Consider the following 70420-nt stretch of genomic DNA (forward strand, 5'->3'; position numbering starts at 1 on the left):
GTTTTTTGAAACAGACTTGCCAGCGTAGTAAGCGCTATGGCCTGTGCTAGGCTGGGGTTATGGAGACCCAGCTAGTGTTGAACCCACCACCATCCCTGCTGCTCAGCTCCTGAGGCATGATACATCACAGTTGGCAAGAAATGAAGGTTTTTTTTTTTTTTTTTTGTTATTGTTGTTTGTTTTTCTTTTTCTTTAAAATTTTTTAATTTTAATTTTATTAATTTATTCAGATTACAACTCAGTTGTTATCCCTTCACTTCTATCCTCTCGTTCCTCCTTCACTCCCGCTTTCACCCTGTTCCCCTCCACTAGGTCTATGACTAAGGGGGACCTCCTCTCCCATGTTTATTTGTTTTTCGAGACAGGGTTTCTCTTATAGTTCTGGCTGGCCTGGACTCACTTTGTAGACCAGGCTGGCCTCGAACTCAGACAGATCCACCCACCTCTGCCTCCTGAGTGCTGGGATTAAAGGCATGCACCACCACCACCCAGCTAAGAAATGAGTATTTAAGCATATGAAAATGAGCATAAAGCCAGGTGTTGTGTCACACACCTTTAATCTCAGCACTTGGGAGGCAGAGGCAGGCGGATCTGTGTGAGTTTGAGGCCAGCCTGGTCTACAAAGCGAGTCTAGAACAGCCAAGGCTACACAGAGAGACCCTGTCTCGAAAGAAAAAGACAATGAATGTAAGAGATCAGGTCAAGGCTGATGAGATGGGTTGGGTAAGGGCACTTGCCTCCCCTGACCCCTGTAATGGGACCTTTTATTCTTCTGCTTCAGTTGTCATCTCAGAGGCCCATTGCCTCTGTCTGCTAACCTAGGCCTAATCCTGGAAGCTTCTAGCCTCCGTACACTCTAACCTAGGCCTAGACCTTTTTCAGCCTGAGACTTTCTTTTTTTAATTTTTTGGTTTTTTGAGACAGAGTTTGTCTGTGTAATATCCCTGGATGTGCTAGACTGGATTTGTAGACCAGGCTGACCTTGAACTCACAGAGATGCACCTGCCTCTGCCTCCCAAGTGCTGGGATCAAAGCCGTGCACATCGTGCCCGGCTTCAGCCTGAGACTTTCTGCTTAATAAGCTCACCTTTTCTTGTTCTTAATGAGCTCTGTTCTGGCTCAAACTCCTCTCCCAGATAACTTATTCAATCTGGATTCTCTCCTCAGCCCCTGAGTTGCTCTGCTTGGCCTCAAAATAACTCCAACAATCTTTTTTTTTCAAGACAGGGTTTCTCTGTATAGCCTTGGCTGTCCTAGACTCACATGTGTGCCCTGCCATGTGCATGCTCACAGGCTTGCATGCATCAAAATACACATAAAACATTTAAATAAGAGAAATCAGCGGTGCTGGGGATGTGGGTCAGTGGTAGAGTGCTGTCCTATCATGCAGGAAGCCCTGGTTTGAGCCTCTGCATACCATAAACCAGATATGGAAGGCAGGGAAATCAGAAGTTCCAAGTCGCCCCTCAGCTATAGAGCTGGTGTGTATACAAACGTATATTGGCCTGTAAGTGAGACCTTGTTTCAAAACAAAACAACTGAAATTTGGTGGGGCTGATTGGTGTTCTCCATCAGTGAAATATGCCAGTTCAAGCCAAATTAAAGTATAAAGGCAAATTTATTGGGGCAGCTGGGAGGGGGGCGGGGGTGGTCCTAGGAATAGGCCAGGGAAGTTACCATGAAAACAGGAAGACAGAGAAGTGAGGGAGGAAGAAAGAGTGTGCACACAGAGGGAAAAGAGAGAAAACAAAAATGTCTGGATTATATACTGAAGATCTTCTGGGGGACACCAAGGCCCGCCCTTGGGCTGGAGAATTCAGGTAGAGGTTAGGGTAGAGAGTAGAGAGTAGGGTATGCCAGCCAAGCCCCTAAAGGGACTGAGGGATGCTGGGAGGCCAAATCTGCTTTGATATGTTAAATAGGCACCTCAGCTGCTTGTCCTGGGTCTGAAACGCAACACCTCATCCTTTTGTTGATAATAAATAAGAGATGATGTAATTGTCTATGACTACTTCCTGCTGACATTGGGGTGTCATTATTGGGGAGGAGGGTCCAAAATGCTGGAATGTCAACTAAATCAGGAAGAACCAGCTAGTTTTGTTTTGTTCTGAAACAGGGTTTCCCTGTGTAGCCTTGCCTGCCCTGGACTCCCTTTGTACACCAGGCTGACCAAGCTCACAGAGATCTGCCAGGATTAAACCACCATTCCTGAAAGAGCAGGCTATTTTTCTTGCTGTTCAGGTTGTGGGACCATCTGGGGCTGTCTCGCTTTTGGAGCTGTTCCTGATGCAGAAATACCTGGACTTGGTAGGATGCTGGAATGGATACAGGGGCAGAAGATAAAGTTAAGGAGTTTATGGAGAAAAAAATTTTGGGAGGTGTACATCTGAAACTTTTAGACCTGTGATCTTGGCAGTTAGCATGACGGGAGTCCCAAAACCAGGAAAAGGGGCATCCCACCCTCAGGATTGGCAGGGAGAGAAAGAGGCTGTTGGCTGACTTGTGAGAGGTGAATTCCTAAGGATTCCCTGAAACTTACTGGAATCTTTTTTTTTTTTTTTTTTTAAGATTTATTTATTTATTATGCATATAATGTTGTGTTCACATGTACCCCTGCACACCAGAAGAGGGCACCAGATCTCATTATAGATGACTGTGAGCCACCATGTGGTTGCTGGGAATTGAACTCAGGACCTTTGGAAGAGCAGCCAGTGCTCTTAGCCTCTGAGCCATCTCTCCAGGCCTCTCTTTGTAAACTTCAAAAATGTATTTATTTATTTATTATACAGTATTCAGCCTGCATATGAGCAAACAGGCCAGAAGATGGCACTGATCACATTATAGATGGTTGTGATCCACTGTGTGGTTGCTGGGAATTGAACTCAGGACCTCTGGAGGAACAAACAGTCAGTGTTGTTAAACCTCTGAGCCATCTCTCCAGCCCCAATAAATAAGGCTTTTAAAATAAGTTTACAAAGAGAGATAAGTTTTAGATGTGATAGCAGTACCCTCCGTTCATAATCTGTACTAAAATCCACACTGTAGAGAAATCAGTAGACTTGTGCTTTTGTGTCATAGTAGAAGCTTGGGAGTCAATTTAAGATCCTGAGCTTGTGACCATGACAGTGGATCTATAGTAGAAAGTTATACCTGAGTTAGACTAATAATTTATCAGAACATCCACTGATCAGTGTTAAAGATCTAAACTTTGAAGTCTTTTTTTTTTTTTCCAAGACAGGGTTTCTCTATGTGTAGCCTTGGCTGTCCTGGACTCGCTTTGTAGACCAGGTGGGCTGGAACGCACAGAGATCCACCTGCCTCTGCCTCCTGAGTGCTGGGATTAAAGGCGTGTGCCACTATGCCTGGCTAACTTTGAAGTCTTATGCTTTACAGTTCTTTCTTTTTTTTCTTCCAATTATTTACCACCATGAGACACAGGAGGTTGATTACTGAAAACAGTCATTGTAAAGTGGGTTCCTCTAGATAAATGAAATAGTCAAAAGTCACTTCTTTTATTAGTCTGGCCTCAAACCCATCAGAGACCTAAGAAGGATAAATTATAGCAGGAAATATAATCCAAATGGCCTATATCAATTAAAATGACAGAAAGATGCCAGGCCCCACCAACCTGAGAGAGGCCTTCCTTGGTAGCCCACTCTCCAGTGCTCTGCTACCACAGTTGGGCAGAATCCTGGCAATTGGTGAGGCATTGGGGCAGTCTTTCCGAAAGGTTAGCATACCACAATTCAGACAGAGTAGCCCTTGCTCCATCTATGCCCTTTCAAGACTTTGGGATCACTCCTAGGAGCTGGGGTTTCTGTCATAGTAAGCTTTTTAAATTAACCATTTAAATGCCATATTTAGCGGATCTCTGAAGTGCCTGAGGACCATCTATCTATGTAAAGTATATTTGAATAGACAAACTTTGCTTGTTTTGAGTTATCCATCCTAGGCTTAACCTTGAAAATATACACAGGAGGGTAAATGAAATGGCAATATATGTTGGCATATTGGTAGCCCTTTGTAGAGGAATTTCTATTGAGATCATGGCTGCTCTGGCACGAGATCACATCCAAAGACCTTCTACGTCTGTGGGATCGGCTGTATATATTGGCATACTGGTAGCCCTTTGTAGAGGAATTTCTATTGAGATCATGGCTGCTCTGGGACGAGATCACATCCAAAGACCTTCTAGGTCTGTGTGATCGGCTGGAATCATGCCTTTAATCCAGGAGACAGAAGCAAGCAGATCTCTGAGTTCAAGGCCAGCCTGATTTAGAGCAAGTTTCAGGTCAAGAAAAGTTAACCAGGTGTGACAGCACATGCCTTTAATCCCAGCAGTCAGGAAACAGAGGCAAGCAGATCTCTGAATTCAGAAGACATCTGACAGACAGCTGCAGAGGAGGAATTTTCCTGGGATTCTCTAGAGAAGGCATCGCTTGTTGAAGTTTGGCTGGACACCCAGCGACTGGGGAGACTCAAAAGCAGTGGAAACCTTGAGGCCAGGGCAAGGAACAACACAGCCGGCCCGAGACAGTGAATCACAGTAAGCTACTCCAAAAGACTATTCAATTTATTATATACATGGATTTTTTCCTGCATTAAAAAAATGGGAAACTCACTGGGCATGGTAGCACACGCCTTTAATTCTAGCATAGGAGGGTCATACTGTGCTGAAGGGGGCGGAGGGGTGAGGGCATGGTTCTTAACAAACTTGGACTCAGGGAGTTCAGACTTGAAGTTGTCCATACAAGGCCTGAGACAAACCCAATTTAGATAAATTTCTCAGTAGATGGAGATTCAGACCACACAGTGCCCATTTTCCCAGCTTCTGCTGGAGACCCTCTGGAAGGGTGGGGTGGGGATATCCTGGCGTTGAGTGGTGAGGAGGTGGAGGAGCTCCAGGTCAGATGTCTCTGAATCCTACGGTTCCATGGAACAAAGACTGTCTTGGTTCCAGAACAGGCTTGCCCCTTTCCAAGCCTTGGCTCTCATCAGGGAATCCTGGGGGTCTTGAGACCCAGAAGAAGCATCCAGCAGGGCAGTGGTGGCGCACGCCCCTTAATGCCAGCACTCAGAAAACCCTGTCTCAGAAAACCAAAAAAATAAAAAATAAAGACGCATCCTGTGCTCCAAGCCTGCCTGGAGATGATTACTCACCAAGTCCAAAACTGATAGCATCAGGCACAGAGAAAGATGGAGGGAAGGAGTGGCCCCACATGGCTGGTTTGGCCTGGACTGCAAGGCTGGAGGGTGGAGGTGGGGTGGCCTCAACTCCTGAGTCTTGACAGCGGATGATAGGTCTTCTTTGAACCAATTCAGGACAAATTAAAGTATCAGGGAGGTTTTTGTTTTTGTTTGATTTTGGTTTTGTTTTTTCGAGACAGGGTTTCTCTGTGTAGCCTTGGCTGTCCTGGACTCGCTTTGTAGACCAGGCTGGCCTCTGCCTCCCAAGTGCTGGGATTAAAGATGTGGGCCACCATGTCCGGCTCCTCTGGGAGATTTTAAGCCCAACCCTTTCCTGATAAGAAACTCTTGTAGCTGGGGGTGGTGGTGTGGTGGGGTGGTGGGGTGGTGGTGGGGTGGTGTGGTGGTGTGGTGGGGGGTGGGTGGGTGGTGGGGTGGGTGGTGGTGTGTGGGTGGGGGTGGTGTGGTGTGGTGGGGTGGTGGGTGTGGTGGGGTGGTGGGGGGTGGTGGTGGATGGTGGTGGTGGGGTTGGTGGGGTGATGGGTGGGGTGGGGGTGGTGGGTTGTGGTGGGGTGTGGTGGTGATGGGGTGATGGGGTGGGGGGGTGATGGGTGTGGGGTGTGGTGGGGTGGTGGGGTGTGGGGGTTGGGGTGTGGTGGGGTGGTGTGGTGATGGTGGTGGGGTGGTGGTGGTGGTGGGGTTTGGTGGTTGGTGGTGGGGGATGGTGGGTGTGGTGGTGGTGGTGTGTGGGGTGGTGGGTGATGGGGTGTGGGTTGTTGTGGTGGTGGTGGTGTGGGTGGGGTGGTTGAGTGGTGGTGTGGTGTGGTGGGTGGGTGGTTGGGTGGTGGGGTGGGTGGGGTGGTGGGGTGGGGTGGGGGGTGGGGGGGTGGTGGGGTGGTGGGGTGATGGGGTGGTGGTGGGTGGTGGGGTGGGGTGGTGGTGTGGTGGGGTGGTGTGTTGGTGGTGGTGTTGGGGTGGGGTGGTGGGGTGGTGGGGGTGGTGGGGTGGTGGGGGTTGAGGTTTGTGGGTGGGGGGTGGTGGTTGTGGTGGGGTGGGTGGTAGGGGGTGGGTGTGATGGGTGGGTGGGTGGTGGGTGTGGTGGTGGGGGTGCGTGTGGGTGGTGGGTGGGTGGGTGGTGGTGGGGGTGGTGGGTGGGGTGGGTAAGGAGTGGTGGGGTGGTGTGGGGTGGTGGGGTTGGTGGGGTGGGTGGGTGCTGGTGGTGGTGGGTTGTGGTGTGTGGGGGTGGTGGGGTGGTGGGGTTGGTGGTGGGTGTTGGGGTTGGTGGGTGGTGGGGTTGGTGGTGGTGGGGTGGTGGTGTGGGGAGGGCTGGGGTGGGTGGGTGCTGGGTATGGGGTGCGTGGGGTGACGGATGGACTTCCAGGTTGGGTGGTGCGGAGTGTGGGTGGTATGTGGGTGGTGGGTGGTGTGGTAGCGTGGGATGGTGTTGGATGGTGGTGGTTGGGTGATGGGGGTGTGTCGGTGTGGGTGGGGGTGGTGGTGGGGTGGTGTTTGGGTGGTGGTGCTGGGGGGGTTGGTGTAGGGGGTTGGTGTGATGGGCTGGTGGTGGTGGTGGGGTGGGTGGTGTGGGTGGATGTGGGGTGGTGGGGGGTGGTGGGAGTCGGCGTGCGGTAGTGTGGGGGTGTCAGGGTGGTGGGGTGTGGTGTGCTGGGGGTGGTGGTTGGGTGTGTTGGGTGGGTAGGTGATGGGGGGGGTGTTGTGGGGGTGGAGGTTGTCGGGGTGGGGGGTGGTGGATGGGGTGGTGAGGTTGAGTGAGTGGGGGGTGGTGGTGTGTGGGGTGGGTTGGGTGTGGTGGTTTAGTTAAAGGTAGGGGTTTGGCTGGGTTGGTGGTGTGATGGTCGGGTGGGGGTTGATGGAGGGTGCTGGGTGTGATTGGGTGAGGGGGTCTGGGGGGGTGATGGGTTGTGTGAGGTGATGGGGTGGGGGCGTGAGTGGGGTGTGGGGTGATGGGGTGTGTGGTTGGTGATGGGCGTGATGGGGTGATGGAGGGGGTGGGGTGGGGTGAAGGGGTGGTGGGGTAGGGGGGGTGTTGATGGGTGGTGGCGTGAGTGGGTGTGGTGTGCTGAGTTGGGGTTGGGGGGGAGTGGTGGGCTGGTGGTGGTGGGGGTGATGGTTGGTGGGGTGGTGGTGTGATGGATGGTGGTGGGAGTGGTGGGGTGTGTAGTGGTTGGTGGTGGGTGTGAGGGGTGTGGGGGTTGGGGGTTTGGTGATGGGGTGGTTTGGGGTGTGGGGTGTGGGGTGTATGGTGGTCGGTCGGGGTGGTTGATGGTCGTGGGGGGTGTGGGTGATGGGGTTGGGGTTGCTGTGGTGTGGTCTGTGGGTTGGGGTGGGGGTGGGTTGGTGTAGGGGTGGTGGGGTGGTTGGGTGGGGGTGGTGAGGGTGGTGGTGTGGGTGGTTGGTGGGGTGGGGGGTGGTGGTGGTGTGTTGTGGTGGTTGGTGGGGTGGTGTGTGTGGGGTGGTGGGTGTGTGGTGGGGTGATGGGGTGGGGGGGTTGGTGCGTGGTGTGGGGTCGTGGGGTTGGTGTGGTGGTGGTGGGGTGGTGGTGTGGTGGGGTGGGGATGGTGGGTGGCTGGTGGTGGTGGGGTGGTGGGGGGTGGTGGTGGTGGGGTGATGGGGTGAGTGGGGTGGTGTGGGGTGGGTGTGGTGGGGTTGGTGTGGGGTGTGGGGTGGTTGTGGGTGTGGTGTTGGTGGTGGGGTGGTGGTGGGGTGATGGGGTGGTGGGTGGTGGTGGTGAGGGGTGGTGGGGTGGTGGGGTGTTGGTGGGGTGCGTGGTGTTTTATTTGTGTGGGGTGATGGGGGGTGGGTGTGGGTGGTGGGTGGGTGTGGTGGTGGTGGTGTGGGTGGTGGTGGGGTGTGGGGTTGTGGTGTGGTGGGTGGGGTGGAGGTGATGGGGTGCGGGGGGGTGGTGGGGTGTGGGGTGGTGGTGGTGGTGGGGGTGGTGGTGCGTGGTGTGGGGGGTGGTGGGGATTGATGGTGGGGTGGGGGGTGGTGTGGTTGGTGGGTGGTGGGTTGTGGGGTGGTGGTGGGGAGGGTGGTGGTGGGGTGGTGGGGGTGGTGGGGTGGTGGTGGTGGTGGTGGGGGTGACTGGGGTGGGGTGGTGATCGGTGGGGGTGGTGGTGGTGGTGGGTGTGGTGGGGTGGTGGGTTGGTGGGGTGGTGGGGTGGTGGTGGTGGTGGTGTGGTGTGGTGGGGTGGTGGGGTGGTGGTTGGGTGGGTGGGTGGGTGGTGGGGTGTGGGGGGGGTGGATGGGTGTGGGGTGGTGGTGGGGTGTGGTGTGCTTGATGGGGTTATGGCGGTGGTGGGGTGATGGGGTGGTGGGGTGGATGGTGGGTGATGGGGGTGAGGTGGTTGAGTGGGGTGGTGGGGTGATGGGGGTGTGGTGGGTGTGTTGGGGGTGGTGGTGGGTGTGGGTGGTGTGGTGGTTTGTGGTGTGGTGTGCGGTGGTGGATGGTGGGGTGGTGGGGTGGTGGGGTTTGGGGGGTGGGGTGGCTTGGGAGGTGTGGGTGTGGTGATGGGGCTGGGGGGGTGGTGGTGGCTGGCTGGTAGGGGGTGATGGGGGGTGGTGGGGTGATGGCGGTTGGGTGGTGCGGTGTGGTGGTGTGATGGGGGTGTGGTGGGGTGGGTTGGTGTGGTATGAGGTGGTGGGGTGGTGGTGGTGATGGGGTGTGAGGGTGTAGGTGGGGTGTGTGGGTGGTGGGTTGTGGTGTTGGGGTGGTGGTGGTGTGGGGTGAGTGGGGTGGTGGGTGATGTTGGTGGGTGTGTGTTGTGGGGTGTGGTTGTGGTGGGTGGGGTGGTGGTGATGGTGGTGGTGGGGTATGGTTGTGGTGGGTGGTGGTGGGTGGTGGTGGGTTGTGGTGGGGGTGTGGGTTGGTGTGATGGGGTGTGGGGGTGGTGGTGGGGGTGTTGGGGTGGGTGGTGGGTGAGTGGGGTGATGGGGTGGTGGTGGTGGGTGGGGGTGGTGGGGTGGTGGGGTGATGGGGTGTGGGGTGGGGTGGGGTGGTGGGGTGGTGGGGTGGTGGGGTGGGTGGGGTGGGGTGGGGGTGGTGTGGTGTGGGGGTGGGGTGGGGGGTGGTGGGGTGGTGTGGTGGGGTGGTGTGTGGTGTGGTGGGGTTGGTGGTGTGGTGGGGTGTGTGGGGTGGTGGGGGTTGTGGGGTGGGGTGGTGGTGGGGTGGGGTGTGGTGGTGGGGTGGAGGTGTGGTGGTTGGGTGTGGGGGATGGTAGGGGGGTGGTGGGGTTGTGGGGTGGGTGTGGTTGGTAGGGTGGGGTTGGGGTGGTGGGGTGGTGGTGGTGGTTGTGGTGGGGGTGGGGTGGGGGTGGTGGGTCGATGGGGTTGGTGGGTTGTTGTTGCGGTTGGTGGGGTGTGGTGGGGTGGTGGGGTTGTGGGTGGGGGTGGTGGTGGTTGCGTGAGGTGGTGGGTGGATGGGGTGATGGTGGGGGTGTGGTGGGGTGTGTGCGGTTGGGGGCGTGGTGTTGGGTGATGGGTTGGGGGGTGTGCGGGGTGGTGGGGTGTGGGTGTGGTGGTGGAGGGGGGGTGTGGGTGTGGGGGGTTGGTGGTGTGGGGGTGGGGTGGTGGGGTGGTGGGTTGATGGGTCGGTGGGGTGGGGGTTGATGGGGGGTGGGGTGGTGGGTTGTGTGGTGGGGTGGTGGTGAGGTGGGGTGGTTGGGGTTGGTGGGGTGGTGGGGTGGTCGGTGGTTGGGGTGGTGGGGGTTGATGGGGGTGGGTGACTGGGGTGGTGGGGTGATGGTGGGGTGGTGGGGTGGTGGGGTGGTGGTGGTGGTGGGGTGGTGGTGGTGGGGGGGATTGTGATGGGTGGTGGTGGGGTGGTGAGGGGTGGTTGGGTGGTGATGGGTGATGGGTGGGGGGGTGGTGGTGGTGTGTGGTGTGAGTGGGGTTGGTGGGGTGGATGGGGGTGGTGGGGTGGGGGTGATGGGTGTGGGGTGTGGTGGGGTGGGGGGTGTGGGGTGGTGGGGGGTGAGGGGTGGTTGGGGGTGATGGGGTGGGGGTTGGTGGGGTGGTGGGTGGTGTGGTGTTGGGGTGGTGGGGTGGTGGTGTGTGGGTGTGGGGGGCTCGGTGGGTGGTGGTGGGGGTGGGGGTGGTCTGGGTTAGTGGGGTGGATGTGGGGTGTGGGGTGCGGATGGGTGGTGGGGTGGTGGGGTGGGCGTAAGTGGTCGGCTTGGGTGTGGGTGTGGGTTGATGGGGTGGTGGGGTGGTGGGGTGGTGGGTGTGGGGTGGTGGGGTGGTGGGGTGGTGTTGGGGTGGTGGGTGGTGGGGGTGTGGGGTGTGGGGTTGGGTGGGTGGTGTGGTTGAGTGGGGTGGTGTTTGTGGTGGGGTTGGGTGGTGGGGTGGCTGGGTGGGTGGTGGGGGGGTTGGGTGTGTGGGTGTGTTGGGTGTGGGGTGGTTGGTGGTGGATGGGTGGTCGGGTTGGGGTGGGTGGTGGTTGTGTGTGTGGGTGGTGGGTGGGGTAGTGGTGTGTGGTTGGTGGGGTGGGTGGGGTGGTGGGGTGGTGGGGTGGGTGGGGGGTGGTGGGGTGTGTGGTGGTGGGGTGTGGTGTGGTGGTGGTGGTGGGGGTGGGGGGGTGGTGGGGTGGGGTTGGTCGGTGGTGTGGTGGGGTGTGTGGCGGTTTGGTGGTTGGTGGTCGGTGGCTTGGGGTGGGTGTGGGGTGGTGGGGTGGTGGGGTGTTGGGGTGTTGGGGTGGGTGGTGGTTGGGTGTGTGGGGATGATGGGTGGTGGGGTGGTGGTGGATGGGGTGGATGGGGTGGTGGTGGTGGTGGGGTGGGGGTGGGGTGATGGGGGGTGCTGGGTGGTGGGTGTGGTGGGTGGTGGGGTGGTGTGTGGGTGGGTGATGGGGTGTGGGTGGGTGGGGTGGGTGGGGTGGTGTGTGGTGGTTTGGGGTGGTGGGGTATGGGTGATGGGGTGGGGTTGTGGGGTGGTGGGTGTGTGGGGTGGTTGGGGGGCTGTGTGGTGGGGTGTGGGTGTGCGGGGTTGAGGTGTGGGTGGGGGGTGGTGGTGGTGTGTGGGGTGGGTGGGTGATGGGGGTGGGGGGTTGGTGGGGTCGGTGGGTGTGGGGTGTTGCGGTGGGGTGTGGGGGGTGGGGGGTGGTGGGGTGTGGGGCTGGTGGGGTTGGGTGTGGGGTGCATGTGGTGTGGGGTTGGTGTGGTGGTGATGGTGTGGTGGGGGGGGGGTGGTGGTGCGGGTGGTGGGTGGTGGGGTGGTGGGGTGGTGGGTTGTGGTGTGGGCTGGGGTGGTTGGGGGTGGTGGTGGTGCTGTGGGGTGGTGGTGGTGGGGGTGGGGTGGGGTGGTGGGGTGGATGGGGTGGTGTGTGGTGGGTGTGGGGTGGTTGGGGTTGTGGGTCGGTGGGGTAGGTGTGGGTGGGTGGGGGGTGGGGGTGGGTCGGTGTGGGTGGTGGTGTTGGTGGGGTGGTGGGGTGATGGGGTGGTGGTTGGTTGGTGGGGTTGGTGTTGGGTGGGGGGTGGTGGGGTGGTGGGTGTGGTGTGGGGTGTGTTGGGTGTGGGGGTGGTGGGGGTGTGGTGTGGTGGGTTGGTGGGTGGTGGTGGTGTGATGGGGTGGTGGGGTGGTGGGGTGATGGGGTGGTGGGGTGGTGGGGTGATGGGGTGGTGGGGTGGTGTGGTGTGGTGGGGTGGTGGGGTGTGGTGGGGGGGTGGGGTGGTGGGGTGATGGGGTGGTGGGGTGGTGGGGTGGTGGGGTGGTGGTGGTGGTGGGGTGGTGGGGTGGGGGGGGGGTGGTGGGGTGTGGTTTGGGTGGTGGGGGTGGTGGGGTGGTGGTGGGGGGTGGGGTGGTGGTTGGGGGGTGGTTGGGTGGTGGGGTGGTGGTGGGGTGGTGGGTGGTGGGGGTGGTGGGGTGGTGGGTGGTGGGGTGGTGGGTTGGTGGGTGAGTGGGTGGTGGGTGGTGGGGTGATGGGGTGGTGGGTGGTGGGGTGGTGGGGTGATGGGTGTGGGGTGGTGTGGGGTGGTGGGGTGGTGGGGTGGTGGGGGGTGTGGTGGGGTGGTGGGGTGGTGGGGTGGTGGTGTGGTGGGGTGGTGGTGGTGGGTGGGGTGGGGGGTGGCGGCTCTTTCCTTTTATCCCAGGAGGATCTCTGTGACAGAGAAACCCTGTCTAGGGGAAAAAAAAAAAAAAGGAACAGAAAAGAAACTTCAGTGAGCACCTGGGATTGATGGAAACACCCACTCTATGCTAATGAGATGTCTTGGTATCTTGGCTGTCAACCAATGACCTTACCTAGAATTCTTTCCCCACCCATAGGATAATTAAGTATTGTGTCCCCCCCCCCTTTTTTTTTTTTTTTTTTTTTTTTTCGAGACAGGGTTTCTCTGTGTAGCCTTGGCCAGCCTGGACTCGCTTTGTAGACCAGGCTGGTCTCGAATTCACAGCGATCCGCCTGCCTCTGCCTCCCGAGTGCTGGGATTAAAGGCGTGCGCCACCACACCCGGCTGTGTTCCCCTTCTTATGATAGCGCTGTGCTATTGCATGTAAATGAAGTATACCTGGCGCCCCTAGACCCGAACACACTCACCCTCAAAACCCTCCCACTGCCCAAGGGTTATAAGTCCCTGTTTCACCCCAAATAAATGGGTAAGCATCATCTATTTCACCACGACCGACCCCCTGAGAGTTGTCACTTATTCTGGGGAGCCCCTTCTTCCAGAAGAATTCATCACTGAGTCCCCTTGGGTCCGACACCTACGTGTAAGCCTCTGCCACCCACCAGTGTGGTCTGCGCAGATTGCTGCCATCATCTTTCCAGCACCACTCTGCCCAGCACAGTGCCGGTGGGAGCAAGCGGCTGGCTGTTCTCAAAGCAGCCATTCTTGTCTGCCCAGACAAAACCAGGCTCCCACCTCTGCCTCGCTTCTTTTCAGAGGTCCTAGGGAACCTCCCGAGCCAGCCTCCATTACTGGCTGCTCACAAAGCAGCTACCAAGTTGCTCAAGTCAGGCTGGGCTCTTGTTGCTGCCTGGCTTGGGTTTTGGAGCCCTGAGCTCCTTTGACCCCTGAATGTCACCCTTTTCTGCTGGAGAAACTTGCACTGGCAGTTCAGTGGTGGGAAACGCAGAGACTGAGGGATGCTAAGAAAATCTGGAAGCCAGGTCTGCTTTGATAAATTAAGTAGGCACCTCAGCTGCTTGTCCCAGGTCTGAAACCCAACAGGGGTTATGGACGTAGTTAGGTGGCAGAGCTCGGGGTTTGGTATACACAACAAACAGCCTGGGTTCAATCTCCTGCAGCAAAAAGATACTACTATTATGTGTGAGTGGTGGTGCACACCTTTAATCCCAGCACTCGGGAGGCAGAGGTAGGCAGATTTCTGTGAGTTGGAGGCCAGCCAGGGCTACAGAAAAAAAACCCAAAAAACCAAACAAAACAAAAACCAAAAAGAAAAAAGTATAAGAAAATAGGTTTAAAATGATAAAATAGCCGGGCGTGGTGGCCACCTTTAATCCCAGCACTCGGGAGTCAGAGGCAGGCGGATCGCTGTGATTTCGAGGCCAGCCTGTCTACAAAGTGAGTCCAGGTGGCCAGGCTACACGAGAAACCCTGTACTCGAAAAAAACAAAAAAAAAAAAAAAAAAAAAAAAAAAAAAAAAAAAGTATAAAGAAAATAGGTTTAGAAGCCAGCTGTGGTGGTCCACGCCTTTAATCCTAGCACTTGGGAGGCAGAGGCAAGCAGATTGTGTGAGTTCCAGGCCAGCCTGTCTACAGAGTGAGTCTAGGACAACCAAGGCTACACAGAGAGACCCGGTCTCAAAAAGAAAAGAAAAGAAAATAGGTTTAGAATTTACATCCCCCTGACCCCAACTGTGTTCCTAATTATGTGTCCTAAGAATATTCCCTCACACATGGAAAAATCATGGCAAGGAGAGTGGTTACAGCTTAGAATCAGCCTCCAGGAGAATTATGTACATAAACTGTGAGCCACACTGCCTGGTGCTCCTGGTGTGGCTCAGGAGAGCCGGGGTACACGGCTTAGGAGGTAGCTGATTAATGGTGTGCCAATGCAGTCAGGTCATAATTCCCAAAAGTCTTTAGTCTTCTTTTATATGGCAAAAGAAACCTTGGAGATGTAATCGGGAGGCAGAGAGGTGGTGCTGGGCTCTCCAGGTGGCTGCATGTTAGCACACGCTCCTTAAAAGAGACAGAGCAGGCAGTGATGTGGAAACAGAGGCAGAGGCTGCAGTCAGATGCCTTGAGCTGCACACCTGTAGTCCCAGTACTCAGAGGGCTGAGGCAAGAGAATCACAAGTTCAAGACCAGCCTGGGCAACAACATAGCAAGACCCTGTCACAAACCTTTCTCTCAAAAATAATGTCATGGAAGGATTTTGTATTGTGTCACGTCTGTGTTTGGGTGGTAGATGAATCTTGCTATGGATTTACTACAGAAACTAATAACACAGCAATGGCCGCTCTGTTGTATGTACTGCTTGTGTTTTTTGCAAAATTGCCACATTAAAAAAGGGCCGTGGCTCAAATAAAATGAATATTTCTATTATTTCAGAAATCAGTAAAACAGTCTTTAAAACATTTGGTGGCACATGCCTTTAATCCCAGCACTGGGGAGGCAGAGGCAGGTGGATTGCTGTGAGTTCGAGGCCAGCCTGGTCTACAAAGCTAGTCCAGGACAGTCAAGGCTACACAGAGAAACCCTGTCTTGAAAAACCAAAAAAAAAAAAAAAAAAAAAAAAAAAAAAAGAAAAAAGAAAAAAGAAAAAAATTGACTCACCAATGAGTCATCAACACCCAATAGCAATACCCAAACACTGTTCAGTTGCTTCTAAATAGCAGCATGGGGGGCCTGGAGGCTAGCTGCTCTTCCCTCCCCCTTCCTGACGAGGTCTCTGACTCACTGAAGAAGTCTCCACATCTTATGTACTGGCCCAGCTTCAACAAAGCCTGCTTAACTCATTACAGTGTGACCAGCCAACAAGTTGTCCTTGTTGCTTCTGGTGGTCACCCAGATCATTTCCTGTGTGTGTCACAAACCCCAGGGGCAGGCAATTACTCACATACCTGCTTTTCCAGTGGCTAATCTTCTGTTTGGGACTCAGGATTCTTTGTTTAGGACATTTTTATGAAGTAACCTTTGTACTTAAAAATAAGAAAACCATCTACAGACTGATTCCAGGACAGCCAGGGCTACACACAGAGAAACCCTGTCTCAAGAAACTAAAAAAAAAAAAAAGGGGGGGGGGGGGAACCACAGCCCTTTATGGCCTTGTAAAGAGTATTGCTTTTGAGGATTAAACTCTGAGCTTTGTACTTATCAGTCACACACTCTGCCTGCACTGCCTCCTCAGCCCAAGAAGCAGGTTACAAAATTGCAACTATAGGGCTGCCAATGTAGTGACAAAGCACTTGCCCAGCAAGTGCAGCGTTCTAGGTCTCGTGCCCAGTATTGTAATTAAGTCAGGTGGTGGTAGTACAGGACTTTAAACCTAGGACCCAGGAAGCAGGGGTAGGTAGATATCTGAGTTCAAGGCTAGCCTGGTCTTGAGAGTGAGTTCCGGCACAACCATGGCTAATACGGAAAAAACCCTGCTTGGAAAACAAAATAAAACAAACAACAAATTCCATGCTTTTTCTTTTCTTTCTTTCTTTTTTTGATTTTATTAATTTATTCTTATTACATCTCAATGGTTATCCTATCCCTTGTATCCTCCCATTCCTCCCTCCCTCCCATTTTCCCCTTACTCCCTTCCCCTATGACTGTGACTGAGGGGGACCTCCTCCCTCTTTATATGCTCATAGGGTATCAAGTCTCTTCTTGGTAGTTTTTTTTTAAGTACTTATTTTTAATTTATTCACTTTACATCCCAATTGTGGCCCCCTCCCTCCTCTCTTCCTGGCCCCCCCCTCCCTCCCCTCCTCTCCTCCCCTAATCCTTAGAAAGGGGGAGCCTTCCTCACCTACCATCTGACCCCAGCCCATCAAGTCTCATCTGGATTACCTACATCCTCTTCCTCTGTGGCCTGACAAAGCCACCCTGCCAAGAGTCCATGGCAGAAGTAGCCCCTACTCCCCATATTATGGGACCCACAAGGAGACTGTGCTGCCTATCAGCTACATCTAACTAGAGGGTCTAGGTCCTCATCACACATGGTCCTTGGTTGGTGCATCAGTCTCCACAGGTCTCCCTGGGCCCAGATTTGTTTGCCTCTGTTGGTCTCCTGGTGGGGCTCCTGTCCTGGGCTCCTGTCCCCTTCAGGTCCTTCTGTTCCCCAACTCTTCCATAAGACTCCCTGTGCTCTGCCCAAAGTTTGGCTGTGCGCCTCAGCATCGGCTTCGGTCCCCTGCTGGGTGGATCTTTCAGAGGACCACTAAGGTAGGATGCTGTCCTGTTCCGGCTCTTCAGCTTCTTCAGGTGTCTGTTCTCTTTGCCTTTCTGAATGAGCATTAAGCATCCTCCCTAGGCTCCTCCTTGTTATTTAGTTTCTTTAGCTCTGCGGATTTTATGGTTCCCATGTTTTTTCTTACTTTTCCAAGACCCTAAGATGTATCATTATTTGTTGGAAACCATCCTAATACCTTGTTTTTTATTTTATTATTATTGTGTATATGCATGATATGTATATTAAGAAAGGAAAAAAGATAGAATTAAGACCTTCACTGTCATAATTTCTTTTCTTTTTTATATTCTTTATTTTAACTGCACTGGTAGTTTTGCCTACATGTCTGTCTGTGTGAGGGTGTCAGATCTTGGAGATACAGACAGTTGTTAGCTGCCATGTCGGTGCTGGGAATTGAACTTGGGTCCTTTAGGAAAAGCAGTCAGTGCTCTTAACTGCTGAGCCGTGTCTCCAGCCCCACTGTAGTAATTTAGGGAAAATGAAGCAGTTTGGAGGTTGTGTGTGCCATGGTGTGTGAGGGTCAAACAATAACTCTTTCTACTCTGCCCCACCTCCCCTCCCCAGTCCCCACAGAGTCAGGATCTCTCTGTGTAGCCTTGGTTATCCTAGACTCACTCTGTAGACCAGACTGGCCTCGAACACACAGCGATCCAGCTGCCTCTGCCTCCCAAGTGCTGGGATTAAAGGCGTGCGCCACCAGGGCTGGCTGTTCTCTTTCTACTTTTATCGGAGTTCCTGGCCTCAAACGTAGGCCGCTGGGGTTGTGGGACAGGTGCCTTTATCCACTGAGGCATCTCACTGACCCCTACTACTAAGGTTTTGTTTATGCACAGACAGCACTTGTAAAGACTCCCATGTGGTCCTCCCACCTTCAGACCCTGAGCAAATACTGAAGGAGACTCTTAGCTCCTGGACCTTTTTAAAAATTATTTATTTATTTATTTATTTTGGTTTTTCGAGACAGGGTCTCTCTGTGTAGCCTTGGCTGTCCTGGACTCGCTTTGTAGACCAGGCTGGCCTCGAACTCACAGCGATCCACCTGCCTCTGCCTCCCAAGTGCTGGGATTAAAGGCGTGTACCACCACGCCCGGCTCTCCTGGACCTTTTTGTATAGGATTCATGTAAGTGATATGTTCACATCTAAAGGATATGATGGCATCTTCCCTTGACCTACCTTATGGAGACATTAGAAAGATAAGTAGACACCAGTGTGTCCCTAAGACTAACTAGACATGACAAGAAATGTGAATTCATATTAAACTGTGAGCCCTCCCCTTCCTCATTAGACTTCCCTCTCATAGCATGGGCTTACTATTCCGGCTCTCAGCCGCTTGTGCACAACTCAACTGCCTGTGAACATTAAGTAACTCTTGGTGGGGGGGGGGGGGTATCAGGGGTCACATGCTGTATTTAAGTGGCTTAAGTCATTGTTCTCAAACTACATTGTCCTAGTCAAAGCACACATAGCATTTATGGAATGTCCCTTGCCGAGGACATTTAATACAATGGATAGCCTCAGAAGAATAGGCTGCTCTGCACTGTGAGCTGCCAACCACACTCAGCAGAGGGGATTGAGGGCCGTGACAAGTGAGGACGCCTCATGCTACCTGAAAAGTCAACCCGGAGCAGCGCTAGGGTTGGCCTCATTTTAGCCTGAGGTTTGGATTCTTGGGTCCCTGTGGCAGTTGGTAGCAGTTAGAGCTTTGGTGATGTAAGTTTTTTTTGAGGGGCGGAGGAAGGGATGGCAGAAGACTAAAGGTACAGATAAGGAAGGGGAAGATGAGACTTGGACGACTCGGTGCATTTTTAAAAAATATGTTTGTATGTGAGTGCTCTAGTCCCATGTGTGCCTGCGGGCCAGAAGAGGGCATCTAGAGCCCATTATAGATGACCGTGAGCCACCATGTGGATCCTGGGAATTGAACTCAGGACCTCTAGAAGAGCAGCCAGTGCTCTTAACTGCTGAGCTGTCTTTCCAGCCCTGACATTTAAAAGAAATTATTATTATTTTACTTTATGTGTTTTGCCTACATTATGTTTGTGAGCCACATGCATGCCTGGTCCCCGTGGAAGCCAGAGGTTGTAATATCCCCAGGAACTGGAGTTACAGATAGTTGTGAGCTATCATGTGGGTGCTGGGGAATGTCAGGCCCTTTGGGAGAGCAGCCAGAGTTCTTTTTTTTTTTTTTTTTTTAAGATTTATTTATTATTTATACGGTGTTCTGCCTGCATGTACGCCTTCACTATAGATGGTTGTGAGTCACCATGTGGTTACTTTGGAAGAGCAGCCAGTGCTCTTAATCTCTGAGCCATCTCTCCAGCCCCGCAGCCAGAGTTCTTAACTGCTGAGGCGTCTCTTCAGCTCCAGCACATTTTTTTGTTCTGTAATTCTGGGTTATGACTAATGAAGCTTTAAAATAATTATATTAATTTAAATGTTTATTGTTCATTTCTATACGCGTGTAGGTGCACAAGCCAAGGCGATGTGGAGAGGTCAGAGGACAACCTGTGGGTACCAGGGATTGAAGTCATCTGGTTTGGCAGAAAGCACCTGTACCAGCTGAGCTGTCTTTCTGGCCCTAATGTATTGCGTCGAGCCTGCGTGAGGCTAGGTGCACAGGGTGTACTTGCAGAGGTCAGGGGATGACTTTTGGCTCTTTCCTTTTACTGTCTGAGTTCTGGGGTGAAGTCAAGTCACTAAACTTGACTGAGAGCACAGTATTCTGTTGCGCCATCTCCCCAGCCCCCGAGGAAGTTTTGAAAGACAGAAACAAAATAAAACAAAAAAAAACCCAGAAACCCATCAGAGGTGATCTATTTCTCCAGCGTTCAAAATATGAACAAGAAAAGACTGCTTTGGGAAAGCCCCACTATGATTCTGAAACATTCCTATGATTACGTCACTGAGAAAAAGAATAGTTCTTAGTTCTGAAGAACTTTGTCTAGAGTGCAGAGCTTATGTTAATGAGAACACGTGCAGACTTTGTGTTTTTAAAGTCCTGGATGGGGTGTCTCCTGTCTCAAATCCGATTTTGCTGGCAAGGAAGGAGAATGAGCCAGTAGTGGCATTCAAGGCTTTTATTTGCTAAGTCCTTGGTCTGAGGAGAACAGACAGATTGTTCTTGCTCACTACTTCTAGAAGCAAGACTTTTTTTTTGTCCCTTAGCTAACAATACCTCAGAGTGTGATTCTTCAGAAGTTGCCAAGCAACACTACAGTTAGGAACAACACTGGGTGGGGAAAGCACTAGAAATTTGACTTTTCCATCCTGGGGCAAGTGGGTGGAACCGTTCTGTCTAGTACACTGTGTACTGTACTTGGAGGAGCATGAAATTTAAAAAACCAGAATGGCCACCAAAATTTTCAGTTAGGATGTTGCCAAAATTCAAACATAACATCATGCCTTGGTGCTTCGCTAGAGTGGGTGTGGCCTGGGTATCTTAGCCATTCGGGGATTTTTGTCATAAAGATTATCACTGGGTTTTCCTTCAAAAACTTCTCAGGGTTAAAGTTAATGAAGCTGTAGAAACAACACTTGGTTGCAACCCCTGGGTGGAAAAGAATAGCCAAGTAAACAAATCGAATGTTTGGCAGTACATGCAGGCAAATGGAAAAGTCACATACAGCTTTCTCAACACCCCACTCCTACCCCAAGACAGGGTTTCTCTGTTGAACAGAGAACTCACTCTACTCACTCTATAGACCAGGCTAGCCTCGAACTCACAGATATCCTCTCGCCTCGACCTCCCAAGTGCCGAGATTAAAGGCACGTTCCGCCACTACCAGGTCACATACAAGTTTGTTTGTTTGTTTGGTTTTGGTTTTTCGAGACAGGGTTTCTTTGTGTGTTTTTGGCTATCCTGGACTCACTTCGTAGACCAGGCTGGCCTTGAACTCACAGAGATTGTCCTGCCTCTGCCTCCTGAGTGCTGGGACTAATGGTGTGTGCTACTATGAGTCTAGTTTTTCGTTTTTTCTTTTCTACTCTTGTGTGTGAGAACAAGAGCAAATGTGGAGGTCAGAGGAAATTTGCTGGAGGTTGCTTCTCTTCTTCCATCATGTGGGCTCTGGGGAGAAAACTGAGATTGTCAGGCTTGACTGCAAGCGCCTGTGCCCGCTGAGCCATCGCACAGCCAGGCCAGCAGGTATTTTTAACTTTCATACTGTCATACCATACAATGTTTGGGAACTAACGTCTCCCATTCTTCTTGAAGTCCTAGTTGCCAAGAGTCCAAGTCCTAGGTCTATGGACCCAGAGTTCTTCCTATTTGGAACCAATGTCCTTTGGGTCGCCAAGCCTTACTCTGTGGACCTCCCAGAATAGGGAGGCAGGCAGGTGGCAAAGTATGAGATAAAATAAAAACGAATACTATTAACAGTGGGTAGCTCCAAGGAGGGAAACTGAGCTGGGAACGAAAGGGAGGCCTGGGAGACATCTCAACCACTGAAAATTGTACTATTTGAGAGAAGGAAGAAAAAAAGACCACGGAGGGCAAACAGTATTGTGTCTATTTTATTTATTTTAAAATTATTATTTAGCCGGGCGTGGTGGCTCACGCCTTTAATCCCAGCACTCGGGAGGCAGAGGCAGGTGGATCGCTGTGAGTTCGAGGCCAGCCTGGTCTACAAAGTGAGTCCAGGATGGCCAAGGCTACACAGAGAGACCCTGTCTCGAAAAACCAAAAAAAAAAAAAAAAAAAAAATTGTTGTTGTTGTTGTTATTATTATTATTATTTGGTTTTTGAGACAGGAACCCTTTAATCTGGCCCAACCTTGTGTCTGTTTATAAGCTTTCATTGAACAGGGATAGTAAAATATTAAGTAGGTAAATCTACTTGGAACAAGGAAACAAAGAAGCCATCACACATCTTAATTAAGGGCTCTTTTATCAGTTAAAAGATAGTGAACACCAAAACTACCAGAGCACCGGGCAACAGAGGTGTGGAGGCCTTTAGACCCTGAGGGTAGGGATAGTAGTAACAACCACTTAGCAGATGGATGGAAGCAGGGAAAGGCCCTAAAGCAGAGTGTTGTAAAAGGTGGGGTGTGTGTGAGCTTGCACAGCCGATTACATATGTTTAAAACTCATAACCAGGCACAGTGGTGCACGCCTGTGATCCCAGCACTCTTCTGAGCAAGCAGAGGCAGGTGGATCGCTGTGCTTTCAAAGTCAGCCTGGTCTACAAATGGAATCCAGGCAGCCAAGACTACCCAGAGACCCTGTTTCAAAAAAACCCGTGTGTGGTGTGTGAGTGTGTGTGTGCCACACAGTGTATGTGTGGAAGTCAAAGGTCAACTTCTGGGAGTCGGTTCTCTTTTTTCAGTACTTGGGTCCCGGGGATCAAACGCGGGTTGTCAGGCTTGGTGACAGGTGCCTTTGTCCATTGCTTACCAATTAGCCATCGTGCTGGCTGTAAACAGAATTCTTATATGTAAGTGGCTCAGAAATACCTGTTTAATTGGGGACAGGTTTCTAAGGGGGCTTTAACGTTTCTCTTTACCTAAAATGTACAATTTAAGATATTGTTTATGATATAGGTCGATTAAAAGCAGCTTTCTTTTTTTCGAGACAGGGTTTCTCTGTGTAGCCCTGGCTGTCTTGGACTCACTTGTAGACCAGGCTGGTCTTGAACTCACAGGGATCCTCCAGCCTCTGCCTCCCAAGTGCTGGGATTAAAGGCATGCGCGTGACCACGCCCAGCCTAAAAGCAGCTTCTAAAGTTACTTTTATTTACATGGCCTGTAAAATTGAAGAATGGAAGGAAGGAGAGAGGTGTGAAAAGGAGGGTGACAGAAGTCACCTCCAGGGCGCAGGCCGTGGTAGATCAGACAACACCTCTCTGTGAACTAGACAAGTGTAAAGGTTTTTTTTTGTTTTGTTTTTTTGTTTTTCAAGACGGGGTCTCCCTGTGTAGCTTTGGCTGTCCCGGACTCGCTTTGTAGACCAGGCTGGCCTCAAACTCACAGAGATCCACCTGCCTCTGCCTCCCGAGTGCTGGGATTAAAGGCGTGCGCCACACGCGCAGCGACAAGCGTAAAGTTCTTATCCTACACAGAATTAGGGCCAAGTGTGTGAGCCAGGTGTGGAGCAGCCTGTAATCCTACAACTCCATTGGTAGAGGCAGAAGGATAGAGACTCTCCATTTCACCAGCTTTTTGCGTCGGAAACAAAACAAAATTATTTATTTACTTTTAAATCTATCTTGGAAGCTGGGCCTGGTGACTCACACTTGTAATTGAAGGACTAATGACCTAAAAGTCTTAGTTGAACTGAGAACACAGAAAGAGCTGACAAGCCGATCAAGTTTGCCCACAGGACCGTCAACATAACCTACCTCCTTGGGTGTTTACACTTTGGAGACAATTTAAGTGGAAGAGATCTGCAGATGGAAACTTCTACCCCATAAGTTCCCTTTCCTGTCCTATGAAACCCCCATATGCCCATCACTGCAGAGCAGTCTCCACTCCTGACAGACCGACGGCCTTCACTGTTCTAATGAAAGGACAATCTGCTTCCCGTCCGTCTTTCTTATTTTCAGGTCCCCTTGAACAATCCTGATCTGACAGTAATGCCACCTTGTGGGAGTCAGATGGAGCTGTTTTGAGTTCGTGGTCCAGCCAGGGTTAAACAATAAAAACTCTTATCTTGAGAAACCAAAACCAAACAAACCTATCAGTCCACCAAGCAACCAATCAGCCTGGCCTGCCAGGGTGCACAGGTCTGTAATCCCTGCACTCTGGAGGTGGAGACAGAGAGGCCTGCCTCTGGAGTTCAGGTACCTAGGCTACATGACAAAGCCAGGCCTCAAAAAAACAAAAAACAAAAACCCAGTTTTACACATTACCAACAGCTACAATAAAAGACAATAGAAATAAGTATAAACAGCTATTATCCAAGTCATGTGAATCTGCATTAAGAAATATTAAGTTTTCTGATAGCCTCAATTCTCCCCAGAGTTTGCTAGTGAAAAAGAAAACTTTCCGTAGGGCAGTCTGGCCTCGGCAATTGCCACACCAGCAATGAATGCTAAAACAGACAAAATGACACGGAGAAACAAGTAATCATAGCGTACAAAATAACGTTAAGGACAGATTAAGCTAACGTTGAAAAAGTAGTGGAAATTTTTTTATTTTTCCTGGAAACCTTGAGACAGGACCATTACAGAGCACAGGTTCTCCGGCCACCAGGCTGCTGGAATTACAGACTTGTGCGACAGCACTCACCGCTCCCACACTTAGTTTTTGTTTCCCCCTCCCCGCCTCCCCCCGGGGGCCAATCAGTTTGGCCAGCACATTCTCACGTGCTGGCAAACAAAACAAACACTCCGGCTGCACGGTGGGGCATTCGGTGTTGTGGTAGGGGCCAATGACCAGGGGCAAGCCCGGCTGCGCGGGACCCAGGACCGCAGAGGCCCCTCAATAGAGCCGGTGTCCGAGCCCAGCAGCTCACACTCCGAGTTCCGTATCCGGCCGGAGCGCCGGAGCCCAGCGACATCCAGAGCTCGGTCACAGCTTCCGGCTCAGACCGCGACTCCGGAACGTGACGGGACTCGGGCACGCCCAGAACGCCCCAGGGGTCGGGCCTCGGAACGCGGGGCTGGGCCGGGCTTCTAGGCGGTGCCCGGATGCTTCTGAGGCCGGGGGACACGGAGGCTGACCCACGCGGAGCACGGAGTCCGAGAGGCGCTCCCCCCACGGCCCTCCTCGCAGGGCGGCTCCGCTCCGCTAGGCACAGACCCGCCCCGGGACCGGGTTCCGTGCAGTCCGGATCCACTCGTCGTCGGTCCCGCCTGCCCAGGACTGGACGCCGCGCCCCGGGCTGTGGGGTGGGCGGGGCCAGCGAGTTCCCGCCAAAATCGCGTAGCTGGTTCCGCCCCCGCGGGCTACGCCGCGCCCTCTCTGTTTTTTCAAACCCCAGGCTGGGCGGGGATTGGTGGGCTGAGCCCTCACGTGGTTAACGGTCGCGGGAAGCCGCGGAACGCGAACTTGCTGCCGAACTTGTGGACTGTCCAGCACCGGGACCCGCCAGTATCCGCTGGACAGACCGCACCGGAGCCGTCGCCGCCGTCGCCGCTTCGGGAGCTCGGAGCGTCTCGGAGCCGCCGCCGCCGCTGCCGCCGCCGCCGCGCAGGCCCGCTGCAGCCTCCGCGCCCGCGCGCCCGATCGCACGTGGCAGACCCGCCCCCCCCTCCCCCGTGCCAGCCGCGACCTGGACGCTGCAGGCCTGTGCTCGCCGCTCCTCCGGTCTCCCGTGCTCCGCCGTGACCGCGGCCGGGAGATGAGCTTCCTGAGCCGCCAGCAGCCGCCGCCCACCCGCCGCGCCGCGGCCGCCTGCAGCCTGCGGCAGAAGCTCATCTTCTCCCCGGGCAGCGACTGCGAGGAGGAAGAGGAGGAGGAGGAGGAAGGCAGCGGCCACAGCACCGGGGAGGACTCGGCCTTCCAGGAGCCCGATTCGCCGCTGCCCTCTGCGCGTAGCCCCGCCGAGGCCGAGGCCGAGCGCCGCCGCTCGCCCGGCGCGGAGCCCAGCAGCCCCGGAGATCTGGAGGACGACCTGCTGCTGCGGGGAGGCGGGGGCGGCGGCGGGGGCGGCAGGGGCGCCGAAGCGGCGGGCGGAGGCGCCGAGGGTGACTCTTGGGAGGAGGAGGGGTTCGGCTCGTCGTCGCCCGTCAAGTCACCCGCCACCGCCTACTTTCTGGGCAGCTCGTTCTCGCCGGTGCGCTGCGGCGGCCCGGGGGATACGTCCCCGCGGGGTTGCGGGGCTCCGGGGGCCATGGAGGGTCCCTGCTCGCCGCAGCCCGACTACCCGAGCACCCCGCCGCACAAGACCTTCCGCAAACTACGGCTGTTCGACACGCCGCACACGCCGAAGGTAAGCCGGGGAGCCGGCTCCTGGGCCTTTAAAAAAAAGGGGGGGGGGGCGAGGCGCTGCAACCCAGCGCGCCTCTGCCGGGGTTCGGTTACATAACCGCCTCGCCGCACCCCGCTTGCTGTCCTGCGCCGCCACACACGTACACACACACAAAAGTTGGCAGTCCCTCTTTTTGGCTCTGCCCTGAAGTTGTCGGTTAAGATTATGTAACTGAACTATGGGCCGGGTCTGTAACTTCTTCATCTTACAAAGGGGCTGGTCCCTCCTGTCCAGGTGGCTGAGGATTTGGACCTGGTGGCGCCGGTATGCTAGGATGCCGGATTGGTGCGGGCCACCTGACACTCCCAGCCATCTGGTGCCTTTTAAATCCCGTGATCGGGCCTGTAATTTTAGAGACACGAATAGAAGGAGATAGGTTTAGTAAAGGTTTTGTTTTTGTTTGTGCTTGTGGTTCCGTGTGATACGGCTTTAGAGGTTCGGCACTTTTCTTTTGGGAGTTGCCTCTAGGTTTATAGTCGCAGGTTCATGTGTATTCCAGGTCTTTCGGGACTTAGTATTAGGGAAGCTTTCTGTTTATTCTGGTGTTTGCCCTGTGGTTTTGTTGGCCTCTGAATCAAAACTAATAAAGAAGTGAGTGTTCAGAACCGGTCCAGAATAGTACATGAATATGCACACTGGTAATACTCGCGAAGTCACAGAAAAATTAAGAGCAGACACTTCCCAAATTAAGACAGGCATGACACTTGTAGATTTAACACGGGTAATAAGCCTTTTAAAGGGAGTTTGTGTTTACTGATTTACATGCACTTCAGTCATAAGCCTCGAGAATACATATGGTTTTGAGCTTTGCTGTTTTATTAGCCGACATGTCCAAGGCATGATCCCTCTAGCAGGGAGGGGAGGCGTCCAGTGAGGTAGCCTTCAAAAGCCCTCTTGAGGTGGGTGTGGGGACTTTTCTGAGACTGATTTTTATTTTTAGACTCTTTAGCCACTGATAAGAACTTAATTTTAGTCACTATAAATGTTCTTTTTTTTTAGAATTAAGTACTGTTTTTTAGTTTTACGGTTAAGTAGTTCGTATTCTGCCTGATCCCTAAGTCAGCGGCAGTTTATTTTAGTTGAATATAAGGAAGGTTTGTGTGTTGGCCCCTCCCTTGCTTGTCCTTTCCCTTGCCCCAGTCGGGTAGTGGACCGGCTTCCCACCCAGCTTCCCACCCGGCTTCTCATACTAAGCTCCATCCACAGTGTGCTGCGTTGAGAAACACATTCAGCCACTTGAAATAGAAAGGCCAGTTGAGGTTGTACTGAGAAGACTATGCAGAAGGCTGGATCGTGAAGATTGTGTTTGCCTTTCCTAGAGTCTGCTTTCCAAAGCTCGAGTGATTGATTCCAGCTCTGTTAAGCTCCGGGGTTGTTCTCTATTCATGGACACAGAAAAATCAGGGAAAAGAGAATTCGACTCGCGGCAAACTCCTCAAGTGAATATTAACCCCTTTACTCCGGATCCTGTGTTGCTTCATTCCTCGGGACGCTGTCGGGGGAGAAAGAGAGCCTATTTTAATGAGTAAGTCTCTTCTACACACCTAAGATGGTTCCAAGTACTGTCAAAGTTCAGTTTCTACTGAGTGGCGTGAATGTCTGTGTTCTGGAAGTTTTCCTTTCATTAGCACTTGGCTCTCAGGAAATAAGACAATCAACTGTAGGAAAGAGTAGCGGAAGGAAGGAGCAGCCACCGCAGCCATGATCCCTGGAGAGATGGCTTAGGGGTTGAGAGTTCTTGCTGTCCTTAGGGTGTGTTTCTCAGCACCCCTGGGGCAGCTCACAAAGACTGTAGCTCTGGCTGCAGGGGGTCCGTTCCCCTCTCCTGCCACCTTCAGGCATGCTCATGTCTGCAGACAACACTTAAACATGAATCTTAAAAAAAAAAAAAAACCAAACATTGAGATGTAACAAGAATAAATTAATTTAAAAAAAAGGAAAAAAAAAAAACCCAAAAAACGGAGATTTCTTGTCAGACTTATGATGTCAACTAGTTGTAGAAAGTTGGATGTGTGTGTGTGTGTGTGTTTGTTGAGTCACACATGTGGAGGCCAACTTTCAGGAGTTGGTTCTTCCACTGTGTGGGTCCCTGGGATTGCTTGAACTTGGTGTCAAGAGGTGGCTAGACCCTTTGCCATCTGAGCCAGTGGTGGTTTGTTTTGTTTTGTTTTTTTCTCAAGACAGGGTTTCTCTGTGTAGCCCTGGCTGTCCTGGACTTGCTTTGTAGACCAGGCTGGCCTCTAACATACAGTGATCCGCCTGCCCCTGCCTCCCAAGTGCTGGGATTAAAGGTGTGGGCCACCACTGCCCGGTGAGCCAGTGGTTCTTAACCTTACTAGTGATGGGACCCTTTAATACATTTCTTCATGTTGTGGTGACCCCCAACCATAGAATTATTTCATTGCTACTTTATAATTAGTTTTGCCACTGTTATGAGTTATATAAATATATGATATACAGCCCCCCAAAAGGGCTCTGTACTCACAGGTTGAGACCCACTGATTTGGTTTAGAAAAGCTTCAACTTTAATCTCTGTGTAGCAGTAGTCTACTTAGTGAGCTTATCTCAGTGGGGATTTTTTGTTTTTTCTAGACAAGGTTGTTCTGTGTAGCCTTGGGGCTGTCCTAGACTCACTTTATAGACCAGGCTGGGCTCAAACTCAGAGATCCTCTTGCCTCTGCCTCCCGAGTGCTGAGATTACAGGTGCATGCCACAATACCAGGCTTAGGGTTACAAAATTAACTGTAAATAAATTATTTTTTATTTCTATTCATTAAAAATACATTTCTGCACACCTTTGATCCCAGCACTCAGGAGGGACTGTGTAACAGTCTTGGCTATCCTGGACTCGCTTTTGTAGACCAGGCTGGCCTGGAACCCAGAGATCCACCTGCCTCTGCCTCCCGAGTGCTGGGATTAAAGGCATATGCCACCACGCCCTGCCCCTGTCTGTAACTCTTAAGATCTAACACCTTCACACAGACATATATATGTAGGCAAAACACCAATGCACATAAATTATTTATTTATCTATTTATTTCCTGAGACAGTTTCTCTTGTAGCCTTACCTGTCCTGGACTCTCTTTGTAGACCAGGCTGGCCTCGAACTCAGAAATCTGTCTGCCTCTGCCTCCTAAGTGCTGGAATTAAAGATGTGCACCACCATCGCCTGGCAATGCACATAAAATTAAAAAAACAACAACTAAAAAAACCCCCCAAACATTTCACATAGCCAGGTGAGGTGGAGCATGCCTGTAATCCCAGCACTCAGGGAAGCTGAGTCAGTTGGATCTCTGTGAGTTCGAGGCCAGCCTGGTCTGCAAAGGGAGTCCAGGACAGCCAAGACTACACAGAGAAACGCTGTCTCGGAAAACCAAGAACAAAGAAAAAAAAATCCATTTCCCTCTATAGTTAGTAGGTAAAGTTTTTAATCTCAAATTGCTGTGTATTCATCATTTTGGTAAAACCACATATTGGGCCTGGAGAGATGGCTCAGAGGTTAAGAACACTGGCTGTTCTTCCAAAGGTTCTGAGTTCAATTCCCAGCAACTATATGGTAACTCACAACCATCTATGGTGAGATATGGTGTCTTCTTTAGGTATGCAGGCCTACATGCAAGTAGAATGCTGTGTAAGTAATAAGTAAAAATTCCAAAAAAATTTATTAAAAAACACATTGGGTTTTTTCTTTTTTCAGTTCCTCTGAAGACATGGAAGCTAGTGATTATGAGCTTGAAGATGAAACAAGACCTGCTAAAGTAAACAGCTTTTTATTATTAATTAAATAGCAGAATCTAAGGTAGAATGATTTTTTTAAAAATTTTATCTTTGTATTTACATGGATACTCTCCTTTATTACAGAGAATTACAATTACTGAAAGCAATATGAAGTCACGGTATACAACTGAATTTCATGAGCTGGAAAAAATTGGTTCTGGAGAATTTGGTTCTGTGTTTAAATGTGTGAAGAGGCTAGATGGCTGCATCTATGCCATTAAACGGTCAAAAAAGCCGTTGGCTGGCTCCGTCGACGAGTATGTATGAAACACTTTTGTCTCTTGCTTTTGTTTTCTTTGCTAGTGATAAACGCTAGGTCTCATGTAGCTAAGCTAAACTTGGTGAGCTCACTGTTATGTACTAACAATTCTGAATTCCCATTCTGCCTCAGTTTCCCCAATGGTAGGGTTACTGTGTGTGCCACCATGCCAGTTTGTATAGTTCTTAGTCACGTTTTAGAATAGTGGAGTTTTAAGCGGTTGGGTTTCCTTGTGCTGCTTCAGATAATTTAATTACTCTTGAGGAGAAATGATTTAACATTCTATTAATGTGTCTTTTCTAGGCAGAATGCTTTGAGAGAAGTATACGCTCATGCTGTACTCGGACAGCATTCCCACGTAGTGCGCTATTTCTCTGCCTGGGCAGAAGATGACCATATGCTTATACAGAATGAATATTGTAATGGTAATGTCATGCTCATTCATAGACTTGTGAGTTTTTAAAACAAGCGCCATGGGAATATTTATTACAATCTTAACTTTTTCTTTTACATCTGGCTTCCTGTGTGTGTTTTTTGTTTTGTTTGTTTGTTTCTCTGTGTAATAGCCCTGGCTGCCTGGACTCACTTTTTAGACCAGGCCTTGAATTCACAAAGATAGGCCTGCCTCTGCCTCCCTGTGGGCTGGAATTAAAGGCGTGCATCAGCACGCCTGGCATGTGGTAAATTTTTTAAGATAGGGTCTTACTATGTAGTCCTGGTTGGCCTGGAGCTATGTAAACGAAGTTGGCCTCAAACTCAGAGATCCACTTGCTTCTTCCTCGGTGTGGGGATTAAGAACATAGGCCCACCTGGCTCCATTTTCATCCCTCATCCAGGAAAGTGGCATGAATTTGAGTTGGAAGCTTTATCTCTATTGTGGCATCTTCTCCATACCTCAGTAGTAGAGCTTGTTACTCTGTTTATATACACCTGTCAGTGCTGTGCTTCCAGAGAAGACAGAGTACTGATAGTTTTGCAATGTATATTTTGGTACATGGTGTAGTTTGTTGTGGGCACACAGGAAGGATTGTCTTCGTATGTTGTCTGAAGTTATACAAGAATACAGTGAGATCGGCAATTATAATAAATTTAGCTGGGCGTGGTGGCGCACTTGGGAGGCAGAGGCTGGCAGATCGCTGTGAGTTGGAGGACAGCCAAGGCTACACAGAAATTCTGTCTCAAAAACAAACAAACAAAAATAAATTTATTTGGTTTTGTTTTGGAGTCCAGGAACTCATGACATCAACATCTTAGGTGGTCCTTCATGCCACATCTTTCCATGTGGAACACAGGTTTTACCATAGTCACAGACATCTCTTCCTGAATGCTGGCTCAGTGGTTAAGAGAGCACTAGAGTACAAATTCCAGCATCTCTGCAACAAGCTAGGCTTCCTGAATATTCCTTAGACCCTCCAGCTCCCAGGGAAGCAGAGACAGAATTGCTGGGGCTTGCTGGTTTGAAACATAGAGAAAATGTGAATGAATCCTGAGTTCTGGGAGAGACCTACCCTGTCTCAAAGGAATAGGTGGAGATGCACCAACAACCTTGCACAACTACCTTCCAGATGTGCACATAAAAGAGCCTTCGCTTACACATGCACATTAGCTCATACACACTTATAAATGTATGAATCTATTTAAATAGAAATGGCTGGATGTGCTGGTGTACTCTTTAATTCAACTACTTGGAAGTTAGAGGTAGGTGAATCTGTGGGTTTGTGGCCAACCAGGGCTACATAGAGAATCTAATCTTAAAAAAAAAAAAAAAAAAAGGAGTAAGGTTTAGAACACTTAATAGTAAAGGATTATTCTTGTTTCATAAATAAATAGCAGTCTAATAATAAACTATATAGGTAGTAAAGACCTTCCCTTTTTTGGCTTAAAACAATTATTTAGTTAGACACGGGTCTTGCTGTGTGACTCTGGCTGGCCTATAACTTGCTGTGTGGAAGAGGCTGGCCTTGAACGCTCAGGAACCTGCCTGCCTCCGCCTGGGGGCGGGGTTACTGTGTGTGACTGCTCTGCTCTGCTCTCCATTTCTCTTCTGCTTAACAAATCTACATGTGTTCTACCCTGCCCCTCCCCTGACCAAAAAAGAAAGAAACTGACGATTTACTCTGAGAAAGTGAACTGAATTGGTTGCTGACATTAATAGGTTGAAAGAAATCTTAAAAATTGTTTTCCCTCAGTGCTGAGAATTGAACCTAGGATTTATATGTGCTCAGCAGGCAGTGCATCCTCTTCTTAAATTTTGAGACTGTATTACTAAGTTGCCTGGGTTAGCCTTAAACTCATTTTTTAGCATAAAACTGGGACTATGTGCCTATGTCACCAGGCCTGGCATTTAAATTGTATTTTCTTTATTTGTTACTATATTTCATACTAAAACAAAGTTGATATTCCAAACAAGTTGAAGAGATTCTATTAAATGTCATTTTCTTGAGAGACAGGAACATGAGAAAATGTTAACTTTTGCTGTCTTTGTTAGGTGGGAGTTTAGCTGATGCCATAAGTGAGAACTACAGAATCATGAGCTACTTCACTGAAGGAGAGCTGAAGGACCTCCTCTTGCAAGTTGGCCGGGGCTTGAGATACATACATTCAATGTCTTTGGTTCACATGGATATAAAACCTAGTAAGTATGATTACAGGTGCTCTGTCTGTGTTATTTGGGACCTGGATATAGGAAATAACAACTTTGTTCGTTGTAACTTTTCACTGATTTCTTACTAGTGTTGTTGTAAGGTGGGAGGACTGGGCCATCCCCATGCTTGCCCAGGTCTTTCAGAGTTGCTTTGTTTACATTGGTACTTGTTTCAGGACCGTGCTGTGCATTGGGTTATATAATCCGCTTTCAGGTTTCGCTCTTCTGCTTCTGTTTTCTTTTATGTGCACTGGTTCTTACCTGCATGTCAATCTGTGTGAGGGCGTCAGAGTGCTGGAGCCAGTGCCCCTAACCGCTGAGCCATCTCTCCAGACCCTCTACTTAAAAATGATAGATTTAAACTCATTATTGCAGGCAAAGTACTTTCCTTATTTAAAACAAAACAAAACAAAATCCAACTAATTACCTGGGTGTGGAGGTATAGACCTTAAATTGTAACACTTAGGAGACAAAGGCAACTGGATCTCTATTAATATGAGGCCAGCTTGGTCTACAAAGCAAGTTCCAGGACAGCCGTGACTGTTTGTTATACTAGCTCTGGGGTGGGTAGGGAAAAAAAACCCTGTTTATTCATGTGTATGTATTCAGTTAAGTGAATTTATGTGTGCCATGTGCATGCAGGAGCCCTTGGAGGCTAGAGGAACATATTGGATACCCCAGAACTGAAATTAGAGGTATTTGTGAGCCACCATGTAGGTGTTAGCACTGAACCTAAGTCCTCTGCAAAAGCAATAAGCATTCTTAACCATTAAGCCATGTCTACATCCCTGGCAAGGTGCTTTTAAGTTGAATTTTACAGATTAAAAATATTTAATTTTACAGATTAAAAAGGTGGTGTACACCTTTAATCCCAGCACTCAGGAGGCAGAGGCAGGAGGACTGATGTGAGTTAAAGGCCAGCCTGGTCTACAAAATGAGTCCTGGACAGCCATGGCTACACAGAAACTGTGTCATCTCTGAGGCTTACTTACTGCCTCTGTCGGCTAACCTAGGTCTAGTCTTGGAAGCTTCTAGCCTCTCTGTACCATCTTATCTAGGCCTAGCATGTTTTCTTTCTTTCTTTTTGGGGGTGGGGGGGGCAGGCGTCGTGCTTCAAGACAGGGTTTCTCTTGTAGTCCTAGGTGTCCTGTACTCACTTTGTAGACCAGACTGGCCTCCAACTCAGAACTGCTTGCCTCTGCCTCCCAGGTGCTGGGATTAAAGGTGTGTGCCACCATGCCTGGCCCTAGAATGTTTTCATTCCCTGAGATTTACTGCTGAATAAGCTCATCCTTTGTGGCTCTTTATGAATTCGGCCTGGCTGGTTAACTTAACTGTTCTGGCTCAGTTTCCTCTCCAAGCTGACTGGTTCAATCTGGCTTCTTTTGATTCTGACTGAATTGCCTTGCTTGGCCTCATACTAACTTTGGGAACATGTTCTAATCTTCTGGCTCCTTCTGTCTTCACCTCTGTCTAGCTTGTTCTATCTTCAACCTGTTTCTCTGTGCAACTTTCCCAGGAAAACTGCCACCTCTTTATTTTTCTCTCTGTTGCTCTCTCTTAAGTAACCCCTCTCTCTCTCTGTTTTCATGAGTGTTGGGCAATACTCATTTGTCAAATCTTTCTCTGATTAGTCACTTTGTCTGCCTCAATTAGACATCACTTTCAAATATGGGTGCTTCTATAAACTGACTTTACCTTCACTGTGTGGGATTAAAAGTGTGTACCAAGGCCGTGACTGCATTCCAGCTGGGATGACATACCTAGGTCTTTGGATGTGATCAGAGAAGCCATGTTGCTGCGTTAAAAATCCTCTACATCTGCTGGGTGGTGGTGGCAGCATACAACCTTAATCCCAGCACTTGGGAGGCAGAGGCAGGCTGATCGCTGTGAGTTCAAGGCCAGCCTGGTCTACAGAGTGAGTCCAGGATAGCCAAGGATACACAGAGAAACTCTGTCTCCAAAAACCAAACCAAACCAAACCAAAACAAAAAAAAAACCCTCTACTTCCATAACTCCATTTGCAGAGCACTTGAGCAACGAGCACTTGCATAGTAGGTGTGTAAACATACATGCAGAAAAAACATTCATCCACAAGATAAATCTAAAACTAGTAGGTCCTTTTTTCCCCTCTCAATTTAATTGAGCATTGAAATACAGTGTTGTCGTTTATAGGGTTTTTGTTTGTTTTGTGGTGTTCTCAGAGAGGGATTTACTGTGTGGCCCTGGCTGTCCTGTACTCACTCTGTATACCAAGCTGCTTCTGTTTCCTGAGGCTGAGCTTAAAGTCATAACCCCACCACACTGTCCAGCCGCCTTCTGTATTATTATTAACGTATTTCCAAGGCATACAACCTGGTCTTTATCCCTTGAAGTTGTTTTTGTTTGTTTGTTTTGTTTTGTTTTTCCTGAGACAGGGTTTCTCTGTGTAGCCTTGGCTGTCCTGGACTCACTTTGTAGACCAGGTTGGCCTCGAACTCACAGCGATCCACCTGCCTCTGCCTCCAAAGTGCTGGAATTAAAGGTGTGCGCCACCATGCCTGGCTCACTAAGACTGGGATAGAATGTAGTAGTCTGTGTTTTTTAAGACTTTGTGGGGCTGGGGGCTGGAGAGATGGCTCAGTGGTTAAGAGCACTGCCTGCTCTTCCAAAGGACCTGGGTTCAGTTCCCAGCACCCACATGGCAGCTCACAACTGTCTGTAACGCCCAAGATCTGACACCCTCACACCAATGCACAAAAGTTAAAATTAAATAAAATACTAAAAAAAAAAAGACTTTGGGCCTGGAGAGATGGCTCAGCGGTTAAGGATCACTGTCTGCTCTTCCAGAGGTCCTGAGTTCAATTCCCAGCAACCACAAGGTGGCTCACAACCATCTATAATGTGATCTGATGCCCTCTTCTGACATGCAGGTGTACATCCAGATAGAGCACTCATAACATAAAATAAATAAATTAAAAAAAAAAAAAGACTTTGGATGATTTGTTACAGCCTGCAGTAGTTGGTTTTCTCCTTACCTCAGGTGGCTTCTGGGTATTGAGTTCAGGCTGTCAGGCTTGGCAACAAGTGCCTTTACACACAGAGCCATCTCACCAACTTCATGTATTTTTATATTTGCCCTGTTTGTTAAATATCATTGTTATTATTCAACAGGTAATATTTTCATATCTCGAACCTCAATCCCAAATGCTGTCTCTGAGGAAGGAGATGAGGATGACTGGATATCCAATAAAGTCATATTTAAAATAGGTAAAATTATCTTGTAAGCTATTAGGATAACTGTTAAAATGAAGACGGGTTGGCTCGGGTGTGTAGGTGTAGTATGGGTGTGGTGGGAGTACTTGTGTCACACCATGTGTGGATGTTAAAGACAGGCTTAGGTATTAGTCCTCATGTACTTCCTTGTTCCATGGTCGGGCTTTGTTGTGTACTGCTTTGGATTCCAGGCTAGCTGGCCTGTGAGCCCCTGGGATTTTCCTGTTTCTTAACTCCCATCTTGGGGTGGTTCTTTTTTAGTGTTTGCCTCATAACAATACATCACATACATGCTTGCTGTCCAAAGAGAGGCCAGAAGTATCAGATCCCAGGAACTCAGTAACAAGTAGTTGTGAGTAACTGCGGATGCTGGGAACTGTACTGTGGTTCTTAGCAAGAGCAGCAAGTGCTCTTGTCTGTGAGCCATCATCTATCCTGTTGATATACTTTGAGACAGGATTTCATGGATCCCAGGTGTACGTCCTTTAACTTGCTGTGTAGCCCAGACAGCGGAACAACTTCTTGCCTCTACCCTGAGTCTTGGGATTATGGGCATGTCTTGCCTGCCTGGTTTATGCAGTTGTATATATCAAGCCAGGGCTTAGTGTATGCTAGGTGAGTACTCTGCTAACTGAGCCACTCTACTCTTGTAGGTGATCTTGGGCATGTGACAAGAATCTCTAGTCCACAAGTTGAAGAAGGTGATAGTCGTTTTCTAGCAAATGAAGTTTTACAAGAGGTAATTTCTTTCTCCTTGTATTTCTTTGCACCACTTAAGCAGTTGACAGAAGACTGAATTCAGATACACTGAAAATTAAGTAACTATAGACTAAAAGTAGAACGTCTAAACCATCATCCAGTGATATTTAATCTGGCAAAGATTCTGATGGCATTGAAAGCTGTTCTATACATGGCCGGGCATCCTTTAATCCCAGCACTTGGGAGGCAGAGTTAGGTGGATCACTGAGTTCGAGGCCAGCCTAGTCTACAAAAGTGAGTCCAGGACAGCCAAGGCTAAAGAGAAACCCTGTCTCGGAGAAACCAAAAAAGAAGAAGAAAGTTGTTCTATACACTACCACTGGAACTTCAGAGTTGCGCGGCCTTTCTAGAGACCAAGCTCACTATATTAATATTTTATTTTTCCTTTTTTTATTATTAATTTCTTCAAATTACATCTCAGTTGTTAGCCCATCCTTTGTATTCTCCCATTCCTCCCTCGCTCCCACTTCCCCCCCATATTAATATTTTAAAAATCACACTTCCAGAGCCAGGTGTGGCAGCATACGCCTTTAATCCTAGTACTTGGGAGGCAGAGGCAGGTGGATCTCCTTGACTACAGAGTTAGTTCCAGGACAGCCAGAGCTATTACACAGAGAAACTCTGTCTCCAGAAACCTAAATAAGTAAAACCACATTTCCGGCTGGAGAGATGGCTCAGCAGTTAATAGCATTGGCTGCTCTTCCAGAGGACTCTAGTTCAACTCCCATCACCCACATGCAGCTTTTACAACTATCTGTACCTCACCCTTTCACAGAACCCCAGTGCATATAAACACCCCCCCCCCCCCCTTTTTTTTTTAAAGTCACATTTCCATTGACCTAGAATTTTCAGTCCTAGAAGTTTTTTCTGTGTAATAGAGCCCTGGCTGTCCTGGACTCACTTTGTAGACACATGTGCCAACACCCTAGGCAGAAGTTTTTTTATACAAATGATCTTGTATACATAGAGAGCAATGTGAAAATGTTGTATTTACTAAGGAAATGACAGATGTCACATAAATCTGATTATTTAGTCTTGTTCTCCTTCCCATGCACATTGGTCGCCTTAATGAATTTATATTTCTTATTTTCTGAGTAGATTCCTAAATGTGGCATTTAAAAGTGTTTAATGTGATTGCTTACCTAAACCACCATGATATGCGATCTTTTTTTTCCTTAAACAGTTAATTCACTTTATTTCTCTTGTATAAAAACCCCTATGTTGTAACCACAGCTGGAACCTGGGTCCTTTAAACAGAGACTGGTGTGGGTTTTCACAAGATGATCAGTGAATTACTGATAAGACTTGGTGAACACGGCCTTTTTGCAGAGGTCGGGTGTCAGGTAGCTGTAGATCTTGGAGATGGCATCAAAGGTGCCCTTGGCTTGAACCTGGTCCTCTGGCAGCCTATGTCTGCTGCTGCACTGACATGATCTTGAGAACCTCATCCTTTAGGGATGCGCCCAGGAAAAAGTCAATAACTCGGATTCCTTAATGGGCAGGGAGAACAGACAAATCTCCAAGGACTTGATCTTCATGTCCTTAAACCAGGCGGCCCAGCTGGGTGACAGGGATCCACTCCTTGTCTTCGGCTTTACCTCCAGGAGCCACTCGGTGGCCCTTGTCTCCAAGACCACTGCAGAATCCTCTGAGGAAGCTGGGACCTCCCCTGCACTGAGGTCTTCCTCCATTTGGTGTTTTCTAAGGAAGAAGCATGATGTATAATCTTTTATTTTGGCCATTACCTTAAGTTTTTTTCTTTTTGAAAATTTTACAGAACTACAGCCACCTACCGAAAGCAGATATTTTTGCTCTTGCTCTCACAGTTGTATGTGCTGCTGGTGCTGAACCCCTTCCCAGAAATGGAGACCAGTGGCATGAAATCCGGCAGGGCCGCTTACCTCGGATGCCACAAGTGCTTTCCCAGGAGTTGACAGAGTTGCTAAAAGTGAGTATTTATATGTGGAGCACTTATTAATACCTCAGTATTTTACTAAGTAGGGTTTGGGTTTGTTTGTTTGTTTGTTTTTTGAGCGGGCAAGGGGTGGCTGTTTTGTTTTAAGATGGGTTCTCTGTGTAGCCTTGGCTGTCCTGGGAGCTCTGTAGACCAAGCTGGCCACGGACTCACACATCTTCCTGCCTCTGCCTTCCAGAGTGCTAGAATTAAAGGTGTGTACCACCATGTGTGGCCATAAGTAGTAGTTTGTAACTATTGCTTTTGTTTCTTAGGTGATGATTCATCCTGATCCAGAGAGAAGGCCTTCAGCGATGGTGCTGGTGAAACATTCAGTGTTGCTATCTGCATCTAGAAAGAGCGCAGAGCAGTTACGAATAGAATTGAATGCTGAAAAATTCAAAAATTCTCTTTTGCAGAAGTAAGGACTTTTGGGGTTTGTTTGCTTTAGTTATTAGTTTTACACTGTTACTCTCAATTGATTTGCAAACTTTGAGAAATCATTTAGAGTTTTGGCAAATTTTGTAATTATGTAGTTTAAGAATACTAAGAGGAGCCTGGAGTGGTGGTGCACATCTTCAGTCCTAGCACTGAGGAGGCAGGTAGACAGATTTACAAAGAGAGCTCAAGGACACTCAAGGCTACACAGAGAAACCCTGTCTGGGAAAAAAAAAAAAAAGGTGGACACAGAGGCTTGTGTCTAGTCTCAGAGCAGTTGAGGTAGAAATAGCCCAGCTGGATCATTGAGCTCCAAATTCAGAAAATAGGACAGCCAGCTGCAGAGAAGATGACTCAACAATTAAGAGTACTGACAGATAGCAGGGCGTGGTGGTGCTGCCTGTAATCCCAGCACTCAGGGAGGCAGGGGAAGGAAGATCTTTGTGTGTTCCAAGGCCAGCCTGGTCTACAAAACAGTCCAGGACAGCCAAGGTGAATGTCTGATGTCTTCCTCTCTCCACTTTAACATTCCTCTTCCTCTTCTTTTTTTTTTTTTTTTCTTCTTCTTCTTCAAGACAAGGTTTCTCTGTAGACCAGGTTGGCCTCAAAGTCAGATCTGCCTGTCTCTGCCTCTGATTAAATGTGTACATCACCATACCTAGGCTTAATTTTCAACATAGGGTCATTAAGCCTGGAGCTTGCAAACTCAGCTAGATTGGCTGTCTGGGCAAGCCCTCAGCATCTCCTGTCTCCAACAGGCAAGTGCTGCCACACCCGTACTACTGCTGCTGCTGCTTTGGTTTTTGAGACAGGGTTTCTCTGTGTAGCCTTGGCCATCCTGGGCTCTCTTTGTAGACCAGGCTGGCCTCGAACTCACAGCGATCCGCCTGCCTCTGCCTCCCGAGTGCTGGGATTGAAGGCGTGCCCATAGTGGAGGACAATACCTCTGAGCTAAATCCTCAGCCCATCCTGCTTTCTGTGTGGATGCGGGGAGTAGGGAGGCAGCGGGGCCCTCATACTTGTGCAGCGAACAATCTATCGATTTGGTTTTGCAAGGCAGGGTTTCTCTGTGTAATGGCCGTGGCTGTCCTGCAACTCTGTAGATCAGGCTGGCCTTGAACCCACAGCAGTCTGCCTGCCTCTGCTTCCCTGGTGCTAGGATTAAAGGTGGTTATCTTTATTTTATTACATTGGTGTTCTGCCTGCATGCCTGTGTGGTATCAGATCCCCTGGAACTGGAATTACAGACAGTTGTGAGCTGCCATGTGGGTGCTGAGAATTGAACCCAGGTCTCTTGGAAGAACAGCCAGTGCTCTTAACCACTGAGCCATCTCTCAAGCTCCCTCTATTTATTTATTTTGTGTGTGTGTGTGTGTGTGTGTGCGTGTGCGTGTGCGCAGGGGTTTTTCTGTGTAGCCTGGGCTGTCCTGGATTTGTTTTGTAGACCAGGCTGGCCTCAAACTCACAGTGATCCACCTGCCTCTGCCTCCTGAGTGCTGAGATTAAAGGCGTACGCCGCCACGCCCATCTTGTTTCTTTTTTGAAATGGAGGTTTTTATCGCCCTGAATTACCTTAAAGTTCCTATATAGCAGAGGCTGACCTTGTACACCATCTAATTCAATTGCTATCATTTTTATCCCTAACTTGAACAGATTTAATGTTAAATATTAAGATTTTATACTTAAGCTGCTACTCGGGAGGTAGAGGCAGGTAGATCGCTGTGAGTTCAAGGCCAGCCTGGTCTGGTCTACAAAGCAAGTCTAGGACAGCCAAGGCTATACAGAGAAACCCTGTCTCAAAAATACAAAACAAAACAAAACAAAACAAAAAGATTTTATACTTAAATTATAAAAGTTATATTTGCTATCAATTATGGTTCATATAAGCAGAAAGGTTTTCTTTTTTGTCTTTGATATAGATTGAAGTATAATTTGAAATTAAGGCTTAAGTCTTAAGACCTTTACTGATGTCTTTTTTGTTTACATATCTTTGTACTGGTGTGTGGTATTTTAATTCTAAAAGCATGAATCATAAATTTGAGTATATAAGCTAAAATTTAGATTTTACTCTTTCTCAGTTGCATCTCAGAATAATGTTAGTATGTGAATATTTCTCAGTGACAATTGTTCTAGTTGGGGTTACTATTACTATGATGAAATGCCATGACCAAAACAACATGGGGAGGGAAGGGTTTATTTGACTTAGGGAAGCCAGGCAGGAACCCAAAGAGGAATCTAAAGGCAGGAGCTGATGCTGCTTACTGGTTTGCTCCTCATGGCTTGCTCAGCCTGCTTTCTTGTGGAACCCAGGAGCACCAGCCCAGGAATGGCTCCACCCATCATGGGCTGGGCCCTCCCATTCCAATCACTAAGAAACAGGTTTGCCTACAATAGAGGCATTTTCTCAGGGGAGGCTCCCTTCTCTCTGACGACCCTAATTTGTGTCAAGTTGATATAAAATTACCCAGCACAACAATTCGGTTTGTATTTGCCTCTTAGACTTTTTTCATAGGATTAATACAGCAGGTAAATTAAAAGTCTTGGTTGGACATGGTGGAGCACACCTTTAATCCCATCACTTGGGAGGCAGAGACCGGTCTGTACTAGGTTATATGACTTGTAGAAAGGGCCCAAGGACTTAACTACACTGGAGACCAGCCTGGTCTACAAAGTGAGTATAGGACAGTTAGGGCTGTTACAAGAGAAACCCTGTCCCCAACCCCCCAGCCCCACCCCAATTTTTTTTTTTAAAGTCTTCCTTTTTTTTTTTCTTGTAGAGAACTAAAGAAAGCCCAGATGGCAGCCAAAGTCGCAGCTGAGGAACGGGCCCTCTTCACAGAACGGATGGCCACTAGGTCTACCACTCAGAGTAATAGAACTTCTCGACTTATTGGAAAGAAAATGAACCGCTCTGTCAGCCTTACTATATACTGAACTGTTCACGTTCCCTATCCCCACCCTCCTCAAAAGAAGCAAAACAAGACAAAAAAAAAAAACTGTGACAAGAGGAAGCTAGGTTGAAATTACTGCTAGACTCCACTTTGCAATTACTTTGTCCATTGGTATCAGTAGTTTTCCTAAAATGCCTTTTAGGACTTTTGTGAATTACAGTTGAGAGCTCTATTCTGACTTGTCTGTGTCAGGCTTTTGTCTCACCTTCCCGTCTGTTTCATGTAGGATGTCAGTCACTTGGATGCTCCACCAGCCTTTGCGGGCTCAGCCCTGTGGTGGTGTGCAGGGTGACGAAAGGTGTCCTCCTTTCTTATGACCTCTAGAAAGGGCTCACGGGCTTAGCTACGAACATCCTTTCCCTTCAAAAAGGGACTGCTCAGAGACTCAGCACTACTCACCCTCCAATGTACCTGTGTCGATCTACGTTTCTCTTTCTTTCTTTTTATTGTGAGTTATATACTTGTACATCCAACTGGGAGCACTTTAGGCATCGTGCGCACCACGGGATGGTCATTCTGTGGAAGCCTTGCCTTGTGAATTTGCTGCTATTTTAGTTTCCTCTTGCTGTAAAACTAGCATTAAACAATCATTGTTAATAGGCTTTCTTTCAAAACAATTATGTGAATATGTAGCTGCTCTTCCTGAAAAGCAGCTTTGCCTCTTTTTCTTTGGACTTTGAAGCTAGTGCATTGAAAAAGTGCACCTACCCCTCCCTGTTTGAATGCTGTATTAATGTAGTATAATTATTACTGGTTTTGTAATTTTTTTCTTATAATGTCCTTCTGACTTTAAAACATGTTCCCCCCTCCTGTCAAGTCCTGTATTGGTTGTATGGTTAGCCGATTTTTTAAATGTTTTGCCCAGTTTCTCTTCAGTACTTGTATATATAAACTGATCTTGGTGATACTGTACATAGCCTTTTGAAATGCCAGAATGACTTCTGACGACTCCACGTTTTCACAAAATACATTTTACCTGATTAGCCACTTGACTAACTGCGTTTGGCTAGTAGATGTTGCCCTCCAAAAGGAAAAAGAAAAAGTCTCATTTTTCCTATTAGCTTTGGTCTGAAACACATTTGCACTTGTCTGCTTGGCGTGTGTTTTATTAACATTGATTGGTGTATTAAAGTCACTCTGTGCCTACCGTCATTGTCTAAATCTTCCCGGTGCCTGTTTCTACTCTACATCCCCTCGCTGATGCATTACAAAATACGGGGTGCTAAGAGCAGAGTGTGCTTCCTCTTTGTTTGACTTTTCGAGATGGGGTCTCACCTTATAGGCCACAGTGGCTCCTTCCTTCGTTCACCCACGGCTGGACGTCAGCACCCAGTCTGTGGAGCTCACTGCCCGAGCCGTCTCTCCAGTGCTTATTTATCTTGAGATTCCAAGAAAGTTTTTAACATTTATACATTTAAGCATATTGTATGTTCATACACCTGACACTAGAAATGAGGTATAATTTTATAAGGTTATATAGATAAAATAGATGTAATTCATAGCTTTCTAACTAAATTGAGTCGCAGAAAAGCTTATTACAGTGTTGAGAGGCTGACTGCAAAGGACAACTCAATTTCTTCTGAACACTCAACTCAGTTTAATTTTGTTTTAAAGAACTTTTTGTGCTGGGCAGTGGTGCAGTACGCCTTTAATCCCAGCACTTACTGAGGCAGAGGCAGGTGGATTGCTGTGAGTTTGAGGCCAGCCTGGTCTACAAAGTGAATGCAGGACAGCCAAGGCTACACAGAGAAACCCTGAAAAAAAATAATTTTTTGTTTGTTAAGACAGGGTTTCTCTTGTAGTCCTGGCTGTCCTGGACTCACTTTGTAGATAGACCAGGCTGACCTGGAACTCACAGAGACCCGCCTGCCTCTGCCCGAGAGTGCTTGGGATTAGAGGTGTGCACCACCATGCCCAGCTATTTTATCGATTTTACTTATTTGTATTTAGGTTTGCCTGCATGTGTGTATGTATACCATGTGTGTGCCTGGTGCCTGTGGAGATAAGAGGGCATCAGCTTCCACTCACTTGGAGTTACAGTTGATTTTGAGCTACCATGTTGGTGCAAGTGCTCTTAATTGCTGAGCCATCTTTCCAGCTGTTTTTAATACGTTTAAAATATTTTGAGCCCAGTGCGGTGGCACATGCCTGTAATTTCAGCACTTGGGAAGGCAGAAGCAGGCAGATCTCTTGAGTTCCAGACTAACATGGTCTATAAAAGAGTTCAGGATTTTTATCTGTTAACAGGTAGACCTGAGACCAGTATAAAATAGTTTTGGGGGCTGGCAAGGTAGCTCACCAGATAAAGTGTTTACCACAAAGCACGGTGACCTTAGTTCAATTCTTCAGATTCACAAGGTAGAAGAGAACAGTTGTCCTGTGACCTCCTGCATGGCCTATCACATTTGCAGGGGTACACACACACAAACACACAAAATAAATAGATAATAGCAAGCCTTTAATCCCAACACTTGGAGCAGAGGCAGGCAGATTCCTGTGAGTTCAAGGCCAGCCCAGTCTATAGAGAGAGTCCAGGACAGCTAGGCCTACAGGAGAAACCGTATCTCTTAAAAACAAAAAGCAAACAAAAATAGCTGGGCCTGGTGGTGCACGCCTTTAATCCCAGCACTTGGGAGGCAAAGGCAGGCAGATAGCTGTGAGTTCTAGGCCAGCGTGTCTACAAAGGGAGTCCAGGACAGCCAAGGCTAACACAGAAACTTTCAAAAAATAACAAATATTTCAACTTTTTTTTTTTTTTTTTTAGAGATCGGTCAGCATTTAAGAGCACTTGCTTCTCTTGTGAGGGAGTGGAGTTAACTTCTTAGCACCCAAATGTCAGCACAACTTTCTCTAATTCCCAATCCAGGGCATCCAATGCCTTTTCTGATCACCAAGTGTACATACATGTGTGCAAGCAAAACACTCATTAGTAAGTTTATTTCAGGTGATTATTTTGCTTTCATACATGCATGTATGCTTAAGTACCATGTGATGCTTGAGGCCTGTGGAAATCAAAAGAGGATAGCAAGTTATAGATGCTTGTGAGCTACCATGTGGGTGCTGGGAAGCAAACCCATGCCCTCTGCAAGAAGAAAAGATGTTCTTAGCCACTGACTGAGCCATGCCTCCAACACCCTGGTGGGGGCGGTAGCGGGGGGAAAGGCCAATTTTTTATTGTTTTTTTATTATTTTTTTGAGACAGGGTTTCTCTGTTGCCTTGACTGTCCTAGACTCACTTTGTAGACCAAACTGGCCTCAAAACTCAGAGATCCACCTGCCTCTGCCTCCCTAGTGCTGGGATTAAAGGTGTGTGCCACCAGCCTGGCACAATTTTTTAAAAAGTGGTTGCTGGCTGGGAATGGTTGGTTGCACGCCTTTAATCCCTGCACCCCAGAGGCAGGCAGGTGGATCTACCTGAGTTGGAGGCCAGCCTGATCTACAAAGCTAGTTGCAGGATGGCCAGGGCTACATAGAAAAACCCTGTTGGGGGTGAGGGTGGCAGCAGGAGATAGTATTTGCTTACTAGGTATCACAGTTATTTTTATAAAACTTTGTTTCTTGCTTTGTCTTGTACGACCATCGCACAAATAATTAAGACTTGTTTTTACAAGCTTCCCAGAACAAGAACTAAGCAATTGTTACTCTTAAGCCTCTAAACTAATTTGGCTCCCTCCCAATTTACATCCCAGAGACACTTGCGATTTGTAGCTTTCTCTGTTTCAGCTTTCTCTTGGCCCTCTCACTGAATTGACTGCTTCCTCTTCTAACCCTGCCTTCCCTGGCTGGCAGGAAATCCCACTCTATTCTCTCCTCTGCTCGTGATTGGCTATAAACTGTTCTTAGGAGATAATTGAGGAACAGAGTTATACAACACTGGTTTAGGAGATTCTCAGAACAAGGAATGCAACCAGATATGACAGGATACAGAAAATCAGCATTTGAATTACACAATAACTTTATCCCTACAACTTGGGACTCAGGAGATGATAAAGAAGATTCATATAAATACATAATCTCAATAAAATGTCCTGCCCATTTTCGATAAGAGATCTTGAGTAATGATTCAAAAAAATGTAAGATGCAAAAAAATAAAAATAAAAAAAACCAAAGACAAAAACAACAACCTAAAAACCCCTAAGATGCAAAGTTCTATTACTGTTTGAAGCAGATATTTACCATTGATGAAACTTTTGAAAGCTTACTTTAAAATGAAAACTAAAAGTGGTCGGAAAGAGGAATCAGTACAATTCACTGCAATTAAAACTGTTGGTTGCCAGGCGTGGTGGTGCACACCTGTAATCCCAGCACTTGGGTGGCAGAGGCAGGCTGATCTACAAAGAGAGTCCAGGACAGTTAAGCCCACACAGAGAAACCCTGTCTTGGGAAAACCAAAAACCAGAAAACCCTTTTGCTTTATCATACCAGAAAAAAAATTATGCTAAGATATGAGCTGTATCCCTTTAAATTTTGTTTTTTGAGATGGGTTTCTGTGTAGTCCTGGTTGTCCTGGACTCTGTAGACCAGGCCGGCCTTGAACAATCCACCTGCCTCTGCCTCTTGAGTGCTGGGATTAAAGGTGTGTGTCACCATATATAGCCCCTTTTAATGTTTGTTTGTTTGTTTGTTTGTTTTTCAAGACAGGGTTTCTCTGTGTAGCCTTGGCTGTCCTGTACACTCTTTGTAGACCATGCTGGCCTCGAACTCACAGAGATCCACCTGCCTCTACCTCCTAGAGTGCTGGGATTACAGGTATGTGCCACTGTGCCCAGCTTGTCACTTGGGTAAGCTAATGTCTTTAAATTTATAGTTACACTTATTTATTTCGTTTGCTACGGAAGTGCTCATGTACACGATCTGCCTGTGGAGGTCAGAGGGCAGCTGCACGAATCAGTTCTCAGCTCTCCAGGCTTGGCAGTGAGCACCTCTACCTGACAAACCATCTTACAGCCACCAGTAAAAGCGATTTTCAAGCTTTGATTTTTTTTTTTTTTTTTTTAACTATACTTTGGGCCAGAGGTTAAGAAATTATGGAATTAAGCCAGACGTGGTGGTGCACGTCTTTAATCCTAGCACTCAGGGAGGCAGAGGTGGCGGATCGCTGTGAATTCAAGGTCAGCCTGGTCTAAAAAGTGAGTCCAGGACAGCCAAGGCTACACAGAGAAACCCTGTCTTGGGGAAGAAAAAAGAAAGAAAAATTATGGCATTGATGAAGTTCCCAGCCTGTATAGAGGATATGAGTTCGGTTACAGAGCTCATAAAAAAGCCAAGTGTGGTGCAGTGTGCTTAGGAATTTCTGGCCCAGCTTGCCGAGGCTTCTGGGAAAGCTCCTGGCCAGTGAGACTCCATCTTCAAAATCATGGTGAATGTTATCAAAGAAATGACAGCTCAAGTAGTTGTCTCACCTCATATCTCTCTCTCTCTCTCTCTCTCTCTCTCTCTCTCTCTCTCTCTCTCTCTCTCTCTCTCCCCTAAACTAAGGGGCTCAGGAGATGTCCCAGTGGGTAAGATCATGTGCTGCATCTGTAGAGGACCTGGGTTCAATTCTAGCACCCAATAGGTGCTTCGTAGCTGCCTGTAACTCCAGCTCACCTCCACCTGCCTCTGCCAAGTGCTGGGATTAAAGGTATGCACTGTCACCACCACTTGGCCTCTTTGTGAACTTTAAACATTTTTTTATTTAACTTTTATCTTAATATGCATTGGTGTTTCACCTGCATGCATGTTTGTGTGAGTGATCTTGGAGTTACAGATGACTGTGAACTGCCATGTGGGTGCTGGGATTTGAACTTGGGTCTTCTGGATGGGCAGTCAGTGCCCTTAATTGCTGAGCCATCTCTCCCACCCCTGTTTGTGAACTTTTAAAACAATTTGTGAGGGCTGAACAGATGGCTCAGAGGTTAAGAGCACTGGATGCTCTTCCAGAGGACCTGAGTTCAATTCCTAGCAGCCACATGGTGGCTCACAACCATCTATAATGAGATCTGGTGCCCTCTTCTGCATGTAGGTGTAACATGCAGGCAGAGCACTGTATACATAATAAATAAATCTTAAAAAAAAAACCAATTTGTGAACTAGTTAAAGCAATTGATGAAGAGGATGCATGAGAAAGGTTTTAGATAATCTTTTTTCCCCTTGAGATAGGGTTTTTGTCTGTAGCCTTGGCTGTCCTGGAGTTGATTTCTAGACCAGGCTGGCCTCGAACTCACAGCAATCTGCCTGCCTCTGTCTTCCTGAATGCTGGGATTACAGGCGTGCACCATGTCCCAATATATTATGATAATCTTAAATGAAACCTGGAACTAGCATCACTGAAACTGATTTACAGAGTGAGTGAGTCTTTTCCCTCAAGCTTGGTTGCATTGTTAGAAATTTTGTAAAAACAGTCAATTTTTAATTTTTAAAAAAGATTTATTCATTATTTATACAGTATTCTGCCCACACATGTGCCTGCCCACCACAAGAAAGCACCAGATCTCATTACAGGTGGTTGTGAGCCACCATGTGGTTGCTGGGAATTGAACTTGGGACCTTCGGAAGAACAGATGGTGCTCTTAACCTCTGAGCCATCTCTCCAGCCCTCAATTTTTATTTAAAAAAAAAAAAAAAAAAAAAGGAAGACTAGGACGTCACCGGAACTGCCCTTCTCTGACCATTTAGCATTTCACAGCTTTGGAGAAGCACTCGTCTGAACATCTTTAAATTTCTTTTTCTTTGTGGCAGATGTCCCTAATTTTCAGTGCAGCTCAAAGGTCTGTGGAGTAAAAAGAAATAGCTGTGTATGCTCTAGGAAGATTTACCAGGAAAAGACGACATGTTCTGTCAAAACTTCACTAAGCTAAGACCTCAGCCATTCCAGCCTTTGAAGAAAAATACCTTGAAGAAACCTTGTTTAGTTTTGTATAGCTAATAAATATTTTGAAGAGCATATATTTGTTTTGATTGCTGACATCTTTATGGCATGAAATGGGTGCAGGGGACAGTTTCAGATGATTTCCATGGAAGGGTCACCTTTGTGAAGAAAAGTATGGAGGCTCAGGCTGGAGAGATGGTTCATTGGTTAAGAGGACTTGAGTTTGGTTCCCAGTGCAATACTGGGCAGCTGATGACCTGTCAACTCCAGCTCCAGGGGTTCTGATGCCCCCTGGTGGCCTCCTCTGGCACTTGCACATATAGACAAATACACATAGAAGTGTTTTACACATATGGAGGTTCAAACCATTTAGAAGTAGGAACTAAGTAAGACTAGAGAATTCCATCTTGTACGTCGCCGCGCTTCCTCTGGATGTGGGAGTGTTGAGAATGAAGGAAAACTGGGAGCCCTTCAGTGTTGTGGGCAGCACGAGTTGAAAGGAGCAATTGACTGGTACGAAGAGGATTCAGAAATGACCCAAAGGACCAAGAAATTATCTAAAGTTCATTAGATCATTGATGAGCCAACACCGCTGCCAGTGGGCTAGGTGTAAGGAGAAGATAGCGAAACCAAGCGAGGGCCACATTTTCAAGAAGCACAGCTAAGGAAGGAAAAGCAGGAGAGAGGGCAATCTATTTTGATGATTCAACTGCTACCAAGCACAGTCCTCAAGAACTTAATGACATCCCAGCACTTGGGAGGCAGAGGCAGGGGGGAATCTCTGTGAGTTGAGTTCGAGGCCAGCCTGGACTACAGATCAAGTCCAGAACAGCCAGGACTACAAGAGAAGCCCTGTCTCAAACAAAACAAAACAAAACAAAACAAACAAACAAAAAAAAACCCAAAACCACTCAAGACAAATCACCACCCTAGACGAAACTTAACACCCAAGTTGATATGAATGTCTTAGGTCGCACAGCTGTAGCAGCGTCAGGATTCAGACCTAAAAATGTTGGATTGAAGCACTCAGCACAATTCAGAGTGAGTCCTGTGAGGACGGAGCACAAGAGGAACCCCTGTAGAAAACAAGCCTGGAGGTCAGAGAGATTCCAACACAAACGCCTCTCTCAAGCTGCTCTTGTCCCATCAACTGCAGGAGCCACAGAGGATGATGCTCCTGAAAGCGATGATGCTCCTGGAAGCGATGCTGCACAGTTCCACTACCACCTTTCTCAACAAGGTGGTTGAAAAATTTTCTGGGTACATTACCTTAATCTCGTCAAAGGAGGTTTTTGTTGCTGTGGTTTGCCTCCCCCCCCCCCCCGTTTTTCTTTCTTTCTTTTTTTTTTTAAGATTTATTATTTATTATTATGTATACAGTGCTGCCTGCATGTACACCTGCAGGCCAGAAGAGGGAACCAGATCTCATTATAGATGGTTGTGAGCTGGGAATTGAACTCAGGACCTCTGGAAGAGCAGCCTCTTAACCTCTGAGCCATCTCTCCAGCCCCTCCCCGCCCCCGTTTTTCAAGACAGGGTCTCTCTGTGTAGCCCTGGCTATCCTGGACTCGCTTTGTGCCTAGGCTGGCCTCGAACTCACAGCGATCTCCCTGCCTCTGCCTCCTGAGCGCTGAGATTAATGGCGTGTGCCACCGCCACCCGGCTTGGAAAATGCATCCTCTTGTGTGATATTCACCCGAGAAGACGGATCAGACATTGCTTTAATCCAATAGAACGTCCTTAGTTGCTAGATGGCAACTACACTGGGTGTTCGGGATCCCGGTGTAGCAGTGAGCCTTTCTCAGGTGAGCTTTTAAGCACAAGAACCATGTCCTGGCTTGACACACCTCAGTTTGCCAGAAGCAGTTTGCCAGAAGCAGAACTACAGAAGCTAAAAAGCAAGGTTAGTGCATCTAGGGACTTTCTAAGAACTAGGGACTTTCTAAGAACTATGGGCTTTTTCCCCCCACCCCCTTCTTTCTCTTTCAAGACAGGGTTTCTCTGTGTAGCCTTGGCTGTAACACTGGACTTTCTTTGTAGACCAGGCTGGCCTTGAACTCACAGTGATCCACCTGCCTCTGCCTCCCCAGTGCCGGATTAAAGGCGTACGCCACCATGCCTGGCTGGACTATGGACTTTGATGGATTAGGTCTTTGTTTTAGTTTTGGCAAGTGGTGCTGTCTACATGCTGAGTTTTACAGCTTGAATAGTACTTTCATCATGGAGTCAGTGCGCTAAGGTCTTAGGGCCTCCTAAGGCCTGGGACCCTGCCACACACACATTATATAATCAAGTGAAAACATCAGCAAGGCAAATTACATATCTTTGTTGAGCACCTAATCACAGTTCTTGGAGATGGGCAGGGGAGTGGATTCAACACCAGCCTAGGATACATGAGGCCCTGTCTCAAAAACACTCCAAAATAAAAATAACACAAACAAGATAATCCCCTGCAGCCAGGCAGTGGTGGCGCACACCTTTGATCCCAGCACTCAGGAGGCAGAGGCAGGTGGATTGCTGTGAGTTCGCGGCCAGCCTGGTCAACAAAGCAAGTGCAGGACAGCCAAGGCTACACAGAGAAACCCTGCCTCGAAAAACCAACAACAACAAAACCGAACTAACAAACAAAAGATAATCCCCTGCGCACTTTTCCCTTTCTACACAGTAGAGCACACGCGTTGGTTAGTTCCCTGTTGTTAGTAGCAGACAGGATTCAGGGAACTAACCAAATGATGCTTAATTAATCCACAGGCTAGAGAAGTGAATTGGCTGACATTTCCTCTCAGTCTTGAAAGATGGCGGAGGGCCTTGCCCAATGGATGGGCATTCTAGGTAGGCGTGTGATTGTGAATGAGCCAGGGGATGAAGTCCCCTGAGACTCTGGTGGTGAGAGTTCAGCATGTGTGTGCCAGGCAGGAAGGCCTGCTTGTTTGGCACAAAGTCACCATTACTAAAGGCAGTTTCACTCACCCTGCCAGTCTTGTATTTTTCATTTCTGGGTTTCAATTCTTCAATAAACAAACTGCTGAGAAGTAGAAAGTTCTCCTATTTTGGTCAGATAACAGTAAGAAATAGTAGCCTTTTTTTTTTTTTCTTCAAGACAGGGTCCCTCTGTATTAGCCTTGGCTGTCCTGGACTTACTTTGTAGACCAGGCTGGCCCTGAACTCACACTGATCTGCCTGCCTCTGCCTCGGGAGTCCTGGGATTAAAGGCCACCATGCCCGGCCTACAGATAGTAGCCTTTAATCCCAGTGCTCAGGAGGCAGAGGCAGGCAGATCTCTGTGAGGCCAGCCTTGAATACAGATTGAGTTTCAGGAAAGCCAGGGCTACACAGAGAAAGAAACCCTGTCTTGGAAAACCAAAGAAGAAGAAGAAGAAAAGAGGAAGAGGAGGAAGAATAAAGGAGTAGGAAATAGTAAGGAGCAAGCAAATGAAAAAAGGGTATGGGGCTGCAGGGACGGCTCAGTGGTTAAGAGCACTGCCTGCTTTTCCAAAGGACCCGGGTTCAATTCCCAGCACCCACATGGCAGCTCACAACTGTCTGTAACTCCAAGATCTGACACTCCCACACCAATGGACATAAATTAAAATTAAATAAAACATTAAAAAAGATAAAATAATGAAAAAAGGATATGTAAGAAGCCCCGAGCCACAGCAATCCAGGGTCACAGTGACTTGACATGGTGGTGCACGTCTTTACTCCTAGCACTCTGGAGGCAGAATCAGGTGGATGTCTAGGAGTCTGAGGACACCCTGGGTATTTGGCAAGTTCTACGACAGCCAGAGCTACATACTAGAGAGACTTTGATTCGCAACATAACTAACTAACCAATCAAACAACAACAACAAAAACAAGGCAGGACTGGGCGGGAAAGGAAAGGGGTGTTGCTGCCATTTGGGTAGGACCTCTTCTGATCCCAAGTTCTGGAAATGGCTTGGGGTGGTTGCTCTAGCTCAGTCATTAGCCCTGCTGTCCTCCCTCTCAGCAAGCCAATTCAGGCCACTGTCACACTCTCTTCTTGGTTGGTCCTTGGTGTAACTCCTCTGTGCCTAGGTCTCTGTGCTTGAGATTTAGGCATTGCCATCCCATGCCTGCTCCTATCTCTGAATCCCTGAAGGCTGAATAGCTCCAGTAGACAAGCCCAGAGAGCTGTGATGGAGGGCCTGACTGTACTAGGAGCTGGCTCCCTCATCCTTTTTTGTTTGTTTGTTTGAAACAGGGTTTCTCTGTGTAGCGTTGGCTGACTTGGACTCACTTTGTAGACCAGGATGGCCTCGAACTCAGAAATATCCACCTGTCTCTGCCTCTCCAAGGGCTGGGATTACAGGCGTGCACCACCTGGCCCAGCAACCCCTTTTTTGATAAGGCAGTGTCTTCTCCCTTTCTTACTCCTTGGTACCCAGAGATGACCAGGAAGAGCATCCTTCTGCTTGTGCGCCTCTGAAGCATTGCTGGTGTGAGCTGGGCTGGAGTGCTCCAGGGCAGCTTGGGTTTGAGGTTTAGGGTAAAAGCTGAAACTAGAAGGGATGCAACCTCAAGTGGTCAGAGGGCGCATAAGCACTTAAAGCACACGATAGTCAGGGCAGAAAAATCAAACTCAGTCACAAGCAGAGGTGGAAAGCTTGGATCGTGGCTGCCATGGGAGTGAGTCTGGCTTGGGACAGTGGCCAGCTGCCCCCAGTGGCCTCAGTGTTTGTGGAGTTGGTGTACCATACTGGCACAAGCAGGAGCTTTACATAAACATTGGCTCACATTCTTCCGTGAAGAGGCCCCAGACCCATGCAGTGAGCAGCACACACATTCTGACCTTTCACCTTTTCCTCTGCACCAGGTCTGCATGGAATCTTTCCTTAAGCATGGACTCTGGGCCACGTGTGGAGTCACACCTGCCTGAGCTTCTCTTTGCCAGATCTTCAGGCTTTCCTTCAGGTACGGGGGAGAAAGCAGTGGGTCTCAAGGTAGGAGGAAGGGAGCTCAGAGCAAGGCACGTAGACATGTTTGCAGGTAGTATGGGAGAAACTGGCTAAAAGCCAGCAGAAGAGCCTGCTGTGGTGATGCAACCTGTAGGCCCAACACTTGGGAAACTGAGGCAGGAGGATTGCTGCAAGTTCAAGGCCATCTTGGGCTACAGAGTGACAGCACGCCTTTAATCCTAGCACTCGGGAGGCAGAGGCAGGTGGATCGCTGTGAGTTTGAGGCCAGCCTGGTTTACAAAGCGAGTTCAGGACAGCCAGAGCTATACAGAGAAACCCTGTCTTGAATAACCCCAAACCCCCCCCCCTCCAAAAGAAAACCAAACCAAACCAAAACCCAAAACCCAAAAAAACAACAACAAAAGGCCAGGTGTGCTGGTGCAGGTCTTTAATCCCAGCACTGGGGAGGCAGAGACGGGTGGATCTCTGTGAGTTTGAGGCCAGCCTGGTCTACGAAGCAAGTCCAGGACAGCCAAGGCTACACAGAGAAACCCTGTCTAGAAAACAAATCAAAACAAAACAAAAACCAACCAAACAAAAAAGGATCGTGGCATGGTGGCGCACACCTTTAGTCTCAACACTTGGGAGGCAGAGGCAGAGGCAGGCGGATCACTGTGAGTTTGAGGTCAGCCTGGTCTACAAAGGGAGTCTAGGACAGCCAAGGCTACACAGAGAGACCCTGTCTTGAAACCCCCTCCCCCCTTTCCCCCCAAAAAGGCCAGATGTGATGATGGCACACACTTTTAATCTCAGTAGCACTTGGGATGTGGAGGCAGGAGGATCAGAAGTGCAAGATGAAATATTTTGTAAAAAAAAAAAAAAAAAGAGGCTGGGCATGGTGGCGCATGCCTTTAATCCCAGCACTCAGGAGGCAGAGGCAGGCAGATCGCTGTGAGTTCAAGGCCAGCCTAGTCTACAAAGTGAGTCCAGGATGGCCAAGGCTACACAGAGAAACCCTGTCTCAAAAACCAAAAAAAAAAAAAAACAACAACAACAAAAAAGAAATATTTTGGTGAGACCCTATATATCAGAGAGGGAGAGAATATAAAGACAGGATAGCAGACAGAGCAAAGAGGAAACCTTAGGGGTGCCCTGTGTGCTTTGGCTCATGAACTTGGTGTAAGTGACATGCTGAGGCTGTCTTAAAAAAGAGAGAGAGAGAGAGAATGAAATACGGCATTTACAAAGCCTTTGACTCAGTCTCCAGACACTGCTAGTGCTAGGCGAGAAACCCATCCTCTCCCTCCTCTCGCTGTAGGGCCACATCACTAACCAGTACCAGACTCTGCACATCCCTCCCAGGGATTCCGTCCCTATCTGGAAAAGGCAAGATGCTTCCTTTTCCAGTCCTTGTGTTGCTCTTGGCACTTATTTCCTTCATTGGCCTCCACTCAGACCCTCTTGAAAGCACAAAAGCAATGGCATTTGGAGTGGAAAACAAAGGCAGCCCAGAAAGTCAACCTGCCAGCCTCACATTCATTTCCAGGGAGCTCAGAACACAGGGGCTAATTCAAGGCACAGCAGCCTCTGGCCCAAAGAGTCGCTTAAGACGAGCTCACTGTGAAGTCCTCACAGCGCCTCAGAGAGCTCATGCTCCCAACAAACACGGAGCCTCTTTGCTTTAACTTCCACCCCCTTCCTCCCTTCCTTCTTTTGTGTATGTGTGGGTGGGTGGGTAGGCACGGGGTCTCTCTGTGGAGCCCTGACTGTCCTGGAGCTCCCTATGTAGACCCGGCTGACTTAGAACAGAGATCCTCCTGCCTCTGCCTCCTGAGTGCTAGGAGTAAACCTGTGTGCCACCTCATCCAGCCATTTTATTTTTTGCATTGTCATTTCATATGACATCCCACATTTCTGATCCCAGATCTTGGGAAGTGGAGGCAGGAATATGGGGATTTCAATGTCATCCTAGAATAGCCTCGGATACATGGGACCTTGTCTCAAAAAATTAAAAAAGAATCTATTATGTGTATCCACTGCACACGGCACTATGCATTAAATGTGCTGTACATTGAACACGTGTCCCCATGGTTCTCTCCCCACCTCATGTCCCTCCCTCAACAGCCCCCTTTCTTTTCTATCACAGGCTCATACATAATTTTATACATCTAAAGACAATCTTTAAAAACTGCACAAGAGAAACATATTATCAATTTGCTTTATATTGCCTATTCCATTCATTCATTTCCACCTGAAATGATATACTTTTTTCTTCAGTACAGCTGAAGAACTCCTTGGAGTATTCATAACACGTTTTCTTCATCTCCTCCTGTTCCTGGGTTTCCAGGCTGGTGACTTAGCTATTATGAACAGGCTGCCACGAACACAATGGGCAGGCACCTGTGCTATGTCGACATAGAGGTCGTGAGGTGTGATACAGCAGGACAGATGGTACATCTTTTCTTTTTTTCTTTTCTTTTTTTTTTTTTTAAAGATTTACTTGCCCAGTGGTGGTGGTTGTGGTAGAACACACCCTTTTTTTTCTTTTTTTTTTTTTTTTTTTTTTTTTGGTTTTTCGAGACAGGGTTTCTCTGTGTAGCCCTGGCTGTCCTGGACTCACTTTGTAGACCAGGATAGCCAAGACAACACACAAAGAAACCCTGTCTTGAAAAAAAAAAATCTTAGACTCAGAGAGAGAGGAAGTTTCAGCCCAAGACAAAAGACAGATTCCTGTGACTCTGCCTAGGAGAATTAGATTGCAAAAAGTATCATAGATTAGGAGAAAAGAGACCTTGGGGAATCTTGGGGGATCTTGATGAGTGAAAGAGGTCAGAGGTCAGAGGTTCCTGACCACAACACAGGGAGCAACAGAGGAGAAGAGGCTGGAGTTGAGCGAGGAGTGTGTAGATTTCTTCTGTCAGGTAGAGGAGAAACCTGGAGAATTATGCCAAGGGGTTTGCCCTGAGCAACTGATACCCAGAGGGTTTCATCTTTCTTCTTGATCTTTTTTCCCTCCTGTTTAGGATAGTCAGGTTGTAAGAAAGATACCTTTATTTAATAAAGTCACAATAAAGTTTAATTGTTAAGGTACCAGAACCAACAGGAGTTGGTTTTCTAAGTGATGGAATTATAGGTGTGTAAAATATTTCTCAGCCAAGCATGGTGGCGCACGCCTTTAATGCCAGCACTCTCAGGCAGAGGCAGGAGGGTCTCTGTGAGTTTGAGGCCAGCCTGGTCTACAAATCGAGTCCAGGATAGCTAAAGCTACAAAGAGAAACCCTGTCTCAAAATATCAAAAGAAAAAAGAAAGAAAAAGACATTTCTCATTTATGCAGGGGCCAGGATTGAACACAGGGCTTTGTGGATTCTAGGTGGCCAGCATTTCAGTTCACAGAGCTGTAAAATACATTGATGGAGGAGCTAGAAAAGGCCTGTGGCAGTTAAGAGCACTGGCTGCTTTTCTGAAATCCAGGCTCCTGGCGCCTACATGGAGACTCACAATCTTATGTAACTCCAGTCTCAGGGGATCTGATGCCCTCTTCTGTTCCCCACAGATATACATGTGGGTAAAACACCCAAACACTCACATACACATAAACACACACACACCACACTGACACACACACATATGCACACACATGCATACACAGATACACACAGTCACACATAACGTCCAGACCTGCAGGGTTTTCAAAGGGAGACCCTACGAGGGGGTACAGGAGTGAAAAAGGACAGGAGACGTGAGGAAAAGGAGGCTAGTCACGATTCTATCAAAGCTTGTTTATTGAAAGATTTCACAGGGATTTTTATAGGCGATCTCGGGGGCAAGGGTATTTGGGTAGGCAGGGTTGCTATGGACACCTTATGGTAGATATTCTGCTATCTATCTCGGTAGTAAAAACTTCAAGATAAGGAAGTAAGTTCTGAGGGAATGCAGCTGCAAAGGTAAGATAAGCAAGCGGTTTCCCAGGACCTTGTGATGTGGCCTCGGGCTGACCCCAGCCTGCTATATGCCAGGCAGAGGTGTAGAAAATGGGGTCTTCTACAGACAAGATGGACTTGCATATGTTTTGAGCCAAGAGCCACTAAGGGTGGCTCCCCACAACATAACACACACATCACACTCACACACACATACAGTTAAACAATACAGTGGTGGGAGCATCCTGCGGGAAATTTACAGCAAAGAGGGGAAATAAGTTGGTCACAGGCCTCACAGCTATCTGGTGACATTCTTAGCTTTTGGATTGGTGGTAGCTAGTGGTTTGCTGAGAATACTTTTTTTTTGGTGGTGGTGGTGGGGTGCGGGCGGGACAGGGTTTCTCTGTGTAACAGAGCCTTGGCTGTCCTGGACTAGATTTGTAGGCCAGGCTGGCCTTACATCATGCACAGTGATCTGCCTGCCTGTGCCTCCCTGAGTGCTGGGATTACAGGCCTGCGCCACCGTGCCCAGCTTACATTTTTAAGGTTTGAATAGTCACAAGATTAGGTCAAATACAGGGGTAGACAATGAATGGCTTTAGTCAAGGGGGCTAAAAATAGTCCGAGATAATTTAGCTCTGTTTGCACTATTTAAATTCTCCAGAACCAGGAAGGTCAATTATTTGGCCTTGTATAAAGTTTCTCTCTCTCTCTCCTCTGTCTTGTCACTCTGTCTCTCTCCCTCCCTCCCTCCCTCCCTTTCTGTCTCTGTTCTCTCTGTCTCTGTGTCTCTGTGTCTCTGTGTCTCTGTCTCTCTCTCTCTCCCCCTTTCTCTCTCTCTGTCTCTCTCTCACATACACTTTAGTACAGTCACAGTATTAGGTGAGTATGTCCCCATAGCATAAGTGACTGGTTCGGGTCCAACAGCAGGCACTTGAACCAAGAGAGCTCCTTGGATTTCCTGACAGGTGGCGCGGAATCTCTGCCCCTGAGACAGACCAGGGCAGAGCAGATTCTTCTCAGCAAATAAAGGTGGAGTCCAAAATGGGCTGGGCAACTGCTGGCTCTCAGCAGCACCGAGGGTCTCAGCTGCAGCCTGCAGATAGAACCAGAGAGCTAGGTACTGTACCCCGGGATCTGTTGCAGCCCACAATCAGGAGTTCCCTCTCATTCCTTTAGCACAAATGACAAGCAAGTGGTTTCTGTTATGGTCCCCAAAGCTTCGTTCATTCCAAGAGCCAGATTGTTCTGCAGCCCTCCCTGTCAGCAGGACCCATGAGGAGCTGTGGTGGCGGGGACTGCTGTCCCACACTGTTCAGCTTTGGAATTTCTTTCGTCAGCACCTTCCTTCCAGGGACACTCATGATCCATTTATGTAAGAATCGGTGTCTGCCTGAGACAGCCCACAGTGGGGCGGAAAACCCACCCAAGGAAGTTCCTGGCATGTCTTCAGAGGACAGACATCTATCTGTCCTGAACTTCACACATGACTCAGATTCTCCCCCCCCTCCCCGAGACAGGGTTTCTCTGTGTAGCCCTGGCTGTCTTGGACTCGCTTTGTAGACCAGGCTGGCCTTGAACTCACAGCGATCCGCCTGCCTCTGCCTCCAGGAGTGCTGGGAACTCAGATTCTCTTAGCAACAAGCTTAGCACTGCAGCACAGCAATGCCCATTTCTAAGCAAGCACCTGAGGGCTGTGACCTCTGACCTCTGTCAGCCCAAGGCAGACAGCTGGAGGAAGTCATCTGCAGTTCACAGTGTGTGGATTCACAGCCGAGCGACTTAGGACTTTAAAGGGAAAACAGGAGAAGTGTTCTTCCATGGGGCAGCTTGCTGACAACAGGGACATTCACAACCACTCACCACACCTTACACGGGTAATAATGAGTGCTGTTCACACTTCCTTTTCTATCCGGAAGAGAAAACATCTGTTGGCCTTAATTATACCCCATTAGGTGACAAGTGACAACATGTCTGAATGAAGAGAAAGGAGAATTTAGGTTAGAGAGCAGAAAGTTCAGTTTTGCTAGTCTCTGTCTTCCTCTTTCTGAAGACAAGGTCTCCTATAGCTAAGGCTGGGTTTACACTTGATACGCAGGCAAGGTCAGTGATGTTGAACTTCATTAAAAAAAAATTATTAGCCGGGCGTGGTGGCGCACGCCTTTAGTCCCAGCACTCTGGAGGCAGAGGCAGGTGGATCTCTGTGAGTTCGAGGCCAGCCTGGTCTACAAAGCACATCCAGGACAGCCAAGGCTACACAGAGAGACTCTGTCTCGAAAAACCAAAAACCAAAAACAAACAAAAAAATCCAAACCAAACAAAACAAAAACAAATTGGTTAAAGTATCATTTATGCTGGGTAGTGGTGGTGCATGCTTTTAATCCCAGCCCCTCAGGAGGTAGAGGCAGGTGGATTTCTGTGAGCTCAAGGCCCGCCTGGTTTACAAAGCGAGTCCAGGACAGCCAAGGCCACACAGAGAAACCCTGTCTTGATATTCTTTTTGTTTGTTTGTTTGTTTTTGTTTTTTTGAGACAGGGTTTCTCTTGGAGTCTTGGCTGTCCTGGACTTGCTTTGTAGACCAGGCTGGCCTCGAACTTACAGAGATCCGCCTGCCTCTGCCTCCCAAGCGCTGGGATTAAAGATATGCGCCACCATGCCCGTTTTTTAAAAAGTTTTTTAAAAAAGATTAATTAATTTATTTCTTATGTATACAATGTTCTGCCTGCATGTGTGCCTGCCCTCCAGAAGGAGGCCCCAATCTCATTATAGGCGGTAATGAGCCACCATGTGGCTGCTGGGAATTGAACTGAGGACCTCTGGAAGAGCAGCCAGTGCTCTTAACCTCTGAGCCATCTCTCCAGCCTCCCTAAATTATCTTTAAAAGCACACAAAAGGCCTAGGGTTTGATTTTTAGCTATATATATATATATATATTACATATATAGTCACTTTAGTGGATGCAAAGTACTATGCCATGATTGTTTTGAGTTTAAAATCTCTAATTATCAAGGACAACAAATAGCTGGGCGTAGTGGTGGCATAGGCCTTTAATCCCAGCACTGGAAGCAGAGGCAGGTGGATCTGTGTGAGTTCGAGGCCAGCTTGGTCTACAAATCAAGTCCAGGTCAGGCAAGGCTACACACAGAGAAACCTCAGCTGGAAAATAAACAAACAAAAATTATTGTTAGAGACTGGAGAGTTGGTTCAGTGGCTAAGAGCACTGGCTGTTCTTCCAGATGACCCAGACCCAGGTTCAATTCCTAGCACTCACTTGGTAGCTTACAACCATCTGTAACGCCTGTCTCAGGAGGCTCTAACACCTCTTCTGCCCTCCGTGGGCACTGCAGGCACATGTGTACACTCTTGCAGGACAAATACTGATACATAGAAAATAAAAAAATAAAGTCCTAATCCTCTGTCCCCTACCTCTCAGCTGCTAGAATTATAGGCCTATGATACACATCCATTTTGTTGGCTTTTTGTTAGTGTTTTTGAGATAGGGTCTTGCTGTGTAGCTCAGGCTAGCCTCAAATTCACATTCTGTCTCAGCCTCTAAGGGACTAGATTGCAGGCTTCTACCACTATATTTGGTGTGTGTGTGTGATTGGTTTTGTTTTTCCAGGCAGGGTTTCTCTGTGTAGTCCTGCCTGTCCTGGAACTCGCTCTGTAGACCAGGCTGGCCTGGAACTGAGAGCCGACTTCCTCTGCCTTCCAAGTGCTGGCATTAAAGGTGTGGGTCACTACTGCCCAGTTCTGGTTTGTTATTCTGTATAAACCTTTATTCATTTGAAATATTTTCTGCTTAAATTTTAGTGGAGACTTTTTTTCTCAAGCTTAAAAACTGTTTAGTGTTTCTTCCTTTCTATTTTATTTATTTTTCGAGACTCGTTTTCTCTGTGTAACAGCTATGGGTTGTCCTGGAATTTGCTCTGTAGTCCAGGCTGGCCTCTGCCTCCGGAGTGCTGGGATTAAAGGTGTGTGCCACCATGCCCGACTCCTGTTTGTGGTTTTAAATTCCTTTGTAATGTATTATTATTTCAAAGCTTGGAGAATTCCAACATTTATCCACAAATGTAATTTTTACTCTATTTGATATTGCGTGCCTATGCCTTTAAAATATTTACCGTTTTAATCCCTGAGAATTCTTTTGATGTATGATATGGAATTTAGAGGGTTTTTTCCCCCTCCAAGTTTCATTTCCTAGAGCACTCCTGTTGCAGCTCCTTACTGCTCTCCTTACGACCATATTTGGAAACCGTACTTCATATAGGTCTGATCAAGTTTCTGTCTCATGCTTCATGCTTTTCAGCTGATCTCAGCTTCTATTTTTAGCTCCAGTGATGCATGGTCAAAACGTTGGTCTCGCCCTCTGCTGGCGCCCGTGGTCCTGGGACGACAGGACAAAAGCCACCACGTGGCTCAGATCCTGGTTTCCGTGCTCGGTGGAGCCCAGAGTCCCAGGCTTGCTAGGCTAGGGGCCCCACCCTGCCTTTAGCAGGCTTCGGTTTGCTCCGGTCTAGAGCTTCCTTGGAGCCAAGACGCCAGCACCGGCTAGAACTGGCTTTATTTGCTGTAGGGTGGGCTGTCCCTGCTAGATCGAGGGTACCCGGCTCTTAACGCTGCGTGTGGTCGCTGTGCAGAGCTCGGCTCTGGACGCTGCTCCTCTCCCCACCTCCCAGATCCCCGTGTTCTTTTTGCCCGGACGTGACCACATTCTTTTCCTGTCGAGGAATTGTAATTGAAACACTCGAATGAGCCGTGAGAAACAGTCTTTCATATATTCAATAAGGAGCTAGCCTTGGGAGACTAAAGTAAGGTTGGTGGTCAAAGTCACAATGAGATGCAAAGGGTCTCAGGGGATGGATGGAGGAAAGGCACGAAGGACAATATTGGGGAGCACAGCCGTGGAGACGCAGAGGCTTGGCTATACACCACTCCCTGCCCAGCGGTCTGGCTCCGGTGCGAGTGCGCAGCCGCAGCCCCGTAGCGGGACCGAGCTTCCCCAGCAGAGGGCACTCGCGGACAGGACATTTTGCAGGCTCACCCCACTTGACCCAGGGGCTGCACCTGTGGCCGGGTTTTGCTGGCTACTGTTTGATCATGCCCTGACAACTCGTGTCTGGAGAACCCAGTCATAACCAATCCAAGAACACAATTTAGAGACAGGCTGGCTTTGAAGTGGCTACAGCATTCTGTGAAAATAAAAAGCGGTCAAGGCCAGCCTGTACTACATAGGGAATCTGAGGCCACCCTGAGCTGCTACAGTGGATCCTGTTTCAGAACAAAACCCTCAAAGTCCCATTGTCTTGGTGGGCGTGGTGGTGCTCACTTGCAATCCCAGCATTCAGGAAGACAGAGGCGGTGGGTCTCTGTGAGTTCGAGGACAGCCTGGACTACAAAGTGCGTCCAGGACAGCCAAGGCTTCATAGAGAAACCCTGTCTCGAAACAAAAACAAAAACAAAAGCAAAAACAAGCAAACAAAATCTTAAAAGAAATGCGAGCTGGGCAGGGTGGTACATGCCTTTAATCCCAGCACTATGGAAACAGAGGCAGGCAGACAAATCCTTGTGAATTCCAGAACAGCCAGGGCTATATAGTAAGACTCTGAGGGGGAAAATATAAACACACACACACACACACACACACACACACACACGCCTCAAATCAGTGCTGGGCTAGGAATGTACAAGCATAACATAACCCCGGTGTAGTGACACATGTCTGTAGTGGAGAGACTGATACAGGAGGATCGAAAATTCAAGGTCTTCTTTGGTTGCATAGCCACCTTGAGGCCTTACTTCGAAACAAATAAACAGTAAATGAAAGGAAATAAAATCAGCATTATAAATTCGGAACTCTGCAGACCTGAAATGTAGCGCGGCCACTCTGGTACAGTCATGTAAAGTCACTAGAGCCGGGGTTTCACTCTCTGTCCTTACTTATAGATGGCCCCCTCTCCACCCAGGAACACTCCAGAGGCAGGGTTGTTTCCTTTTAAAGCCATGGTAGGCTCAAGTAGATGCACTTCTGCATTTTGGGCATTTAAATAGAAATTGCTCTCTGGTGGGTTTTCCCCCTGCGTTAGTCATGCGAATGCTCTGTGCCTCACTTACCGCGAAGTTTCGGGTGCCGGACAGCTCTTTTGCACATGTCCTGCTCAGGGACCCTTCCTCACTTCCTTGCATAGGACTCCCTGGGGAAACTTGGGTGCGGACTTCAATGGGCTGGGATTTTCCTCAGAGCGCCCAGGGGATTCAAATGTGTCATTCTTATGGTACAGAAAAAGAAAGAAAGAACACAGGTTTTCCTAATTGTAAAGAAAAAGGCACCAAATCCCTTTTATAGGTTTAACACAACTTTCTGGGTTTGTTTTTTGTTTTTTGTTTTTTTAATTTAAATTTGAGACAGGGTTTCTCTGTGTGTGGTAGCCTCGGCTGTCCTGGAACTTACTCTGTAGATCAGGCTAGCCTCGAACTCACAGAGATCCACCTGCCTCTGCCTCCTGGAATGCTGGGATTATAGGCGTGGGTCACTGTGTCAGGCTGACTTTCTTTTTTTACTTTACGTTTTATTGATTTTATTTTCTGTGTGTGAGTGTTTTGCCTGTATGCGTGTGCAGGGTGGCTGAGGAGGCCAGAGAAGAGTGTTGGTGCCTCTGGAACTGGAGCTACGGATGCATGTGAGGAGCCATGTGGCTGCTGGGAATGGAACCTGGGTCCTCTGCAAGATCAGCAAATGCTCTGAATCGCTGAGCTGTGTCTCCAGCCCCAACAGGGTTGTTTCTAACATAGGTTTTCCTATGAATGCATACTGTGCACTGCTAAAATTATAGCGGGGCATAACTCTATGTTAGGAACAGATCTGTTTTAGAGTCCCTACTTTCTATTTTTATTTTTTTTTTTTTCCTCCCAAGGTAGAGGGTTTCTCAGTGTAGCCCTGACTGTCTTGGAAGTCTCTCTGTAGATCTGGTTGGCCTTGAACTCAGATATCTGCCTGCCTCAGCCTCTCCAGTGCTGGCATTACAGCCATGCACCACTACTGCCTGTCCCAGTCTCTACCTTTTTATACTATGCTGTAAGTAGTGTGTGTGGGTGTTTACATTTGTGCACCCTCATTCATGCTTGAGATTGTAAGAGCCTGAGGTTAAGGCCCTGCTCTACTTCACTTATTTATTTAAAGACAAAGTCCCTTGCTGAACCTGGAGCTTGCAGTTCTGGCTAGCGTGGCTGGGCCAGGGAGCACTCAGGACCTAACCCTGTCCGTGCTCCCCTAGCCTATGGCTACTGTGTTGTGGTACCCAGCTTCTTACATGAGTCCCTGGGGATCTGAACTCAGACCCTCAGGGTTGCCGAGCAAGCACTTTCCCACTGAGCTCTTATCTCAATCCCAACAAGCATTTTTATGTCTGTATAATTAGTGGGTTTGTTTTTATTTGTTTGTTTACTTGTTTTTGAAACAAGATCTTACTGAGTACCCTGGCTGGACTAGAACTCCTTATCTGGACAGGCTGGCTTCAAACTTACAACCATCCGCTGGAGTGGATGTAAACATGTTTTTGTTTTGATCCCAAATGTGGGATGGGGAACAGACTTGTGAGAGAACAGGTGATGTTTATCCACTAGAAGATGGCCTCGTGTAGGGCTTGGTTTTTGCCAGCTGAAACACATCTTAGAACAGACTCTGAAAGGATATGAACCCAAAAGAGGAGGCTGGGGCTAGTTGAGTCTTGGTATTGTTTGGCTGTTCATCGCTCCACTCTGAGACACTCCTAGAGGGAACTGCTCCAGAGAACACTTTGGGACTCCGGGTTCCAGCTGCTGTTCCAGGTTCCAGCAGCAACTTTGGTGGAATTGCTGGTCTGCTGAAATCCTGCCAACTACGCCAGGGAAATCGCTCCCAGGAACTGAGTTCAAAAAGGTCTACTTCTCCTGTTCCCACTAACCTCTTTTCTCTCCTATCTAGGTTGGAAGGGAGGTACAGGCATTAAAGAACCTCAAATAAAGTAGGTTTGGAAAAGGTTGCAGCCTGCAATCCACCTGCCTCTGCATCCCTAGTGCTGGAAATGAAGGCATGTGGCACCATGCCTGGCTACTTATTTAAGACTGGGTCACATCCCCAGATGGCCTCAAACTCCATGAAGAGACAAATGACCTTGAATGTCTTCTGACCCTCCTGCCTCCACTCCCTCAGCGCTGGGCTTGCAGGAGTGTGCCATTGCACTCAGTGTATGTGGGGCTGGCCATTGAACCCAGGCCTTCAAGCCACTCTACCAACCACGCTCCACCCCAGCCTCGTAATTAGTGGGATTTTCTTTTCTTTTTTTGAAACAGGGTTTCTTTGTGTAGTCCTGGCTGTTCTGGACTCACTTTGTAGACCAGGCTGGCCTCGAACTCACAGCGATCCGCCTGCCTCTGCCTCCCGAGTGCTGGGATTAGAGGCATGTGCACCACCACGCCCGGCCTGGGATTTTCTTTGTTTGTAGTTGTATACTATTCCATCACGGATCATACTTCATCATTTACCTTTGTTGAACACTTTTGCCTGGGTTTCAAATTGAGGTGTGTGTGTGTGTGTGTGTGTGTGTGTGTGTGTGTGTGTGTGTGTGTGTGTGTAGTCATGACTATTACGTTCAGAGAATACACACGTAGAATTCTTTCCCTAGGCCATTTTCTGGTGACATGATGAACTCTCTACAGATGCCACATTTGTTGCATTCGCCCACTTACCAGCTAGTTAATGGATACCAAGTACATACAAGTAATGGCTTTAAGAATATAGAAATGAGCCAGGCAATGGTGGCGCACGCCTTTAATCCCAACGCTCAGGAGGCAGAGGCAGGCGGATCACTGTGAGTTCGAGGCCAGCCTGATCTACAAAGTGAGTCCAGGTCAGCCAAGGCTACACAGAGAGACCCTGTCTCAAAAAAACCAAAAAAAAAAAAAAAAAAAAAAAAAAAAAAAAAAAAAAAAAAAAAAAAAAAAAAAAGAAAGAAAGAAAGAAAGAAAAAAAAAGACATAACATAGGGTAACCCTTTTCAAATCTGGGAACTTGCCATATAGACAAGGAAATACATGTGCCAAAGCCCTGTGACAGGAGTGTGCTTGAACAGATGGGAAAGATCAGTGTGACAGAAGTCGAGTTGGTGGGCTGGAGAGATGGCTCAGATTGTTAAGAGCATTGGCTGTTCTACAAAAGGTCCTGAGTTCAAATCCCGGCAACCACATGGTGGCTTACAACCATTTATAATGCATTTATAATGAGATCTGGTGCCCTCTTCTGTCATGCAGGCACACACGCAAGCAAAATGCTGTATAAACAATAAACAAAATCTTGAAAAAACAAAACAAAACAAAAAAACAGAAGTCAAGTTGGCTAGGGTAAGTGGAAAACAAGGGCTATGATGAGAGAGAATTTATCTGTGATTGGGCCACATCCTGTGGGGCCTTTGGTACGTATTTACTCTGAGATGAAGGAGCCAGGAAGGAATTTGCAGCAACCGGTGGTGGTGGGTACATGCCTATAATCTCAGCACTTGGAAGGTGGAGGCAAGTTCAGATTAGAAGTTTAAGGCTATGCTGGGCGTGGTGGCGCACACCTTTAATCCCAGCACTCGGGAGGCAGAGGCAGGCAGATCTCTGTGAGTTCGAGGCCAGCCTGGTCTACAAAGTGAGTCCAGGACAGTCAAGGCTACACAGAGAAACCCTGTCTCCAAAAACCAAAAAAAAAAAAAAAAAAAAAAAAAAAAAGTTTAAGGCTAGCCTCCTTCTGCTATATAGCAATTTTGTGGCTATCCTGGGATACATGAGACCCTGTTTCAATATATTTTAACTTTACTCTTAAAAAGAGTTTACGTAGGGAGGAGAGGCCAGAGACGGCGAGGAAGATAAGAGCACATAGTGTTCTTGCTGAGGCCCCAAGTTTGGTTTCTAGCAGTCATGTTGGGTGGCTTAACCCCACCTTTGGCTCCAGCTCCAGGGACCCACTGCTCTCTTCTGGACACGTCAGGCATCTGTGCTTATGTACACACACTCCCACACAGACAGACACACATACATAATTAAAAATAAAATAAACTTTAGCTGGTTGGTGGTGGCGCATGCCTTTAATATCAGCACTTGGGAGCCAGAGGCAGGAGGATTTCTGAATTCAAGGCCATCCTGGTCTACTGAGTGAGTTCCAGGACAGCCAAGGATACACATAGAAACCTGTTTCAAAAAAACAAAACAAAACAAAAACCACCAGGGCTGGAGAGATGGCTCAGAGGTTAAGAGCACTGTCTGCTCTTCCAGAGGACCTGAGTTCAATTCCCAGCTTCCACCCACATCTGTACTGGGATCTGATACTGGGATGCCCTCTTCTGACATGGAGGTGTACCTGCAAATAGAGCACCCATCTACATAAATGAATAAATAAATCTTTTTTTAAAAACCTAAATAAATATGTTTATCTATCTATTTATGTAGAGAATCAGAGTGATTTCCAGGACAGCCAAGGATACGCAGAGAAACCCTGTCTCAAACAATTAGTTTGGTTATTCTGGAGTTGCTGTTGAGTTTGCTTGCTTTGAGTTGTGCTGTTTGGTTTATTGTGTTTTCTGGAGAGAGATGGGGAGTCACATATGTTTAGTTTTACACAGACAGATTAGAGATGGCTGCTGGAGGGTCAGGCAGGCAGGTGTTTGAAGTGTTTGAAGTTTAGAGGAAGGTGCTGTTATGCTTTGAGTCTGAAATGTCTCCCACATGCTCATGACCCACTTGGTCTCAGGCGTGGGTATTTTGAAGGCCAGGGAGCTGTCAGGAGGGGGAGGCTGTTTGTCACATATAGTCACCAGAGGTAGGTGCTTCAGGCTTCCTGTCTGCCATGATGTGCCTCCTGCTGTGACAGGCTGAAAGGCCCTCGGAAACTGTGAGCCAAAATAAGCCTTCCTCAAGTCCTTGGCAGGCAGAGGCAGGTGGATCTCTGTGAGTTCAAGGCCAGCCTGGTTTACAAAGTAAGTCTAGGACATTCACGGCTACACAGAGAAACCCTGCTTTCAAAAAACTAAACTGAAAACAAAATTCTTCCTCCATAAGTCATTTCTGTCAGGTGTTTTTGGTCCCTGGGACACAAAAGCTATTAATATGAAGACATTGGAGATACACAGGAAGATGGGCTATTTAGCATGAGGCGACAGGAGGTCTACACAGGCCTCTCGCCAGCACACTCTTTCATCCAGCCATCTGCTCGACTGCTCCACTCTCCTGTTCAGAAGATAACCCAAGGTCACCATGTCGAAATCTGAACATCTGACCTTCACCACCCAGACAACCACATGTGCACCCCTGCCCCTCCCCACTCCGCCCCTGCCTTCCCACTCAGCGGGTGATCGCCATTCCTTTTGCTGACCCCCACAGAGTTCGACTTTACTTTTCCTCTCACTTCCCATAGCACTTCTGTGAGAGGCTCCTGTGGGTGCTGCCTTCAGAATATATCCAGGGTGTCTTCCAACCCCACCTCGCCCACCGCCACTGCTGCTGAAGGAGCCAGAGCTGTCATGGCTCATTCTTGCTGGGCCACAGCGGGGCTTTCTGAACACTTCCCTTTCCTCCTGTCCACTCCCGTTTTTAACACACTAGCCAGGAATACTTCTTAAAATGGGTCAGATGGAGCCCCTCCTCCCTGCAAGCCCTCTAACCTCCACCCTATGACCCAGAGCCCTCTGCGCAGCGCCCCACCTCCTCCTGTCTTCTCTCCATGGTCCTCTTGGCTCCAGAGACCTGGGGCCTCTGGTCTAAGGCATGCCAGACACACTTCACCATCCTAAGATGCTGTTCAGCCCGGCTTGGTGGCTCACACCTTTAATCCCAGCACTTGGGAGGCAGAGGCAGGTGGATCACTGTGAGTTCGAGGCCAGCCCAGTCTACAAAGTGAGTCCAGGACAGCCAAGACTACACAAGAAACCATGTCTTGAAAAACAAAACAAAATTTTGTCGTCGGGGGTCACCACAATATGAGAAATTGTATTAAAGGGCTACATAAAGGTCAAGAACCACTCACTGCTCTCTGCTGACATGCCTGCAAGCTTCTGGGAGGTTCTCTTGTCTCCACCTCCCACTTGGCTATCGGAGTGTTGAGATTACAGATGTGAGCCACTGTACCCAGATGTTAATTTTAGTTGTTTTGTTTGTTTGTTTATTTATTTTATGTATGTGCTCTGCCTGCATTACCCCTGCAGGCCAGAAGAGGGCATCATATCACATTGTGGGTGGTTGTGAGCCACCAATGTGGTTGCTGGGAATTGAACTCAGGACTCTGGAAGAGCAGACAGTGCTCTTAACCACTGAGCCATCTCTCCAGGCCCAGGTGTTGATTTTTTTCACCATTATTTATTTTATTGTTTCTGTGTGTTGTGGGTGCCTAGGTACACTGCTGCATGTGGGGATATTAGAGGCCATTTTAGTGAGGGAGCTGGTTCTCTTCTTTGTAGGGAATCAAACTTGGATTGTCAGGCTGCATGGCTAGCCCGAGCCACCCAGGTTTCTCTCTCTCCTCTGTCTCTGTGTCTCTCTCACGCTGGGGACTGAACACAGATCTCAGACATTCTAGGAAAGGACTCTACCACTACACCGCATCTCCAGACAAACAGTGGGCTTTCCAACATGAAAGGTCACTAGGCCTGACGTACACGATTCTAAGGCTTGACTCTGTTCTCCGAGAGTCTATGTGTTGAGGCAGATGAGTGGTGCACACCTGTAATCCAGCAATTGGGAGGCAGAGGTGGGGAGATGGGTAAATTCAAGGCCAGAGTAATCTACACAGCTAGTACCAGGACAGCCAGGTTTACATAGTGAGACCCTATCTTTAAAAGAAAAGAAGTTGGCAGGCCATGATGGTGCATGCTCGTAATCCCAGCATTAAGGGAGGTAGAGGCAGGTGGATCACTGTGAGTTCAAGGCCAGCCTGGTCTACAAAGTGAGTCCAGGACAGCCAAGGCTACACAGAGAAACCCTGTCTCAGAAAAAAAAAGTCTGTGTGTTGGGAATAGAGTCCCTCAGCTGATATGATAGTGGTACTTGGGGTGGGACATTTGAGGGGGAGTTAGGGTCATATAAACTCACAACCCTGGGACCCCTGTGATGGCATCAGTGAAGTGTGTGTGTGTGTGTGTGTGTATGTGTGTGTGTATGTGTGTATGTGTGTGTGTATGTGTGTGTGTATGTGTGTGTATGTGTGTGTGTATGT

At 48.3% G+C, this 70420-nt stretch overlaps 1 protein-coding gene across 1 annotated transcript; it reads left to right on the top strand.

The window, feature by feature from the left end:
* Positions 1–24762: 24762 nt before the first annotated feature.
* Wee1 (WEE1 G2 checkpoint kinase) lies at positions 24763–41944 on the top strand. The gene is made up of 11 exons (XM_051149214.1): positions 24763–25435; positions 26794–26999; positions 29172–29232; positions 29336–29508; positions 29814–29935; positions 31999–32145; positions 35308–35403; positions 36063–36148; positions 37946–38116; positions 38398–38543; positions 41338–41944. Exons 1-11 carry the CDS (start codon positions 24845–24847, stop codon positions 41492–41494), a joined length of 1956 nt encoding a protein of 651 aa, XP_051005171.1. The 5' UTR covers positions 24763–24844; the 3' UTR covers positions 41495–41944.
* Positions 41945–70420: the final 28476 nt, after the last annotated feature.

This window comes from Acomys russatus, chromosome 7, assembly GCF_903995435.1.
Source record: "Acomys russatus chromosome 7, mAcoRus1.1, whole genome shotgun sequence".
In the NCBI taxonomy this organism is placed as follows: Eukaryota; Metazoa; Chordata; class Mammalia; order Rodentia; family Muridae; genus Acomys; species Acomys russatus.

Bases quoted from the DNA above. Each gene is read 5' to 3' on its own strand.
- Wee1 (XM_051149214.1), top strand. From the start codon at position 24,845: ATGAGCTTCCTGAGCCGCCAGCAGCCGCCGCCCACCCGCCGCGCCGCG. The intron at 29,936-31,998 runs GTAATGTCATGC...TGTCTTTGTTAG, and splicing joins ACAGAATGAATATTGTAATG to GTGGGAGTTTAGCTGATGCC. The intron at 38,117-38,397 runs GTGAGTATTTAT...TTTGTTTCTTAG, and splicing joins AGTTGACAGAGTTGCTAAAA to GTGATGATTCATCCTGATCC.